This window comes from Bidens hawaiensis, unplaced genomic scaffold (genome assembly GCF_021521415.1).
Source record: "Bidens hawaiensis isolate Kalapana, Puna unplaced genomic scaffold, B.hawaiensis_p1.1 tig00042216_1, whole genome shotgun sequence".
In the NCBI taxonomy this organism is placed as follows: Eukaryota; Viridiplantae; Streptophyta; class Magnoliopsida; order Asterales; family Asteraceae; genus Bidens; species Bidens hawaiensis.
Window position 1 is genome coordinate 42643 of NW_027497456.1, and position 72089 is coordinate 114731.

General features: G+C 40.1%; 4 protein-coding genes, 1 non-coding gene and 1 pseudogene across 5 annotated transcripts; 2 read left to right on the plus strand and 4 right to left on the minus strand.

The window, feature by feature from the left end:
* The window catches only part of LOC143593416 (protein RADIALIS-like 1 pseudogene), a 243-nt pseudogene extending 183 nt beyond the window's left edge, over positions 1 to 60 (minus strand).
* Positions 61 to 9716: 9656 nt separating this feature from the next.
* LOC143593417 (glycine-rich RNA-binding protein-like) lies at positions 9717 to 10574 on the minus strand. The gene is made up of 2 exons (XM_077073052.1): positions 10400 to 10574; positions 9717 to 10124 (listed from the first exon to the last, which is right to left on the minus strand). Exons 1-2 carry the CDS (start codon positions 10511 to 10513, stop codon positions 9732 to 9734), a joined length of 507 nt encoding a protein of 168 aa, XP_076929167.1. The 5' UTR covers positions 10514 to 10574; the 3' UTR covers positions 9717 to 9731.
* Positions 10575 to 16319: 5745 nt separating this feature from the next.
* Positions 16320 to 31172, minus strand: LOC143593411 (TMV resistance protein N-like). The gene is made up of 7 exons (XM_077073048.1): positions 31092 to 31172; positions 30689 to 30796; positions 30481 to 30629; positions 29962 to 30199; positions 29189 to 29899; positions 17110 to 17394; positions 16320 to 16919 (listed from the first exon to the last, which is right to left on the minus strand). The coding sequence occupies exons 1-7, from the start codon at positions 31170 to 31172 to the stop codon at positions 16320 to 16322; spliced, it is 2172 nt and encodes a 723-aa protein (XP_076929163.1).
* An 8192-nt stretch (positions 31173 to 39364) lies between these two features.
* LOC143593413 (uncharacterized) lies at positions 39365 to 39807 on the plus strand. The gene is made up of 3 exons (XM_077073049.1): positions 39365 to 39477; positions 39555 to 39673; positions 39716 to 39807. The coding sequence occupies exons 1-3, from the start codon at positions 39365 to 39367 to the stop codon at positions 39805 to 39807; spliced, it is 324 nt and encodes a 107-aa protein (XP_076929164.1).
* Positions 39808 to 66611: 26804 nt separating this feature from the next.
* LOC143593414 (uncharacterized) lies at positions 66612 to 67736 on the minus strand. The gene has a single exon (XM_077073050.1). The coding sequence runs from the start codon at positions 67734 to 67736 to the stop codon at positions 66612 to 66614; it is 1125 nt and encodes a 374-aa protein (XP_076929165.1).
* A 1114-nt stretch (positions 67737 to 68850) lies between these two features.
* LOC143593425 (small nucleolar RNA R71) lies at positions 68851 to 68955 on the plus strand. Its single transcript, XR_013146100.1, has one exon. It is a non-coding gene; the product is annotated as a small nucleolar RNA R71 (small nucleolar RNA).
* The last annotated feature ends 3134 nt before the right edge of the window (positions 68956 to 72089 follow it).

Genomic DNA, 72089 nt, shown 5'->3' on the forward strand with positions numbered 1-72089 from the left:
CTTATTCTGAGTAGCAGTCCATGAACCCGACCCACGTGAAGACATTGAGCTTGATGCCATATTACACCTCAAAAGTATGAAACAAATATGCGGTTGATGTGCTAATGAGTATAAGGATAGGCAAACTATAAGGGAACACTCAAGAGTTGATATGAGTCAATAGGTGGCAGTTGTGGTCTTTCATAGGCTCCAAGAAGGAGGGGGGAGTGGGCCCGTTCTAGCTGGCCCGTTAACATTGCCAACCAAGAAGAATTTCAAATGATTCGCCTCGGTAATTAAGCATCACAAAAGCTAGTAGGATTGAAAGTTTCTCTTGCATGAAGAATTAGCGTCAAGAGCCGGTCAACGGGGAGAAATAAAGTAAGGCCGTGGGCCCCACTTCCGTAGGCCCCCCGAATTCTAAACATGAAACACTATATGTAGGTATTCTGGGCTTTAGAATTGTCGGTAGCAGGGTTTGTGGTCTATAATTACGCATTCACTCAAGGAATCATAGGACTAAAAGCACAATAATTTTTTTTTACGATAAAGGTAAAGGCTCCGGTTTTATTATCCGCTTAGGGCCCCCCAAAAGTTTGAGTAGGCCTTATTCAGAATCTCCATAAACCATTATTTTGCCTACTTGCCAACAACATCTTATCGGATCGGTACAATATCCTTCTGTACATTTGTCTTGGAGGATTATTCGATAAAACTATTCTCGTCTCGCAGATGACGGGGGCCGGGGACCGGGTTCAAAATCAAAATAAATATAACCTTAAAAGGGGTGTCTAGACCCAATATTCCAGTCCTAGATCTCACTAGTAAAGAAATAGCCTCTCATGTGTTATCCTCATATGTACTTTGTCCTCAACAAAAGTCCAAGGTTCTAGCTGGCTACCTGTGTGCTTCTGTACGATGATTTCTACGATCAGCGCGTATTGTTCTTGTGTGCATACGCGTATGGTACCTAACGGGCCGGGTTTACTGGCGGAATATTGCTATACACTAGGATATCTGTGATGATACTATTGTTTGATTATAGGCCACAGGTTCCTTTCAGTTCAGGCTGTGGAGCCATAATTGGCTGTCACTGGCCTAATTAGTTGGCTCTTTACTCCATACAAGGATGCATACAAATCTTCTTATTTTTGTATTTGATTTCCTTCTGTTGGTATAGGAATCTTTTTGCTTTTGTACATTTACTACTAGATTGGAAGGACTTGCATTATCATATTATGAGTCATCATCTATGATCAACTGATCTTGTGGTCAACAGTTCAGGTATATGGTCAAAGTCACGCGTATCTGATATGTTTGTGGATCGTATGTGGAGTTGATGGACATGATAAATACTCGCCAAAGAAATGAGGGAATATGTCACTACTTTAATCCTAATAGAACCATATTCATTTCTAGTGGCAGAATGAATATCTGCATGGGGCTACCATAAATTCCATAGTGCTGTCACAATCTTTTTATGTTCAGCCTAGGACAACAATGTTTCAACATATTACTTGGTCTAGAATAACTCGGATGCATTGGATAAGCCTCCCAAACTGGGTGGAGTGGGAGACTGGTCAAAACAGGTTTGGGTCAACAAGGTCTGAGAAAAGTGAGTTCATATCGAAGCGTGCTGTTTTTCAAAGTAGCAATTTGTTTCTGGTCAAAAACGGGTTCCGACTAGAATGGAGTCAAGTTGAAATGAGTCGTGTTAGATAAAAGTATCAAAATAGGTTCATCAGCGATATTTATGGCAGCTAGTTAGGGCTAACATATCGTGTATACCCGTACGCAATAAGACACGAACATCATCATCATCATCATCGTACTCAGTATATCCCACCAATAGCCAAGCTATGGTAGGGTCTGAGGAGGGTAAGATGTAGACAGCCTTACCCCTACCCCATAGGGATAGAGAGGCTGCTTCCGATGAGACCCCCGGCTCGATAGTAGTTTTGCATCAAGCCTTGGACATAAGGCACATAGCACTCAATCATCGGGACACCGGCTGATTGGTGCATGTACCATTGTCTTTCGGCTATCAACGCGACCACATGATGCCTGATTAACCTTCTGCCACTTTTAACGTTATTTTCACGAGATTAGTAAAATAACGTTAAAATTAGTGCAATTTTACTTTTGCCCACCCGAGGGTTCACACATATATACATTATATGCGCGCACCGCAAGCAGGGCGAATAAGACACGAACATGAAATGTGTATACCTGTACACGACACGAAAACTTGTCGTGCACCTGTATCCCAAACACGAACACGAACTTGTTAATACATGGTATACACGATATGACACGATAATACACGATAAGAGTTGAAATCGATCATACGACAGTCAAATTTTCCGTATTAACCTAATTGGGAAAGTCGTGAGAATGTGACGGCTGAGAGAAAGTGAGAATGTTTTAGGAATTTAGGGTTTAGGATAACTTATAATTATACATATTTAATTATAAAAATCTAATCAGGTACTTAACATGTAGTTAATAGGTAAACATGTATTTTAGCTGTTTAGACACGAATATTAACAGGTAGATTCGTGTCTACCTGTTTAGTACACAAAACCTGTTAAGGCCTTACCTGGTACCTGTTAAAATCGTGTAGATACGTGCCGTGTATCGGGTATAAATTGCCAGCCCTACAGCTAATGGCAATGAGTGGGGTTGTGGAGGTGGCAGGGTGGTGGCTAGAGATGCAAATCCTAAGCGGTTAACCGACTCAAAACCGATTATTAACTTGTATAGCAGAAACCGGTTTGTAACCGAACCAGACCCGCTAGGAATTTTCACATAAGAATTGATTAGGAGCCGATTAACTGAAAGCGGTTTGATGAATTGAAGTTGTTCCATTTTTTTTTTCTAAATTGAACCCTTTTGACGGTAGAAGGTTTAATGTGTAATGGATGAAAATGCGCAACTTTTAGTTGTATGTCGATTGGTGTTGTAAAGTCTTGTCCTGCATTTAGAAAATTCCATTTAAAGATTCGTATACTAACCTATACTACACATATAAATAGGCAATAGCTCGAGAAATAACTTGATAATAAAATTCAAGTCCTAGAATATTGCAACTTTGACGGGAAAAAAGTATCGTTATATTATTTACAAAAGTTGTGGTTTGTGGATTCCTAAGTCCATTCTCGCAAGTTCAATCACTAAACTTTAAATGAGCCCTCGTATCACATATTCGAAAATGACTTTTTAGGTGGTTGTTGAAACTCCTTATTTTAGCCTCAAATAACTTATAACTTCTCTAAAAAGTCATAAGGTGTTTTGATAAGTTCAATGTTATGAGAACAATAAGTCATAAGTTACACTTTTGTAACTTATGACTTCTAACAATAAGCTATAAGGAGGGAAAAATAAGAAATCCCAAACACGCCCTTAATAAGCCTTTTCACATAATACTAACTAGACAACAATTCGCCGCACCGCGGCGGCGTAGCGACTTGGTATTGATTAAGTCCGTTACGGGATTAGTAGTAAACAAAAAATAAATAATCTCATAAACGCCCAAATGGTATCGATGCACGCACAAATTTTGATCAAAGTGACACGAATTTGGTAGGTATCGGTTAGGTTTGTTACAATACCATCACTAGACACAAAAAATAAATTACTAAACGTCTGGAATAATAGTGGTACTCGTATAGCTTATGAAAAAAAACATATTTAAAACAACCCTTATTCGGTTAGTAAAACCCGAATGTTGCAGAGACAAGTCGACACGAATTCGGTCGGTATCGATTAACTTTGTTATGGTACCAAAAGTACACTCGAAAAATAACTCCATTAACATATTTGAAACAAAAAGAATAAAACCCATACTTAAAAAAACTATTAAAATATTCTAAAAATCTATTGTGGCGGCGAGTAAAGCCTGGGCGTTGTAAGGAAATGTCGATGCAGATTAATTCTTTTGGTTTCAGTTACATTCGTTACAGTACTATAACTAAAAAATTTTAAATATTAAAACAAAAAAAAAGAGAGAGAGAAACCATTAAAATATTGGAAAAAAATTCCTGTGATCGAAACATTTAGACCCACCTATGAGAAACAAATACAAAAATATATAACATCAAAAAATCACCATGAGATTCGAAGTTGCACTGAAAGGTCGAGAAAAACTTAACAAAAACCACATCCATCACACTACATACACATCATGTCCCTAGTCCAATTGAATTACTTAAATACTCAAAAGTAATGTCTTTGAAGATTCTGTGGCACCGACCACTTGCTATTTATCTTATGTATATAATGAGAAGCCCCTCTCATCTAGTGTCAATAGAATAAGAATCTACGATATTGTTGAACAATTAGTCCTGCAAAAGCTTGAAATCTAGTATCAAATTATATTTTATGTGAACATATTTCAAAGATTATAGTTTGATATGATAGCATATCAACTACTAGTATTTTAGTGTAATTTAATTAACTGGTCGGCCAACGTAATCATAATAATTATTAAGCAAGTTACGGATGTACAGAATGCGCGTTTATTTTAGTTTGTTATGATGTAAACGAATGAGGGTCCAAGTGCAACAACCCCAATTAGCAGGTGACGTGGTCTAAGAGGCAAAGCCCCTGACAAATGCAAGTAAAATTATATACGGAGGTAAATTAAATACGTCACACATGACCATAAGAATTTATATGGTGGTAATTAATTAAACTTAATAAATTTTGAATTATAACTGCAAATGCAGTTATCCTCAAGAGCAGAGATAAACGAGTGTGGTTTTATTTGTTTGAGGAACCATCATATAACTTTTAATCTGAAAATTATCATAACGCTTTTAAAATTAAAATGCTATTTCCCAAAATTCCCAACGTCAACAAGATTTTCTATAAACATTTGAATATGGGTGTTGGGCTTGGCCTCAGGGTGGGCCAATTATTGTTATGTACCCTATTGGGCTTTGGGTTTAGGGGTCATTTGTCTGTTTTTAAAAGGTAAAGCCAACAATGGACTATGAAGACTGGTCAAAACATCTTCGAGTCAAAAAGGGTTTGAGTCAATATGGGTTCCTAGCAAACGAGTTCACGTCAAAATAGTCCGTTTTAAAACATGGTAATTTGATTATGGTCAAAACGGGTTTCGTCGCTTTCGACCAAAATGGAGTCACGTTGAAATGAGTTTTTAAGGTATCAAAATAGGTTCATCCGTTATACATTTTTATGCCAGCAAGTAGCAATGAGTGGAGTTGTGGAGGTAGTAGGGTGATGGCTAGAGGTGCAAATCCTAACAGGTTAACTGACCCGAAACTGAAACTTAACCATGGTAAGGGATCGGTTAGAGATTTTCATATAGGAACCGGTTAGTAAGGTCAACCAGTTACAACGGTTAGTGTTTTTCCACTAAAAAGATGGTTACGGCTAGTAACCGGTATTTTCAAAACCGGTTTTTGCACCTCCAATGATGGCCACGGTGGAGGGTGCGGTGGTGGAGGAGGTGATGCCGGGGTACCATAGTGGAAGGAGAAAATAGTAACTGTGATAGCGGTGATGGCAACGTTGTTGGTATTGGTGATGGAGTCAGTTTTGACGGTTGTGTGGGTGGCAGTGGTGATGGCAATAACGGTGGTGCCAGAAACTAGTTGTTAGTGGAAACAAATAATGGTCATTGGTGGTGGTAATTCATGTGGACCCGTTTTAAGTTAACAAGTTAATAATCTTTGTCCATTTTTACCCGTTGTGTAATTTAAGTTCAACAAAATTAGCCCACATACGTTTTTCTCTTCCCAAATCAAACAATAAATAAAAATTCAGGAATTGGCAACTGTGATGAATCAGGACATCTACTTCTGAATTGTGAGATTGTTAATTTTGTGTGGACTTAACTCTTTCGTACGGTGAGCTACTTGAATGGATCGCTTTCTCATCTTCTTCGACATCAACAAGAAAGATTCTTTATGCCATTTATCTCTTGCTCTTTGGTGCATTTGGCGAGCAAAAGATGACCTTACAAAATTGTGGACGAAGTTACAGATTTAGGTTTTCTTTGGACTATTAATTGGGGCATAGAGATTGGAATAGGTGGTGTCACTTTGACTTCTGTAATCTAATACATTTATCGGTCAATAGGTGTTTGGTGTATTCTTTGCGTAGCTGCTTGCTAGCATTCGGTGATTAATAAAATTATTGCGGTTCCAAAAGAAAAATAATAATATTAATAATAACAACAAACAACAACAACATGAAAATTAGAAGGTTTTATGAATTAATCAATTGAACATATATTTTTGATGAATTTGAAGCCGTTCCATTTTTGGCTCTTTTTTTTTTTTTTTTTAATTAAACCGTTTGACTGTAGGTTTAATGTGTGATGGATAAAATGCTAAACTTTTAGTTGTATATCAATTGGTGCTGCAAATGTTGTCCTAGATTTAGAAAATTCCATTTAAAGATTCGTATACTAATCTTTATCACACATAAATAGCTCGACAAATAACTCAAATATTAAAATTCAAGTCGTAGAATTTTGTGAATTCTGTAACTTTGACGAAAAAGGATCATCATATCATTCACAAAAGTTGTGGTTTATGGATTCCTAGGTCCATTCTCGCAAGTTGAATCACTAGACTTTAAATGATCCCGATATCACATATCTGAAAATGACTTATAACAAGCCTTTTAACACAGTACAAATAATGAGTTCCTCTCATCTAGTGACAATAGAATAAGAATCAATTATGTTTATTGGTCCTGTAAAAGCTTGAAATCCAGTATCAAATTATATATTCATGTGAAGCTGTGAACACATTTCAAATATTACACTTTGATGAGAGAACATATTTGTGGAACGTTTTCTTTAAACATTTGTATATGGGGTTTGGGTTTGGGCGTCGGGATGGGCCAATTATTGGAATGCACCATATTGGGCTTTAGGTTTAGGGCTCATTTTTGTGTTCAGCATTACTCTGCGTACCTTTAATAAACAAACCCAATTCAGAACGTAATTCAGTTAATTGTTCGGGTTATGACTCATTCCAACAGTGAACTATGGACGTCAGACTGGGCCGATTATCAACTAGAGATGCACACAATACCCGGTTCCTGGGCCGGAACCGGTTCCTACCCATATCTGACCCGCGTGTACGATATGATATTGGATTTCTCCCCGGAGCCGTACCCGGACCCGGACCCGCCAGAACCGAAGCCTGAAATACCTGTTTAAAACCCGACCCTACCCGAAACCTGAAAAAACCCCGGAAAACCCGGTCAAATACCCGACTATACCCGAAACCGATTCCTACCCAACCCGGTTTGACTTTTGTTGACATACCCGAAACCGTTTCCTACCCGGTTCTGGTTCCTGAAAATACCCATGTTTGTGCACCTCTATTACCAACTGGGCGCAAAATGCTTCTTATTGGGCTCAGAAAGTTTAGTTCACTAAATAGATGGGAATTCAAGTCCATTATATAAGGCCTGCTCATTTTTCGACTAGGTCCTCAGATAATATAATTAAATTTTCTCATTTCTCAGCAAGAGTTTTAACCTATGGCTTCTTTTTAATAACGTCACATGTTGGGTAAAGATTTTTAAAAAGAAGTGAGTGTTTTAGTGTCTTTAAGAATATGGTTCAAACGAGCCGAGCTGCTCGTGAGTTATTCGAGATTGGCTTGTTAAAAAGTTTAATCGAGTCTGAACCCGAGCTCAAGCCTGAAAGTAAGCTCGTTTAATAAACGAGCCCGAGCATCATTTATCGAGCTCGAGCCGACTCCCGAGCCTAAACACGCATGTCATTTACATATTTTTTTAAAATATATATTTAATAATTATTAATTAATATATATAATGTTATGAAAATATAAATAAAAATAACTAAATAACATGTATTATTTTATACATAAAATTATAATAGAAAAAAATATAAAAATAATTCTGCAAATTGAAATAAATAATCCCACCTTTGTGTGTTGGCCGATAATAATCTCAATTTTATAAATCACCACCAACGGTTCAGCCTTTCAACTATTTTTGTCTCAATAAATCTCTGTTAAAAATCACTTAACGTCGTTAAGTTTTTTTTTTTTTTTCTGTGTTTCAAACCTATGTTTCAGGGCTTTTGACGGAAAAAGGATATGAGTCGACTGATGTAAAACTGATATCGAAACGGTGATCCAAACGACGAAACAGTGTTCCAGTTCGAGTGTTTGAAATTCTTGTTAACAAAAATCAAGTCATTTGAATCACCGTTTCAAGCTAAGTTTTACATCAGTCGACTCGTATCATTTTTCTAATCAAAAGCCCTAAAACATCGGTTTGAAACTCGGGAAAAACTTAACGACGTTAAATGTTTCTAAAGGAGGTCCATTGAGACAAAAATAGTTGAAAGGTTGAACCGTTAGTTGAAAATTAGAATTATTATTGGCCAATACAAATAAATTGGGATTATTTATTTTCAATTTGCCAAATAATTATAGTTATATATATATATATAAAAATAATTGACAAATGGTAAACGAGCTGAGCTCGAGCTTGAAAATCTACTCACAAGCCGATTGAGCTCGTGCTCTGTATAAGTTAAATGAATCGAGCTCAGGCTTAGCTCGTTTGCAACCCTACTTAAGAATAAAGAGAAATTTGAAGATTTGGTTTGTGCGATAACATAATGGCTAAGTAATTATTGTTGTAAAGTTTTGAGGAGAGTTAAGAGCTACACATATTTTTCGCAAAATATTGAAATCTTGACTTGCGTCACATGACTTGAAATGTCTGAAAAAAGGGTATTACATTGCTTGAAATGCCTAAAGGTATCGGCATTATGACCCCGCATAGTTTAACCTGAGTTGCCCATAGGATATTTTTGTGTTTTAAAATGAATCAACTTGTAGGCCTTTTAGTATGGGCCCGAATCCAGCAAATACGCATTCTAAGTTCATGTGGGAATGATTGTCCAATTTCAAGTCTCAAATCTCCCAATTTTCTATATAAAATCCGCAACTAAGACAACCAATTTCATATAAACTTCTAAACTATTAATATCCAGGGGTACCTTGTAAGACAGTGAAAACAAGTTAAGACTTTAGGCCCATACTTAGAGGGTGTTTGGGATTGCTTATTTTCGTCAACTTATACCTTATTAACTTTTTAAAAAGTAATAAGGTTTTTGAAATTGCTTATTAATAAGTAAAATAAATTCAAAGTAATGCATTGGTGTGGCGGTAGGCTTGGTTGTTAATAAAATATAGGTTAGGAGTTGAAAACTTGTAATAAGCAAAATTCTTTTTTCCTTAACAATTATCATGAAAAGACTATAAAATCTTGTTACGATTTAGACGTTCACATTCGCTAAGCCGCCAGTTAATATCCGTAAATACCCGTGTTAACAATACCCGGGTTTACAGCCACGTGCCGCATATTTAAAGTTGAATTAGTCTTCCTGTGACAACCGACTAAAAAGATTTACAAAAGGAACTAATGGTAAAATTGAGTATTTGAATCTTCCCATCAAGTCGATTCAACTTACTCCAAAACAAAGCAAATCACTATTAGTCTACTATCATGGCTCATGAGTCACGAGATCAAGCTTAAATTCATAAAACAAAAACAGAAATGGTGACATTAGACATACCGGAACCATAATTCTTTTGATTAAAAACTAAGAGCTTTCTAAAAGCATCCAACACGACAATAAGAGTAACCGAGCACAGGTCAAAAACAGAACGAGAACACAACACTTGCAACAATAAGAGAACAGATCCCGATAACCTACAAACCCTAACCTACCACTTCCCCTCGGAATCACCGCCTCCCCTAGAGTACCTAGATCCACCATCATTCCCACCGTAACCGCCATCACGTCCACCACCATAACCACGGTCTCCACCACGCCTGTCACCACCATAACCACGGTCTCCACCACGCCTGTCACCACCATAACCGCCACCACCACCTCCATATCCACCTTCACGACGTCCTCCGCCGTATCCACCTTCACGTCGTCCACCACCGCCGCCGCCACCACCGCTGCGTGACTGCGCCTCGTTCACGGTGATGTTACGGCCGTCCAAACTCTGGCCGTTCATCCCTTCGATTGCGTCTCTCAACGACTGCTCTTCCTTGAAGGTAACGAATCCGAATCCTCTAGATCTACCGGTTTCACGATCGTTGATGATCTGAATAACACAAAAACCTAATTAATTTGTGATTAATTTTAATAAACTGTGATTGAATTAACATAAGCTGCTGAATCGTAATCTCAATCGATCGATCGTCTGCCTCTTATAATAATAAGAGAACAAGAGGATGAACGTACCGTTTTAGATATCAGTAAAAGTAACAGAGAAATAGTAACAGATCTAATAGTAACAGTAACAGAAGAACGTGTGAATATTCGTCAAACAAAGCCGAATCAGGATGGATCCGAATCCGAGCTTTGCGACAAACGGACCTTCGATTCGAGAATCTCGCCGTAAGTAGAGAACGCTTCTTCAAGTGACCGGTCAGTGGTGGCCCAGGCGAGGCCACCGACGAAACACCTGTACTCAACGTCAGCAGAAGCCATTTCTGGTGGAATACAACGGTGATGAAAGAAAGTTGCAGGTGTGAGTGATTATGGTTGGAAATGGTGTGGTTATATAGGCGAGGAGAATTGAAGTTGACCGTGGTTTGCTAACTTGCGCTTGGTGTGTAGTGCGCACCAGGCTGCTGTCACTTAACCGTGGTTTGGGTAGGGTCGGGGTATCCTTTTGATATAAACCTAATTAATTTCGGTAGCAAATGTTTTAGATATTTTAGAGAGAGAGCATCAAATATCAACCTAAAATATCTTTTATTATATTGTGGTTAATACACATATGAAAGTAGGTGAAGAAAGTAGCATATCTACAACTAAATATTTGTTATGAAAACTGTAATTTGCAAATATAATGTCGTTTGTTTGATAAATTGAATATCGTCTACATAAGCTGAAAATTTGTTATCTATCACATATATCACATTAGATAGAGTCATTTAACGTCTGTATATTGCTGACATAATTGATGGTGGTGTACGAATTGTGGAAGTGAGTGGTGGTGGTGGTGGTGGTGCTCACATACTATTATTATTTTTTTTCCTTTTGAACACCAACTATTTATTATTTATTATTATTGTTATCAGTATTATTATTAGTATCACTACTGCTACCTATTTATTATTGTAACCTATATTGGTCATACATATGACTTTGGAGTTGGGGGTTCCTTGGGAAACAACCTCTCTATGTTTTCGATATAAATACTGTTTGTCTACATTTCACTCTTCTCAGGTATTGACGGAATTTCTATTGGTATGATTGATTATGTATTTGTAGTGTACAACTTTAAATTCATGATATACAAACAAGATAAAACATAAAGTGAATATTTTTTTTATTTAAAATCATGATCTTTTTTATTAATAAGTATTTTGACATATGTTTTTTCAACCAATGATTAACAATGAATACGAACTCGACGAGTCAGGCAAAATCAAGTAATCAACTGCTAGAAAAATGGATTGTGTAAATCACATGAAGTAAGTTTAGCCATTGTTGCAATGACATTGAGTTTTTCTAGTACTAGAATGTCCATACATGAGATAACATTACTTCCAAACGTGGCCTAGCGAATGATAATACCATTTTTACAACTTTGATTTATCTGATGTCATCTTTTGTGTGGACCTTAGGTATCAGAAAATCCAGTTTCATTGCTACAATTTCTAAACTCATCTCTTAGGATATTTACGAAATTGACCTCTCGAAAGTCGTAGACGAATCCTATTTGAAAATTCTTTTACAACAAACCACAAGAAATTTGTTTTGAATGTAGTTGAAGACCTCTAGGGGGTGTTTGGTAGAGGGAATTGAGAGGTGAGAAATGGAATTAGAAAGAATTCTCTTGTTTGTTTATGAAATAAAGAGGTGAGAAATGGAAATAAACCATTTCCATTTCTCTTATTTCTTTTCTCTACAAAAAGCGGAGAATTGGATTCTAGGGTTCCATTTCTCAGTCTCATTCCAGGGTTTCCTCCATCGATCTGCTAGGTATGATTCTTCCATCCTCTCCTTCTTCTTTAACAACATATCTTTGATTTTTGAAACCCTACTTTACGATTTTGCTTGCTTCTGCTCCTTCACTCTTCCGTCACATTAACATGTTCTTTATAACTACGATTTCTTCATCTTCGTATCAGTTTCTCTGTATATCTATTTGAACCAAGGATGAAAGCCATTTTATATATGGGGTTTCAGTATATTACCCATGACCCAGGTACTTTTCATTCTTACTTGATACATAAAGTTGTAACATGAGTAAATGGTCGATTACAAGGGCTGTGTGCATCCGGCGATTTAAGTTCCTATCAAGTAACACGATTTAACTTAACTTCAATCTTCATCCAATTTGGTTAGAAAAAAGTCACACGTACATAAATTTATAGTTTTGTGTAATTTGTAGCTTTAAAGGTGAGGATGAAAATGAAAACATGAGCTTTCAGGTTGTGAAATTGAAGACACAGGATAAGAATAAACTTCAGGAAGAATTAGGGCTTTCAGGTTAGTTTTAGAAATGCCATTTTTGTATCTAATGTTTAGGCCTTTAAATGAATCGAATGAACACAAACGGAGCATGTTCATGTTCGTTCATTCGTTTAGCTTTAACCGAACAAGCGTTTGAACACGAACAAATAAATGAACAGGGTTTTCTTGTGTGTGTTTGTTTGTTAAGAAAATGAACGTATTCGTCTATGTTTGTTTGTTAACAGCATAAAGTATAAACGAACGGTTCAGGAACTTAAACAAACAAACATAACTGAACACAGATGAACAACATAACTGAACTAAAACCTATTAAAAGTAAATGTGAACAACAATGTTTGTGGTCTAAAAAGTTATTAGACTAGAGTAAACTTTAATGGGCCTAAAAATTTAAATGAATATGTTAACGACCTAAAAAATTCGTAAACCAACGAACATAAAATAATTTAAATGAAAAAACGTAAACAAACGTTCATGAACATAAATGAGCGAACGGGACAAGTAATCATGTTCGTTCGTTTAACTAAATGAACAAAACTTTGTGTTCATGTTCGTACGTAAATAAACGAACATAAACGAATGGTTCACGAACTGTTCATTGAGCGTTTGGCTTGTTTACAAGTCTACTAATGTTTAGTAAAAATATTTGATGGTTTTCTGTTGCTAGATAATAATCAAGAAACTAAAGGAACATGGCAAGAAAGCCTGCAAATATGGAAAGATATTCTGAGAAGGGAGCAATTAGCCGAACAGTTAGATTCATCACGTGCTAAATATGCAATTGAATTTGACATGAAAGAGGTTGAAAAAAGTTTTCGTGAAGAAGATGCAAAGGCGAAAGCCAAAGGCACACAAGGCGTTAGAGCACTTTGGATATCAAAAAGATGGTGGCGTTACCGCCCTAAACTGCCTTACACTTATTTTCTTGAAAAACTTGAACATTCTGAGGTCAGACATGTGACTTTTTCTTAGATTTCTCTTTCTGAACACCTCATTTTTCTCAATATAGAGCTTTGACAGGTGGCTGCTGTTGTGTTCACTGAGGACCTGAAAACATTATATGTGTTCACTGTTGTGTTCACTTTTTCTTAGAAGTCAAGTTTGTTCGGGTAATTTTAAATATTTTTGTATGATCAAATATTTGAAATAGGCCTGCAAATGAACTGAACGTTCAGTCATTTGTTCGGCAGGAAGTTCGTTTCATTACTAAATATTTGGTTGGAATTTATGCATCTTTTTATATGTTTTTTATTTTTTAATAAATATTTGTTATGAAAAAAATACTTGTGCTAATGATAAAGTTGATATAATTCTCTGTTTATTTCCTATGTACCAAACAAGAGAAATGATTCTCAGCTATATTTCTCTACTGAAATCTCTCTACTACCAAACAGAACAGTCAATTCTCATTCTCCAGACCAATTCCCTTTCTCTGTAATTCCATTTCTCTATTCTATTTCTCTACAATTCCATTCTCTGAACCAAACACCCCCCTATAGATTTATCACACCAGATATATCACACCGAGTTTGATGTTCATAGCGAATAATGAGCTTCACAAATGAATTACAATAAAGATAAATCGAGTCATTGATGCCTTTTGTTTTATCATAGAAAATTTTTAACTGTTCACTAATTTTTATTTTTTAACAATGAGTGAAATGCATCGTCTTATACAAACATCATCATTTTAATTTTTAATAAATACTTTTGAAATAACCCAACATGCTTTAAAAAGAAAACACTCCACAACTTTTTTATATTTAAAATTCGTTTACAAACTTTTCAATCATATTATTAGAAAGAGTTGCATAAAATATATTCTTTATTTACATTTTGGTATGCGAATAATTTTTTTAATAGTGTTTTAACAAGAAAATAGTTAATTACATAAAAGAAAATAAGAAATTAATAAGTGCATTAAATCGGTGATAAGACAGTACAACCGGTCGCTATGGGGCGCTGAAGGAGGAGAAACGGGCGCGGTGGGCGCCGTACACCGCCGCGGGGCGTTGTCGGTGGGGGCGCGGGTGAAGGGGATGGCCGGGCGCGGAAGGGCTCTTTCTCTCTCCTGTCTCACATACACACATACATACATACATACATATATTGGGGGCGCCCAAGAACATTAAACCATAACAGGGCGAGCTTCGATGTCCGCTTTTTACGAGACGATGACGTGACGTTGACGTGACACGTTATAGGATGTAGCTAAAGGCCAAATACACAAGTGGGGGCACAGTGCTTGGGGTTAGGTGAATCATGAAAAGAGGTTAAACCTAACTACTGGTGGGGCCAGGCCACGTGACTGACGTTATTTACGATGGGAAGATATTTTCTCCCCAAATTGGCTTACGTCACTACATGATACACGACACCAGATATGCCAATAATTATGGCCAGTGTCACATTTTCTGTTTCATTTTAAACGGACACGATAAGGGGTTCGAGTCCCATCGAATTCATGTTTGATTTAACTGATTTTTTAACCTTCTTAAAATCACATCCTAAAAGCAAATTATATTCGTTCAATTTTATTGGTCAAGAGGATTTTAATTGGGTTTCACTGATGCATGACGGTAGGGCGTTTATCGAATCAAAATTCATAATTCTTGTTAATTATATTGGTTTATTAGAATTTTTAAAGTTTAAGTTGAATTCAAATTGTTTCGAACATTCAAATTCGAGTTAATTCAATTTGAATTAATAATAGAACTATTGGAAGCTTAAAATATGCTTAAAATTTTATATAAAGCCTATAGCTAACTGATCAAGAATATATGTAGTACGACATATCTAAGGGTCTTTCCACAATTTTTTAACATCTTAATTATAAGGGTTTTCCCACAACTTATTAGCATCTAAATAACATATTAAGTGCATGTGGAAAAAAACTTTAAAACAATGTTATGATCATGATTTATATCGTAGAGTTAGGGATGAGCTTAGTACCATATCGGTCCTAATCACGAATTTCTTGATACCTATTTTCTTAACTATTTGGTATTGGTATCGAAAATGCTTGAATTAGTATCAGACCTGGTACTATTTGCTTATCCCTACCTAGAGCCATTCGTACAAAATAATAATTACACAAAGGAGGTTAACCAATACCTTGGGTGTAAATTGATAATAGCACTTAGTTTGCTTGAAGAATCCACCACTGAAACTGTGTTGCTAGATCACACCTTGTACGCTTGTAGTACCTTCCTTGGAACTCTTTTTGCTGCATCAATGATCAGCATGCATTCCACAAGCAATTTGACTCATTCTTAATCAAGACTTTTAAGAGAATAGCAGACTTTACAAAGCTAATGTGTTGATCGGCTCTTCTTGGCATATTTCATAATCGACTATAATCCGTATTCATCGACTCTCTTGAATGCACGTATATTTCGGATAAGAAACAATGCCAACCAATAATATTTTCGTGTTATACAAAAATAAAGTAAAGTTCATGGAGCATCGTCGCGAATCATGAACTAACCAAAATAATTTTCTTCTAAGCTTTAAGTTGCTTTGAATTCATGAATGGGGGGAGGCAACTGTGTAACACATGTACCGGATATATAAATCTCCTCCAAGCTTTGAATGTTGCTTAGGTAAGCAGGAAGCTCATGCAGATTAAAACAACCATGAAGATCGAGTATTTTGAGGGACTTTGAGCTACAAATGCTGTCTGGGATGACCATGATTGCAGAGTTAGATGCACGAAGAATCTCTAATGATTCGATATCACCTAAAGCTGGAGGCAAGTATTTGAGAAACTTGCAATCATGGGTATTCAGCCTTTTTAGATTTTTGCGTCTCCTTATGCTGTTTGGAATGGATCTAATGCTGGTGCAGTGGTGCTTGATACAATAAGGTCCTCTAAAGATCTTAATTGGTCGAGGTTCTCAGGAAAACTTTCAAGACTTGTACATCCATGGAGTTGAAAAGTTTTCAGATTTTTCAATCTGGTGATGGTGGCGGGAAGCGTGTGTAGATAATCACAATAAGTGAGATTCAAATGAATAAGCATGGTTAGATTTCCGATTGATGAGGGTAGTTCTTGTATCATATTATGTGACAAATCAAGTTTTGACAAGTTCCCCAAATTCCCTATGGATTCTGGGAACTCTTTCAGTTGTATGCAACAAGAGAGGTTTAAGTGAGCAAGATTTTGCTGAATTCCAACTGCAGCCAGGTTCAGAGGCATTTCAATGCTCAAGCAGTGATGGAGATCAAGAGTTTTTAGATGTTTTAACCTGGAAATGGCATCGGGAAGACGTCTAACACCGGTGCTAGATGCAGTAAGATTCTCAAGGTGTTTTAAGCCGTCCAACTTTTCCGGAAGCTCCTCAAGATTTAAGCAATGGTGGAGATCAAGTGTTTTCAGACTGTGTAGTTTATTAATGGTGTTTGGTAAGGACTTCAAATTATGGCAGTAAAGTGAGATTTAACTGCACAAGATTTGAGAGATTACCAATTGTAGGAGGTAGTTCTATAATTGTACAGTGAGAAACATTAAGATCTGCCAAACAAACCAAGTTCCCTAATGATTCTGGTAAATGCTTGAGATTTGAACACCCGGACAAACTTAAGTAAACTCATATCTTTACCTTTACTTCCGTCATGTCCCAAAGTTGTTTAATTTTACTGTGAGGCATTTCAAGTCCAACACGTTTATTTGCATGAAAGCTTTCTGGCAAAGAATCTAAACTGAAATGATTCCAAGTGAGCCATCGTAACTCGTTAGGCAGATATTCAGGTCCATGAGGAGTCATTTCCTTGCTCATGGCATGAAAATAAAGCACTTTTTCCATGTTTCTAAAAGCTTCTGAAATGTTCATTGAATCTATCTCCTGCACATCTCCAACTACAATAGCTTTGATTTCCTGCGTACCCTTCAAAACAAGATAAGACGATAAAGATGCAGTGCCAGAAACTAGGGACGTAAGTAAGCCAAGCTACATGGGCTTTGCTTGGGAAATGATCTATATATGAATTATGGATTGCGCTATACTATCCATGAGCCAAATTCGAGTTTAACATGGAGCTCATCTAATAAACAGGCTCGAAACCAATGTATAATTTCTTAATATACTAGGTATGTTTTGTGTTTGCTTAGTATCAATTTAATCATGACAGACGACCGGGCCTTACGCCTGTAAGACCAATCACAAGCGATGCTCGAGCTCAAGCTCTACACATGAAGAGGTAGGTCCCAGCAGAGCCCAGTTGGACCCGCAAGACTCACCTTGAAGAGGGACGTCTGCGCAAGGACCAACTGGTTCCGCAGGACCCACCATGCTCAGAGATGAAGACCTTACGCGCAGTACGCCAGCTGTTCCCGCAGGGAAAGCCTCCCAATGGTGAAGTACCCCGCCTGTCCCCGCAGCTGCGGATACAAGCCATCAGGGAAGGCTACCCGCACTAATAGCAAGGCTACACGCACAAGGCACTAACTCTCAATAATTCAGTGTCACTTGAAGGAATGAGCAAGGCGGGAATACTCCCGCCCAAATGAGCCAGTCCGTATGCTTCTGGAAGATCTTTTGTACTATACCTGCCAAGGTATGGACAAAATAGACAAAATCTGACCAAAGCAGCCCATGAACCAATCACAGGGTGACAGCTCACCGACAACAGTACGAGGAGCATGCTCTAGTACTGTTTGTCACTATTAGCCGCTACCTACTCACCAACCCTTGTCGTGGCACGCACATAGCCTGCAGTAGGTGGAAAGGGAACAGTACACAGCCGGCCTTGTCACTATCAGCCGCTGCCTACCCACCAACCAACATGGCACGTGCGTAGCCCATAGTTGGTAGAACAGGAATATTATACAGCTGGCTGTACCTGCTTGGAAACCTACCTTCGGCTATAAATACTCCAACACCTTGGAACGGTAGGATCATCTTGTATTTTACCTTCACTAGCTATTTCTCTCAATATACACTTATATTCAGAGCAATCTAGTCTGATTCTCACGCCGGAGGGTGGTCACAAGGAGGAACCCCCCCCTTCTCAGTGACGAGCTCACGGTGTCTGTTTTGCTGGTCATCTGAAGAACATCCTTCTTTGCCGGACCTAACCCTCGTGGGAAACATTACTTAACCCCCAGATTATCCATAATCTACTCGGGGTCACTTAGTGTTTCTTCATTGGCGTCATCCGTGCATAAAAGCTAGAACTAATTCAGTTTTTTCAAAACTTCTGAAAAAATGGTTAACGTTACTCCGGTCCCAAGGCCAGTAAGTGACCAAGAAACCCCGGTAACCACAACCCTAGCTACTGGGGGGAACACCGGCGGTTACACAAATTTTACGAACACTACCCCGGTTACCCAAGCCGGGGCAAGTGCAGTAAACAATATTTCACTGGGGTTCACTGATGCCCAGTTGGAGAAACAGACGAGGCTCCCTCGCCAAACACACGATCAAGTTAAGGCGTGGGCCGAAGCACGTCAGAAGGAATTCCAAGCTGAGTTGGATGAACGCTTGCGTTCACTCCAACAGGCTGACGAATTCGGAAGTACTCGATAACAGCTCAACATGAACAGTGAGTGCGAGTACTCGGACGATGATCGGGAGGAATCCGACACTGAAGCGAACCCTCGCCATAGGGCGAAAGGGAAGCGTAAAGAAACGGACTTCCAACCAAGAAGGAATTTCGGAGAAACCTTCAAACCAAGGAACGCGGGGGGAAACCCACGCGACTTCTCCAAAACCTTTAAACCAACTGCTGCAAATGCGGGAACATCCAAGTTTGCAAGGGACATTGCGGAAGCAATCGCCCCGAGAAGTGCCAAACAGATGCCCAACATCGGCACTTATGATGGTCTATCCGACCCAGACGATCACTTGAACAGATTCATAGCCGGGGCAACCGTCAGTAACTGGACGGAACCCACATGGTGTTATATGTTCCAGATGACGCTGGTTGGAGCGGCCAGGGCGTGGTTTGATCGTTTACCAGTCCACCACATCTATGATTGGGCGGACTTTCAACACAAGTTCAGCCAACACTTCAGTCAACAGAGGAAATATACTGAAGAGCAGTGGACGATCCTCAACTGCGTGAGAGAGGAAGATGAATCTTTACTAGACTTCGTCACTCGCTTCAACTCCAAAAAGCTGAGTCTGGGCAACATAAGTGAAGATCTTGTTCGCGCCGCTTTCATCCAGGGCGCCGAATACCCAGAGCTTATCCGCACGTTGACGGGTAAGGACGGCATGCCATCCACATGGGATGCCATCATGACGGCGGCCAAGCGCTTTGCCGAGACGGAGAAGCAACTGGGTAGGGATCTTCCCCAGAGTACACACCTCTACACGCAGAGGACCAGAGAAAACAATGTTCGGATCGCCCGGCAGAACAAAAAGAGTAAGCTAGGTATTTGGCAGTCAAGGGTAAACTTTGACACCTCATCCAGCTCTCGCCCTCTTGTTGGCGGAAGGGATAACACGCACCCTTCAAGCCAAAAACACCGGTGGACGCCACTCACCAAAAGCGTCACGGAGATATTTGCGACCTAATGCGGATCAGAGCAAATCCTGTGACTTCCACGGGACAAAGGGTCACAATACAGAGGAGTGTACATCCTTGAAGGATATTGTTGAAACATTCGTCAAGGATGGAAGACTTGCACACCTTGTGGCATCAATCAAGAATGGAGGAAGGAATGATAACCGGTATAAAGGCAACGGACGAAAGCCCGTTGACATCAGCATCCACATGGTTCATGGCAACATCAGAGGAAGAAAAAGACGAACGACAGAACCATGCGAATGGAAGGAAGCTGAGGTGCGCTTCCCGCGAGTGCCAGGAGGACCCATCAAGGAAGGCCCTATCGTCATCAAAAGCCAGCTGGGGCATTACATAACTTCCCGCACTCTTGCTGACAACGGCGCCTCGTCAACGGTTATGTACAGGCAGTTCTTCGACAAGCTAGACGACGAAGACAAAGAACGCCTGGAAACGGTTTACGCCTCAATGGAAGGGTTCGACGGCAGCACAAACACACCCCTGGGTATCCTATCTTTCCCCGTCATTCTCACGGACGGAAAATACTCCCGCACAGAAGACGTGGACTTCGTCATAATGAGGAAGCCACATCACACATACGACATTCTCTTCGGGAGAGACGGGATGGCAAGATTCAACGCCGTGGTATCTTCAGTCCACGGCATGATGGGATGGCCAACTGCTGAGGGTGTGATCACCGGTATCCCCCAGGTATGCATCGCATCCGTCTCATCTAAACCCAAACCAAAGATGGCTAAACCAACCATCACCGAACCAGAAAAATGGGCCCTCAATGGCAAATACCCTGACCAGGCTGTTACAATTGGCTCAACAATCACTGATCCTACACGCACCTTACTCAAACGCTTACTACAGAGAAACGCTGACATCTTCGCGTGGACACCAGCTGACATGACTGGTGTACCTCGAAGTAAAGCAGAGCATAATCTCAAATGTGACCCGGCTTTTACGCCAGTCATACAAAAACGCAGAGTAATGGGGGCGGAACAGGCTAACGCGTGTAGAACCCAAGTCAAGGAACTCCTTGACGCGGGCATCGTACGCGTTAGTAGATATCAAACATGGGTTGCAAATCCCGTTATGGTACCGAAGGCTAACAAACAATGGCGCATGTGTATAGATTTCAAAGATTTAAACAAACCATTCTCACCAGCTTCAAACTTGCAAACGTTCTAGGCAAACCCGAGTTATCGGGACGTCTAGCCAAATGGGCAATTGAGTTGGGGGAATATGCGATAAAGTACAAGCCAAGACCAGCCATAAAAGGCCAGGTCCTGGCCGACTTTATAGCAGAAGTCCCCGCTTCGCGGGAGAAAGAGTGCTAGGAGGAGGCTCAACCTTCCCCAGCACAGGACATCAATGATGTCTGGCGACTCTACACCGATGGAGCAGCCAGCAACGAGGGTTCAGGCGCAGGGTTGAAACTAACCAACCCAGCAGGCCAAGAATACACTTACGCTATTCGACTGGATTTTCCAAGTACGAATAACGAAGCCGAGTATGAAGCATTCTTGGCCGGGCTGAGAATTGCGCGTAAAATGGGAGTGAAAAACTTGGAAGCCCACGTGGATTCCATGTTAGTAGCCAACCAAATAAACGGAACGTACACGGCCGTGAACGACACAATGGCCCTGTACCTCGCACAAGCAAAAACCCTTATGCGCGATTTTAATGATTGTAAAGTCATACACGTCAAGCGTAGCGAAAGCAAATCTACGGATGCGTTAAGCAAGCTTGCATCATTAGCCTTCACCCATTTGGGAAAGGATATCCGCATTGAACTCCTTGAAACACCATCAGTCCCGCACAAGGAAATTTGTGTCATCCAAACCGGCACAGAAACGTGGATGACACCGATAATAAATTACCTTGCAGCGGGTATACTACCAGAGTCAAAAACACAGGCAAGAAAAATACGTTGTAAAGCATTAAACTATCAACACATCGATGACATCCTTTACAGACGTAACTTTCTTGGCCCACTCTTAAGATGCGTGGACAACCAAGATGCTGACTACCTCCTAAGGGAAGTACACGAAGGCATCTGTGGAGTACACACAGGTCCACGCGCTGTTGTAGCTAAGTTAAACAACGCGGGATTCTTTTGGCCGGGGATGCATACGGATGCGCTGGCATACATCAGAAAGTGTAGGTCTTGCCTGCTCTACGCACCCAACACGCATCGCCCGAAGAATGAACTTGTTCCAGTCACCTCTTCATGGCCATTTCAGAAGTGGGCCATCGATGTGACAGGCCCATTTCCTACAGCAGCAGGAAACGTTCAGTTCCTAGTGGTAGCCATCGACTACTTCACCAAGTGGATAGAAGCAAAACCCTTAGCCCAAACAACCGCAAAACATATTAAAAAATTTATTTGGGAATTTATTATTTGTCGTTTTGGACTTCCACAGACTTTGGTGAGTGATAACGGCACCAACTTTGCTGACAAGAAGCTACAAAAGTGGCTGGAAGAACTTCAAATCACCCACACCTTTACCTCAGTGGCACACCCGCAAGGTAACGGTGAGGTGGAAAGAGCAAATAAAAGCATCGTCGAAGGTATAAAGAAAAGACTCCTGGAACACAGATCCGGCTGGGTAGACGAAGTTCCACACGTCCTTTGGGCAAACAGAACGCTGAAAAAGGCCAGTACGGGAGAAACCCCGTTCAGCCTCACTTATGGCACTGAAGCCATGGTCCCAGTCGAAATTGGTTTGCCCTCACCAAGGGCCTTGATTCAGCCAGAAGACAATGATGCGGAAAGACGGTTAGACCTTATGCTAACCGAGGACGCAGAGACTTAGCCGCAGCGCGTGAAGAAAACTACAAGCGACAAATGCAAAAGTACTACAACACGCGGGTAAAACTCTGCAACTTCAATGTAGGAGACTACATATTGCGTAACAACGAGGCTTCAAACCAAGAGCGCCCAGGAAAACTGGCACCGGTCTGGGAAGGACCGTACATTATCAAAGAAGTTTTTGGAAAAGGCGCATACCGGCTCGAAAGGCTCGATGGCACTCCTATCCCAAGAACATAGAACGGAGCTCAATTACGCAAATGTTACATGTAGATCAATTCCAAACTTGTAAAGAAAAGGCCTAGAGCCACTTCTAATGGAAATGATTCTCCTTTATCACATTGTGTTGATAGCCTTACCTTTATACTTATGAACTTCCCACACTGATGCCGGTATTCACCGCATAAATATGGGAAGAAGTAAGTCGTTGCGTGTGGAAGGCGGCAAAACCCGCATAAACACATAAAACGGTAAAAATTTCTAAGGAAAACCTTCACGCAGGTCAGCTATAGGTGAAGTTTGGTCATCCCAATAAATGAAAGTGACGGTCCTACCCGCACAATCATGATAGAGGAAACTGAACATTGACCTATTGGCAACCGCGCGTCGAAAGGTTAACTTATTCAAAACACTTAGAAAATTTCAAAGGAAAAGATGAGGAAAACTTCCACGCAGGTCAGATATAGGTAAAGTTTAGCCATCCTACTAAGTGAAAGTGACGGTCTTATCCGCACAATCACGAAAGAGGAAGCAAAACTTTAACTTATTATCTGTCACGTTGAAAAGTTTACTTATCTAAGTACTCAAGAAATTGCTAAGTTAAAACAAAATATGCGTGAAATAAACAAGGCAAGACATTAACAAATAATCTTTATTCCATCAACATTCAAACATTAAAAGAATTGCTGGGTACATACCCGCATACAAGATTAGAAGTCTACAAACATAAAAATCTACTCTAATGGTGGAAAGGGATCTAAAGTATCAAGCTTTAGGACCACTCCCACTTGGACCCGCACCATCAGTAGAGTGTGGCGGTTCAAGGAAAGCTTTGAGGATAGTTAGCCCATCATCAGCAGCAGCAATCTCGTTTACCTTCTCCACCACCGGATGCGGGAAGGCGGAATACTGATTCACTGCTTGGTCATACGCAGCTTCAGTATCCACAAATTGTAAAGAGGGAAGTTGGAAGGCGGAATGCCTTGTTCAACAAACCCTAGACTAAGCAAGAAGCCAGCCTTTTCTCCATCCTCATGAGAAGCGTTGAGGGCTGCGCTCATCGCATCGTCATATGATGTGTTCGTGAACACCCGATGCACAACCTAAAAAACAGAAGTATATCAAAAACTCTTCTAAGTGTAAGGAAAAGCGTAAAGAAATTGTGAAACTGCGCATACCTGCGACAACGCTTCTCGAAGAAGCCATTCCTTGGTAACCAGAGCCTCCTGGAGGGCAGCTTGAGCTTCATAACGGGCGCGTTCGGCTTCGTTCTTTGTAAAATTGGCAAGCAACACATCTTTGGCTGCAGCCTCTTCGACGCCCTTTAGCTTACGCTCAGTTTGGTCAAGCACCCCCCTCTGGTCCAAGATCTCTTGGAGCTTCTTGGCATCTTCCATGGCCAAAGCATCATGAGCCTGCTGGAGCCTCTCTAATTTGGCTTTAAGTTCCTCATTCTCGATGCGTAGAGGCTCAGCAACAGCTTCAGCCTTGGTGGCCCTCTCGGTTGCATTCCGTGCAGTTTCCTTGGCCAACCGAAGCTGTTCGTTAACAGCTTGGGCAGCCTTGGAACGGGCCTCGAGCCGGGCCTGAACTTCAACCTCGAGGGCCTTGAAGGCCTTCTCCTTTTCCGCAGCAATGTCGGCAAGCTTCGCATTCTCCTCCCGGATAGCCCGCGCCTGAGCCACTTCAAGGCTACGCGCCGTCTTTAACTTGTCGTTTTCACGACAAAGTAGCTCGACGCGCGGCTGCATCCGGGCGAGGAGGATTCGGAGCTCGTTGGATAGCCTACCTTCCTGGTAGCTGGCCATGGCCTCCCCCAGCGCACCGCTTGGGGCGGCGTGACGCGCCCATTTGACGCACTCCTCAGCAGTCCGGAGGGTCGTTCCCCGGCGGATATTCCACCGAGGAGCGTACACCTCGTTGGAATCACGAACTGCAATAAAACAAAAAACAGTTAAGAGAGAGAAATGATGAAAGGGATATAGGCCAAAATAACCCTACGCACCTGTAGGGTCGACAACAGGCCGATAGCCACCAAACCCATCACCTGAACCTAAGGGATATCCATCCAAAAGGTCAAGGAGACGGGAAGGAGGCAAGGATTGGCTAGACGCCCCAACCCCAAACATACCTGAAGGACTGGCCGTAGTCGCAGGCGCCGGAGGAGGCATGGTGGAGGCTGCCGCGGTGGAAACCAACGGAGGTGAACTCACCGGAGGTGAACTCACAACCGTGGCCGCGGCTGCGGAAGAACCCGCAAGAGAAATCACCGTCGGCTCAGTGATGGATTATGTGAAAATGGCACTGACAGCCGGCGGGGATAATGTTACAGCTGGAACAGTTGGCTCAACGGGATGAGCAACTGAACCAGTACTGCAAGCAGGCGTAGCCGCCTGGGTCATCGCCTCGGGTAGGTTGACCAAACCTACCTTCATGGGTCCAGAGCTGCTCCCTCCCGCTCCACTCTGGAATGTCGTAGCATCCACGCCTGCACGAAGACAAGATATATAAGTATAATAGCGGAAAGATATGAAGTTAAAGTTATGTACACTTACGGGTCCTTTTGAGCTTGAAGGTGCGAACAGGCGGGGACGAACCCGATGGAGCCGGCCTCTTCGTACCGGTCACCGTCGTCGTCCTGGGCAGCTCGGAGGTGACAGCCGTTTCAACCTCCAGAGCAGTGGTCTCAACACCACCTGGGTTCCCCGCCGCTTCTTCACTCTCGGTCTCCGACTCAGACCGGTTCCCCTGATCGGCAGTGGAGGCAACCTTCGCCTTGCCCTTCCCGCCGACAGCCTTCTTCTTCCGCGCAAGAAAAGGACCATCTGCGGATTCCTCATCAGAAGATAACAAGATTAGAGGAATTCCAGCAGAGGCTTCAGCATTCAGAGGGCGAGGGTTAAATAGTCTTTTACCTGGCCGCGTGGCGCTCAGTATTTCTTGGCCTGGCGGGTAGGCCTCCACAAACCGATCCGCAGTCTGCGCAAGGATGGGCAACTCGATCTCGTCAAGAGCACGAGTACCCAACCAAGCGGGACCGTCAGCTTCCCGCGGATGCAGGAGGGACTGCAAGTCATTTCCCTCTGAAATAAAAAGAAAAACAGTTAGAAAAAACCTTAAATCAACAAAGAAGATGGAGCATACCGTAAGGGATAAAGTTCAAACCGTATTCAAGTACGATGGGAATCTGTGGCGCATCCGCCCCAGCATCCTTCCACACCCTGCTCATACCGAGCATCACCATCCCGGACTCCGGAAAGAGATAAACCGGAGTCTGGATCCGGGAAATCTTGGAGAACCATTCCGCCTCCTGGTAGTTGGAGGCGTGAAGGCTGGGGAGAGCTCTCCCGTTCTTAAATGTCATCGCTATAGGGACGACACGGGCAGAGATGTAAAAGAACTCCCGCTTCCAAGACCGAAGACTGCGCTCGGTAGCGCAGATCTTCAAACCCTTGATCCGGGTGACCAGGGTATACCAGCCTTGGATACACCTCCAGGAGTAGAAGGTCATCAGGCGGTCGACGTGGGGATCCACGCCAAGAATGAGGCACACCCACTCAAAATGGCGGATCTTGGCGATCGCCATTGGGTGTACCTCGGTCAGGTGCATACCGTGTCTATCCAGAACACGGTATACAAACTTCGTCAACGGGAACCTAAGATTCCCATAGACGAAGAAAGCGGCATATACCCCTATTTTGCCCTTGGGGGCATCGTACACCGTCTGGTGTGGCTCCGGAAACTCAGGCTCGAACGGCTCGAGCATGAACTTCCGGACGATGTACCGGTAAAGCTCGATGGGAAGAGCACACTGGCATTCGCCAGCAGTGCTCTTATCGTCCTTATCAGACGTAGACGTCGGGTTCTCGACATACAAGTCAGACTCCTCGACGGTAGCTTCTGGATCATGAGTAGACGACATGTTTTGGAGGTAAAGAACGATTTCAGGAGAATGCTCGACAGAAAGTTAGAGTATTCGCCAGAAATCGCTTAGAAGAAGAAGAAAGAAGTGAAAGTGTGGATTACCGTGAACTCTCTCCCCCTTTATATACTCATCGCAATGAATGCGATGAATTTAATGCGGAGGAGAGAGAAAAGAGCAGGTGCAATGAAACTATGACACGTGGAAAAAGCAAGCTGGCAACAGCTGTTGACGGGACGCGCGCCGTAAAATCCGCACCCACGCGCCCGAAAAATCGCGCCCACGCGCTTGAAAAAGCGTCTGGAATGACTATATACTCTCACGTCGCCATAACTTCCTGCACGTCCTGACACTGTCAGAAGAAACCGTCGGACGACGTTTCAACAGTTTGGACTGTTCTTATCCTTTCACCAACTCTTCGAATTTCAAAAAGATTCAAAAAGATTCAAAAGTAAGCGGGACTATACCCCTTACCTTGGCAACCAAGTAACTATAAGACATGTGCGAGTACAGTGTCAAGGCAAAAACCTTCACATACTTAGCACCCGCAGGGAATGGACGCCAAGAATACCTTGGAAGTAAGATAACTATAAGACGAGTGCGGGTACAGTGTCAAGGCGAAACCCTTCACATACTTAGCACTCGCAGGGAATTGAAACCAAGAAGGATCTTCTGGGCCATGCTTGCGGAAAGGGAAATAACATCCCCGCATAGCGGGAACGTTGAGAACTAGATTGTTTGAAGCTCCAGGATGGAATTGGTTCTTTAACATAATTGATCACTATGTTTAAAACTACCGAAACCTCATAGAGAATCTACACAAGTGAAACTCAACGCTCCTGACTTGCGAGGAGGTTACACACCTACCCGCATCATACCCAAAGATCAAGCAGAAAAGTCGGGAATTTCTGCACGTGACATTAGGGAAACCGCGGGAAGAATCCCCACGGACAACCTTAAAACTAAATCCTTTTCAAAACCCCTTGCTTAAGTCCAAAGTTCACCTCACTTATTAACAATTCATGAGAAGAACATTAGACTGGGGGGACTTGAAGAGGTAGGTCCCAGCAGAGCCCAGTTGGACCTGCAAGACTCACCTTGAAGAGGGACGTCTGCGCAAGGACCAACTGGTTCCGCAAAACCCACCATGCTCAGAGATGAAGACCTTACGCGCAGTACGCCAGCTGTTCCAGCAGGGAAAGCCTCCCAATGGTGAAGTACCCCGCCTGTCCCCGCAGCTGCGGATACAAGCCATCAGGGAAGGCTACCCGCACTAATAGCAAGGCTACACGCACAAGGCACTAACTCTCAATAATTCAGTGTCACCTGAAGGAATGAGCAAGGCGGGAATACTCCCGCCCAAATGAGCCAGTCCGTATGCTTCTGGAAGATCTTTTGTACTATACCTGCCAAGGTATGGACAAAATAGACAAGATCTGACCAAAGCAGCCCATGAACCAATCACAGGGTGACAGCTCACCGACAACAGTACGAGGAGCATGCTCTAGTACTGTTTGTCACTATTAGCCGCTGCCTACTCACCAACCCTTGTCGTGGCACGCACATAGCCTGCAGTTGGTGGAAAGGGAACAGTACACAGCCGGCCTTGTCACTATCAGCCGCTGCCTACCCACCAACCAGCATGGCACGTGCGTAGCCCATAGTTGGTAGAACAGGAATATTATACAGCTGGCTGTACCTGCTTGGAAACCTACCTTCGGCTATAAATACTCCAACACCTTGGAACGGTAGGATCATCTTGTATTTTACCTTCACTAGCTATTTCTCTCAATATACACTTATATTCAGAGCAATCTAGTCTGATTCTCACGCCGGAGGGTGGTCACAAGGAGGAAACCCCCCCCCCCTTCTCAGTGACGAGCTCACGGTGTCTGTTTTGCAGGTCATCTGAAGAACATCCTTCTTTGCCGGACCTAACCCTCGTGGGAAACATTACTTAACCCCCAGATTATCCATAATCTACTCGGGGTCACTTAGTGTTTCTTTAACACATAAGGCTGGAAACAACTCGAGCTCGAGTTAAGATTCTCTTAAATTAACCGTGCTAGTTCAGCTCGGATTTTACTATAAGAAAAATTCTTCACAAGGAAAGTTGAGCTTACCGTATTTTCTTTCAAAATAATTGAATTTCTTCAGGGTCCCACAATCTGCTATGCCTACCAAGCTCATTAGGCTGCATCCGACGAACGATGTCTTTTCCCATTTCTTGTACAAGATCGTGTACCCACAAATGCTCATTTGAGATGTTTATGAGGGATTTTTGCTCAAGCACACTAATTACAATATGTGGGTATAATTCACTACTTTCAAGTATCCGAAATACAGCATCTTTCTTCCATCCTCTGAAAAAGCATGCAATGTGGAGGAATGCTTCTTGGTACTCATGCTCCAAACTGTCATAGCTTATTTTCAATATTTCTATAGTTTCCTTTTCTGGAATCTTTTTCAGTTTATTTAGCACACTTGTCCACTCAGCCAGACTTTTTCCGCACAAAAACGAACCCAAAACTTTAAGAGTCAAAGGAAGGCCGGTAGCATAGTGTACCACCTGCTGTGAGGCCTCTTCATACTCTCTTGAGGGGATACTTCTCTTAAAAGCATAGCATTTGAAGAGTTGACTTGCTTCATTGTCATTTAGCAAACTAATTTTATAGATGTTCTTATCCTCTACCCCATGTCCAACTAGAACATGCTCATCTCTTGTTGTAATTACAATTCTACTTCCTTTACCAAACCAATTAAGTTCTCCGGCTAAAGCCTCTAGTTGGGTTAGAGTATCCACATCATCAAGAACAAGAAGAACCCTTTTATGGCCTAATCTTTTTATTAGCATGCGCTTTCCATCAACAACAATGCGTACTCTCAAGTTTTCTTCCCTTGTAACATCCTCGAGAAGCAACTTTTGCACATGTTGAGACCGTACTGTTGTGAAACTTCTCTAATGTTTTCAAGGAAGCTTACGCCGTCAAAGTGATAAGAAATGTCATCAAAAAGGGCTCTGGCAAGAGTAGTCTTACCAGCTCCACCCATGCCACGTATCCCTATCATGCAAACATCATCCGGTCCGTCTAACAATGATATAACCTCTTTTCTGCGATCTTGTAATCCAACCAAATTCTCATCAACACTAACCGAAGTTACTTGCTTCAGTTGTCTCCGAATTGCTTGAACAATATCTTTGATACATACGGCTTCATATCTGAAATTCAAATAGAAACGAGTAAGAACAATATTTTATAGGCGAGGTTATCTGATTGTTTAAACTTGCATATACACAGGTGCATTATAAGTGTATATACTTGCAAACTATATTTTAATTCCTCCTCAAACTGTTTGATCTATTTTAGCAAACATGCAAGATCTTCAAGAATCAAGATGATCTTATCATTTAGCACTGCATGTGCTTTGCAAAAGAAATGATAATATAATTCGAATAAATTTGGACTCGACACTTAAAAAAGGGAATTAAAAAGACCTAACCCATTTGCAACGGTTTTCAAGTCCCAGCCAGACAAGTTAGATGCTTCTACAAGAGCCTCTCTCCATACATCCATTTTATGCGACTTGTAGTTTCGAGCAAAGCCTTCCCCAAAATGCCCTTCCTGCCTTCGCACATTGAGGGACTCACACTATAGAACACAGGGAAAACCATGCGTCCACTTGTCTTATGACAGCTCATTATCTTTACAAGTTCATCCAAGCACCAAGGGGAAGAAGCATAGTTCTTTGAGAAAACAATAACGTAAATCGTTGATTCTTCAATGGCCATCAAGAGTTCCGGGCTATCGATTTTCCTCTGTCAAGCGTTTCATTATCATTAAAAGCATAGATTTCATATTCTTCAAGAGCAGCACGAAGATGGTCAACAAAGTTCTTGCGGGTGTCTTTGTTAAGCGAGACGATATTTAAGGGCGGTTTGGTAAATCTCATGGGGTGGCTTGGAGGAGATTTTAAATAATAATTCGTTTATTATTTATTAATAAGTTAGTCTTATTTTAATTAAGTTAGTCTTATCCTAATTCCTATTTGTGTTTGGCTCAAATTGTGTATTTGAATACGAGTAGGATACGAATTAAGGGTGTTATATAAACCCTTGGTTCACATAGGCTTATTAAGTTAGTCTTTTTCTTAATAAAATCATCGAAGTCTTTGTTTGTCAAAGAAAGATCCATTCTGTTTGCAATATAATTGTGCAGCCCAACCAAGGTGAATATATTATTTGTCCTCTACTTACTGTACGAACAGTAATATTCAAAAAGCAACAATTCACAAGGAAGCAATCTTAGTTTTCTTGGTCTGCAAACTGATCAAGATCAGTTCTTGATTATATCAGGTTTACATCGGCTCCACTGTTAGGTTTAACAAGTGGCATCAGAGCCGGCCGTACGGAATCAATTTTAGCCGATCGAAGTCCAGCCAAGAGATTAGTCTCACGGACGATTGCCTTTGGCGATTATCCGGGTCTGTAGATCGTAAGCTAAGCAGGTGAAGAAAAGAAGCAGGCGAATAAGGAAACGATGGCCGATACGTCGTTTGTTGCCGGAATCAAGCGTTTGAACCAAACTAATTACCGGACTTGGTCGACATGTGTTATGTCATACCTTCAAGGTCAGGACCTTTGGAAGGATACCAATGGAACCGATACGCAACTACCAAGAAACGACACCGGAGGTGCTGTCGGGAAGTGGCGAGTAAAGGTCGGGAAAGCGATGTTCGTGTTGAAAACAACAGTCGAAAAGGAGATGTTAGATCACTTTCAAGAAGCCGAAACACCGAAGCATGCATGGGATATTCTTGAACGACTATTCACGAAGAAAAACGACACCCGACTACAACTTCTTGAAAACGAGTTGCTTTCGGTCACTCAGAAAGATATGTCGATTCCAAAGTACTTCCATAAAGTGAAATCGCTTTGTCGCGAGATTGCCGATTTAGATCAGCAATCAAGGATTGGAGACGCGAGGATGAAACGGATTATTATTCACGGGTTGAGACCGGAATTTCAGTCGTTTGTCGCTGATGTTCAGGGTTGGGCGACCCAACCGTCACTCTCGGAATTTGAAAATTTGTTATCGGAGCAGGAATCCTTAGCTAAACAGATGGCCGGTGTGTCGGTCTCCGCTGTACCGAAACAAGAAAACGAAGCACTGTTTGCGGGTAAAGGAAAAGGAAAGTTCAAACCCAACCACAATTACAACAAAAAGAAGCCATGGGATCGATCAAACAAAGGAAATAAACCCGAGGAACGAAACCAACAGGAAGGTGGTGATGAACGAAAGAATTGGAACCGTAATAAACAAGGTAAAAGTCCGTCGTTTAAAACTTTTAAGTGCTATAATTGTGGCATGCGAGGACACATCGCAAAGTATTGTACAGCGAGTGCAACTGAAGAAGGAAACGTCGCGACAACGCAAAATCGAACTGAAGAGCCTTGGGATGCTGAGGCCCATTATGCCGGAATTGAAGAGGTTCACGCGTTAACGGCTACGGTAAAACCCTCTTTAAATTTGTTAAATGATTGGATTGTAGACTCGGGTTGTTCGAATCACCTAACGGGACAAAAGGAGCGGTTAAAGAACCTGATTAAGTACGAGGGTAATCAGGTGGTAGTTATAGCCGATGACTCGCGACATGGCATAGCTCATATGGGTGAGGTTGATATCTCATCAGATTCCGAGGAAGGTGGTTTGGTTCTTAAAAATGTGTTTCATGTTCCCGGCATGAAAAAGAACCTGTTGTTGGTTCCTCAAATCACCGACACCGGACGGTATGTTCTATTCGGGCCGAACGAGGTGAGTATTTTCGATAAGTTCGAAACTAAATCCATACCGGTGATTCAAGGGAGAAAGAAAGACTCGGTTTATGTATTGTTTGCCGGGACTTCGTATGTGAATAAGGTGAAAAGGAATTTAAACGCAGATTTGTGGCACCAACGTTTAAGCCACGTCGGGTACGATAAACTTCAATTAATCGGGAAAAAGAAGTTGGTGGCGGGAATACCCGAACTTGAAGTAAAAACGGATGTAGTGTGTGGCGGTTGTCAGTTTGGAAAGGCTCATAAGCAACCGTTTGAGAACTCTAGTTATCGAGCTAAAGCCCTTCTTGAACTCGTTCATACCGATGTGTTCGGTCCGGTAAAGCAACCAACGGTCAAAGGTATGATTTTTATGATATCATTTATTGACGACTATTCGAAATATTTGTGGGTATATTTCATGAAGGAGAAAGCCGAGGCGTTTGAAAATTTTAAAGAATTTAAGTTGGAAGCTGAACGTGACTTAAAACGAAGCATCGAGTGTCTTCGTTCCAATAACGGAGGCGAGTATACATCCCGTGAATTTTCTTTGTTTCTTAAAGAAAATAGAATAAAACGCCAACTAACGTGTTCTAATACTCCTGAGAAAAATGGGGTTTCGGAGAGAAAGAACTGGACCCTAACCGACATGATCGGAAGCATGATGCACAACAAGAATATACCGGGGAGATTTTGGGCGGAGGCAATGAGTACCGCTGCGTTTATAAGTAATCGATTGCCACAACAAGGAATGGGCTACGAGTCACCATACGAGAAGATGTTCAAAATCCGACCGAATGTTAGCTATTTTCGAGTCTTTGGATGCATGTGTTACGTGTTCATCCCGGGGCATCTCAGACACAAGTTAGAGAAAAAGGCAACGAGATGTGTTTTTGTTGGTTACGATAACGAAAAGAAAGGGTGGCGATGTTGTGAGCCGAGTACCGGGCGAATTTACGTATCTCGAGACGTAATATTTGATGAAAACTCATCATGGTGGTCACCGAGTAAAGAAGTGTTACCCGACACTCAAGACTTAAGACAAGAAGTGGACAAGTATGTTGCTGTGGAGTTTAACAATGAAGAGGAGGTTGAACCCACTGTTCAACCTGTTGAGAATCAAACAGAAAGTGCGGGTTTACACAGCAGCCCACGGATCAGCCCCTGGCGCACCGGGTTGTCGACCGGTCAGTCCGGGTCTCAATCCGACAATCCTAACGATTCAGCAACCGTTGAAGATAGTGTGCAGGTTGTTCGAAGGTCCGAACGGGCGAGAAAACAGAACCCAAAGTATGCAAATGTCGCCTTACTTGTTAGTCAAGAAACCGAACCCGAGACGGTAGAACAAGCTATACAAGATCCTAAGTGGATGGAAGCAATGGAGCAAGAGTTAGATGCTTTAGCCAGTAACGAGACCTGGAATCTTGTTCCGAAGCCGGGTGATGTAAATCCGATTTCGTGTAAGTGGGTTTTTAAAATTAAAAGGCGTGCCGACGGGTCGATAGAAAGATATAAAGCTCGATTAGTGGCACGGGGTTTTTCACAGGAGTACGAGATCGATTATGAAGATACGTTTAGTCCCGTAGCTAAGCTCGTTTCGGTTCGAGTAATTTTAGCTATCGCTGCGTGCAAAGGTTGGGATTTATGGCAAATGGATGTGAGTAATGCATTTTTATATGGCGATTTGGATCGGGTAATATACATGGATCAGCCGAGAGGTTTTGTAAGTCAAAAATTTCTTAATTATGTTTGTCAGTTAAAGAAAGTAATTTATGGCTTAAAACAGTCATCGCGGGTCTGGTTCGGTAAGATTGGTTAGTTTTTAGAACTTAACGGATTTGTTCCTACAATAGCCAATACCAGTGTGTTCGTCCGAGCCGAATGTGACAAAACCGTTGTTATCCTCGTTTATGTAGACGATTTAATTATAACCGGCGATTTAGTCTACGTGGTGGAGCAGTTAAAAACGAATCTGTGCACTCATTTTTTCATGAAAGACTTGGGAAAATTAAAGCACTTTTTGGGTCTAGAGCTCGAGTACGAGAATGATGGGTTTATACTTCACCAAAATCGGTATGTCGTTAATCTTTTGGTGAAATTCGGTATGGAAAGTTGCAAACCGATACGAGTACCCATGGAACCAAACGGGTCTCTTCGAGCCGAAGAAGGAAAAGAGTTGGAAGAAGTAACCATGTATAGGCAAATAATTGGAAGTCTTATTTATTTGACCTTGACTCGACCCGACATCGCGTATGTCGTTGGTGTGCTTAGTAGATTTGTTCAAGCTCCGAGAAAATCGCACCTTGAAGCCGCTCGGTTAGTGTTGCGGTATGTGAAGTCGACTCCGAGCTATGGTGTTAAGTTTAAGAGGGAGTCGAGTATGGAATTAATCGGGTTTTGCGATGTCGATTATGCTAAAGATCCGGACACGAGACGGTGTACAACCGGGTATGTTTTCTTGATTGGTTCAAGTGCTGTTACTTGGTGTAGCAAAAGGCAGCCCACGGTGTCACTTTCGACTACTGAGGCGGAGTATCGGGCTGCGACTATGGCCGCGCAAGAGTGCGTGTGGCTGGTTCGTTTTATAAACGAGTTAAATCAAGGTAAAAACGAGAAGGTAACCTTGTATGGGGATAATGTGTCTTCGATATTGTTGGATAAGAATCCCACGTTTCATGCGCGTACGAAACATATAGAAGTTCATTATCACTTTATTCGTGAGAAGGTGTTGAATGGAGAAATTGATTTTAAATATGTTAACACGTTGGAGCAAGCTGCTGATATGTTCACGAAGAGTTTGCCAAAAGAGAAGCTTGTGAAGTTTTGTACTCGCTTGGGAATGAAGGAAGCAAATATCGAGAGGGAGTGTTAAACGAGACGATATTTAAGGGCGGTTCGGTAAATCTCATGGGGTGGCTTGGAGGAGATTTTAAATAATAATTCGTTTATTATTTATTAATAAGTTAGTCTTATTTTAATTAAGTTAGTCTTATCCTAATTCCTATTTGTGTTTGGCTCAAATTGTGTATTTGAATACGAGTAGGATACGAATTAAGGGTGTTATATAAACCCTTGGTTCACATAGGCTTATTAAAAGTTTTTAAGTTAGTCTTTTTCTTAATAAAATCATCGAAGTCTTTGTTTGTCAAAGAAAGATCCATTCTGTTTGCAATATAATTGTGCAGCCCAACCAAGGTGAATATATTATTTGTCCTCTACTTCCTGTACGAACAGTAATATTCAAAAAGCAACAATTCACAAGGAAGCAATCTTAGTTTTCTTGGTCAGCAAACTGATCAAGATCAGTTCTTGATTATATCAGGTTTACATCGGCTCCACTGTTAGGTTTAACAGTCTTCTCATCTAAAGCTCAAGAAAATGTCATGAGTCCACCCAAATTTTGCAACTTTGAAGAATTGATCACGTACTGAGGCCAAAAACATAAGATAATCATTATAGGTTGCTATTTCACATGAAATATGTAGTTTGACATAAATCATAGTAATAAAATGAGAGAATAACCTGATTTGACCTTTAAAGATCTTGCATTTTTTTGGTGAGGCTTTACTAGTCGTACTATATTTTCATCGATAGTAGATAAATGCACGCGACCTAGATATCTTGAAACGGTTTCAGCAATCTCCTCAACAAAATCAAGGTAATCCCTGAAGATAGAAATGAGTTCTAAATCTTAACACTGTATGTTCATATAACTATATAGTCTATATTTGTATAATTATAAATTTTAAAAAACTTTTTCTTTAGAGTCGGTGCCAATAATTCATGGGTCGATTTCAAATTTTCATGAGGTTAGTGTTAAAATTTCTTAGGGTTCGCTCATGATTACGCCAAATATATTAAAAAAGTCACGAGGTGCAGTCACACCCCATTCTATCCAACTAGGTACGTTCCTTGCAACATAGTTTGAAAAGCAAAATTAAGCTATTCAAGGTAGATTAGAAAAACTAATTACCGGATTTGAGTTTAATGAAATTGATTTAGTATTTAAAAAAAAATTACCGGATTTGATTTACAAATTTCGCATTTAGAGCACATATAGGTTGAAGAGTAAGAAATTACCAATTGGGTATACACCTCAAATTCAGCTTTAATCCGTGTGAACTAGTCGATTCCAGTATAGCCTGCCTCCATAAGTCCGCGCGTTCGTTCGAATGTACACCAAAAGCGTTCCCAAATCGCAAACTCACCCGTTGCATTTCCTGAAAATGCGAATCAGAGCTGCGAAGGTTCCAAAGGATCGACGTCATAGAACAGTGGAAGAACATTTAAACCTCCTTCCATCGCCTTGCTTAATTCCATGATCTTCACGAGCTCGTCCAAGCATCTTGGCGTAGTAACATAGTTTGGGCAAAAGATAATCACCGCCATCGATGATGATTGTTCCAACGAATCAACGATCCCTTGCGCAGGATATGACAATCGCGCTCCCCCTACGCTTATGTCAGCCAAACGTGTGGAGATTCCCTTAATTTCAAGTGCGTTGAAGATATCATCTACAAAATTGTTACGTGTACTTAGACCATAGTAACTCAAGAATATTTCATAAATCTTTGGCGAATATGGAGAGACTGTAGACGCCAATGATCTAAATCAATCAAATGTATATATACAAATGGTTTATAACTTTATATGCTATAATTTTCTCAGTATTATTGTTTCATGTGTTTGTTTTTGAAACTGAAGGAACACGTGAAACCTGTTGTGTCTGATTTTATTATAGTTTTTTATTCTGGACATTTCAGTTTCAACTTTCAACCGTCGTAGGTAGACAGACATGCATCGCTATTTTGAAAAACTATTTTTCGTAATTTTATGGGTCAAAAGTTTGAAAGAATATTATTAAAAAATGTTACAAGTTACCACTCATACTTTACGAAAAATATATTGACTTTAAAGATAATGAAATGATTTTCAAATAAAATCCTATGATAGGTTTATGATATTAGAGTGGTGGGAGTGTCCATTCCACCTCATAACTATCTTTCACGTTTTCTCCGATTTATGTTAGCGTTACGTCATTTCATCCATAACCATCTTTTAACTATGAAAATGTCCATCTTTAACCACTAATTTGTAGAGAGAGAAACAAAGAGAGAAAGAGGAGTGGGAGAAGTAGCATGGCGACCCCGCCCCAGGATGGTTTTTTGCGGTACCGCAAGAGACGGGCGGTGTTCCCGACGTACCGAGGCGGCACACCGCCTCCCTCCCGCAAGCACTCCGTCCACCCTTGGAGTGTTGAATGCATCAAGTTCACGATCGCTTAAAAGATAAAATTCGCTATCATCGCCATCCTCATCTACAAGGGCATAACTATTTTCGTTTCCTAAAATACAAAATAAGAAGTTCTAGTTACCATAATCATAACGTAAGATAAATAACATACATAACAAGTAACCTTGTGTTTGAGAAGTCAGTTCATGTTTTCCCCCCCAAACATGCTATCCATATCATCATTATGAAATTTTCCTTTCGGTTTTTCTTTAACCACCCAAAATTCTATATGATTTAAAAATCAAATTTAAAGATTTTTAAAATCAGTTTAATGGTGTGAGCCTGTATAATCGGATTTACCAGTGGCTCAAAACATATGTGGTCTCCTAGGTTTACCGTCCTTGATTATACCGGGGTTGTATCCGGTAGTACCGGTCAGTTTATACAAGTATCTAAAACTTTGATTAAGTGTGAGTCCTTGTTTTTTCAACCTAATTACTTAAGTATAAAAGATAAGTTTGGTGCCGTAAAGTCCCTATTGGGCCATTTTCCGGCGCCTTATTGGTCCGCAACATTTTTCTGGTACTGGTATCGTAATGAACGTTACGAAAATTGATCTAATTTACGTCAACTGACCACCTCATTGCTCGGGACCGACAACGCTTGAGTTTTGTCACTATCCGGGTTTCACCAACATGCCCGGCGCGTCGCGCCGAGTAATAGTACTAGTTACATATATAAATGTAAATGACCTTAATCCACCACATAGTAGGATTAGAAGCGTCCATCACATATTCGTATGGTGTTATGGACCACAAAATCTCTTTTTGATTTAGACCTTCAAAATCATTGTTGTAAGCCCTGATACTCAAAGACAAGCCAGTTACTAAGGTTGAACTTGTTGTGGTGTTACCGTGTTACATACCAAAACTATTTACGGTTCGCATCAAACGTTTAAATTAGTTTATAAGGTTACAAATCCAGGAATTTATAGTGCGGGGGCAAAATATTCGTTGGTTTAAAATGGGTGGGGGTAAAAAACAATTAATAAACATAAAAATAACTATTTTAAGAATGTTAAAAGGTTAAACTAAAGAATTTAATTGAAACAATAGAATAATATTACCAATGGACTTTTGGATATGTGTAATCATTTTAACAAAATTAACGTAAAAAGTAAATGATCATCAACTCTAGGGACCGTGATGTAATTTCCGCAAAGCATGAATGTACAACAAATACTGCTTGAAGTACATGTCATAAAAACCTGTCTCTCTTCTACAAGGGTTCAAGTTAGGGTTTACAGTTTACACAACACTGGCTAAAATAAAATAAACCATGGCTTCGGCAACCAGATCATCGATCGCCTCTGCTGCAAGAACAATCGCATCTAATTCTACATCAAATCTAATTTCACGAACCCTAACCCCCAAATCCGTACACGTTCATCCGTTTCATCCATCAACACGATCTGTTCCTCGAGCAGCTTAAACAATTGAATTTAATTTTGATGTTCCGTGTTGTTCAGGATTGTTGCGGCATTGGGAACGGTTGAGTCAATGGTGCCTCTTCACAGTGCTATTGCATCTGCTCGTCTTATATCCAGTATTGGTGTTGAATCCACCTGTTGGAGCTGGCTATCTCAAGGTATATGATTTACATTGTTTTGTGAGTTTATTTTATTTTTAGTTATTAGAGTTGCATATAAGTTATGTGAATATAATTGTTTACTTTTTGCTATGAGTACTAGCCATTGTTCAGATATTCATGTGAAAAATTGAATAAGCATAAAAGCAGTTAGAAGTTAATGGATTGGTAAATATTGAACTATTGAAGTTAGTTGATGGCTGTTGCTTTTTGTGAGTTAGTAACCAGGATTTCGATTTAGTTTATTAGAGAAAGAAACCGGATAAGTAAGTTTTAGTGCGTGTTCGGTATTTGCTTCTTTAAACTGCTTAATTTTGTTAATAATTATAATAATTAAATCAGGCGGTTTTCTTTTGTGCCTGCAAATAGTTCAGTACTAAGAACTCTGTAGTTTGATACTTTGATAGTGTATAACTCTTATTAAGATGATCATTGATCAATATGCTTTATCATTGCTACGAAAAGTTAGGTTTGGCATGGTTATTTCAAACAGTTGGTATACATCATAGGGGACGAGAAAATGCAATGCTTATGGTGCATTTAGGACGTTTTTAATGTTTATTACTTTAGCCTACTGTTTTTTTGGGCTCTACTGATGAATAAAGCAGCAAAAAGATATGACTTTGACTAGTTCTAATGCTTACTGCTATAGGTTTTGCATCATCATTGTGACAGCAGGAGTGATCAAGGCAATTAACGCATATGAAAATTTCCATATTGCTTTGAATCTTTTGTTATGGAAATTTGCTTTGAATTTTAAATTCTCCATCTTGAACTTTGCAGTTTGTTCCAAAGTTAAACTTTGTACTCGAATTGAAATATTTTTTCTATGATTTTGGCAATTTCTTCATCTTGGCTGATAAATTTGTCCTGTTTGACTGTGCATTCACTCTACTTTATATGTCTTGTTCATAATGTGTAAATAGTAAAAGTCGGTTAATCTGGTTGCTAACAATAACATGTACATTTGTGCTGATGTGGACACCGCATATGCACATGCTTTTTATGGGGTCATGTATTTGAAGGTTTCTTTTAGAATTTAGGCACATGGATTTCCCCATAAGATCCTATTTCCTGAGTTCATCTTCTATGGCCCTTTCATATAAGATGTTATCATGGGTACCGTTGATTTGAAGTCATGTGACCCACAAATCTTTATCCAGATTTTGTGTTTGTTGATTGATCTATGTGTTGCTAGAGCATTTACTTGAGACTTCTTGGGACTGATTTTTTTTCCGGGTTTTTTTCTAGACTTTGGACTTCCTCGGTGACAAGGGTTTCAACACATTGCATCTCAGCTTTTCTTGCTACTCTTGTTTGTTCATTATTGGATGGTTTCCATCAAGCTTGGTGTTTTTAAACCATAAATTGCTTAATCTCATACTACTTTTCCTGGTAGAACTGGAAACAAATGGAAGTTTATGAACCCATTTGGAGCTCTATATTCTATAGCATTACTTATGTATTTGCATCATCTTACTGGTGTCGTTTATTTGATTTGTTACTGTTGTGGGAAGTTTATGATCTGATCTAGGCAAAAAATCCAAGTTGGAACCAGTTAGGCCCGTCTAGTTCTAGTTAGAACTAATAGTCTTTGATCACACCTGATATTGATTGCGTATCTCAATAATTGTTGTGGAAGTTTATGATCTGGCCTGGGCAAAAGTCCAGGTCTGTCTGTCTTGCCTTGGGCTAAGCCTGACAAAACGAGTGTGTCGTGTAGGGTAACAGGTCAAATTGGGATCTGATGGAAATGAGTTATATGCAAAATTTGTTCCAAGTCAAAACGAGTCTTTTTAAAAAGGAGTCAGTTTGGTTCGGGCTCTCACCAAAATGGGCCTCGTGTTGAAATAAGTTTGTTTTAGAAACAAACAAGTGTGAATTTGTTTGCAGTCTTTTTTTCTAAGACCTGAGTCTTTTGAACCCTTTTATAAACTTTCAGTTTTATTAGCTCTTTCATTTACCGCTATTTTTGGGTAAATACTTAAAACCAATGATCGGATTGGCGACGGCCCGCCTATTTTTGGATTAAGAACGAATTAGGCCGGCCTATTTTTGGGTTAAACTGATGATTGGATCAGACATGGGCTTTTCAAGCTAATACTTGTTGAGTGCCCCTCCCAGGCTCCCCTACAATCATCAAATCATAACTTCTACAGTTCTGGTATGCACAGTTGCACACTATGTAGTGAAAACGTAACATTTATGTTAGTTGAAGAAAATCGTCTTATTGCATCTTGGTTCTATCTTTTTATGAAATAATTAGATAAACAATATCAAATAAGCAAACCATAATTCACAAGTGTTAATTCGTTATTGTTTCAGAAGTTTATAGATACATAAAGTAAAATTTGGTAGATAAACATTTTTAATAAATAATCCATATATCTTCAGTGTATTCTTAAAGAAATTTTGTTTATTTTGTCATTCTTTTCGTTGTGGCATATTGGTATACCAGTTCTTGAATAATAAAACTGATTTGATTGGGTTAACTTTGTTCAGATTTTACCCGTTAAGAGTTTTTAATTTATTTTTTAGAAACGCTATATTACAAATAAAACACGGTCGAGGTTCCTACACCCTGTCCGCTAAGGCTATGCGTTATACTCCACTCTTCATCACTCTAGACCATTCGCCACATTAGCGTAGGGCTGTTATAACATGTCAAACACGGCACGATCGATGACCTGTGATACTAAACACGAACACAAACCTGTTTAGTAGCAGGTTAACATGTTAAGACCTGTTAAGGGACTTGCTTAAAGATACAATGAATAATATATGTGTAATGAAACAGAAATTTTCAAAACGGGCATAAAAGTCTTAATTAATACATAATTCATAACATATTTGAAATAAAGAAACGACAAATCCGTAACATACTTTAAACAAAAGACCATAGAACTATAGAAACAAATCATAGCATCTATTTTAAAAATACTAGTCAAGTGCTCGCACGATGTAGCGCGGAACAATACTTAAAGGTTGTTAGCACACTAAACCAAGGCTAGCTCTAGCTCGGCTCGAACTTCATACCGAGCCTGACTCACGTCCATTTAATTATTTTAAATATTTATATAACTTGAATAATTTTAATCACATTTTTATAAAGCACATAAGAAGGAAAAAAAATAAAGTTGAGTAATATTTAGATAAACATGAGAGGCCAAAGTTGTAAGTATTATTTAAATTTTGAATGTAACAAGTTAAAAGATAAAGGGTTAGATATGTAATTATATAAAAACATGAGATTGTAAACATTTGTCCTTTAAGAAACTTGTAAATTAATGCAGTATTGACTTGTATATTTTAAACTGTCGATCTGTTTTGAAAAAAAATTATATCGTAATGTCGACAAAAATAAGCTCATTTAAAATTCGTGTTAACCATGTTTTTGTAAAACATATATGAAGAAACCCAAAAAGAATAAAGTTAAGAGTAAAAAATGCGTAATCATGAGGGATTAAGGTTGTAACTAATTCTTAAATTTACAAAATTTAAGTAAAGTTGATGTACTTGTAATTATTTTTATACAAATCAAATGAATGTGGATGATATGTGTGTAAAAGACCAACCTAAACCTAGTTAAACATGTACCTTATGCATTATAAGTTGTAAAACTCTTAAATTCTACCGTATTAATTTGCCCCACTTATATATTATATATGGTATAGATAATATCGGGTTCTGACGGGCATGAGTGAAATGTTGTATCTAAGTATGACTTTAAGTTTATGACTTAAGGAGTGTATGTTTATCTATTTTTCTAAATTAAAAATCTATGCAGGTTACTAATAGGCTAACAAATCTTTAACTTGTTAGGACAAACATTTAAGATGTCTTAAATAGGTCAACATGTTTAAAACACAAAACATGATAAGCTCAAATCCAAACCTGTTAAAACCAATATCATGTTGTGTTAACAGGTCCGTGCCATAAATTGATAACCCTACATTAGCGTCGCATCACCTTTTCCTTCACCCTTCAACCTATGTTCCATTCACATTGCATTTATTTATATTATAGAGGTAATAAAATATAAGAAAAAAATCTGATAGCAGTGGTGCTCAATGGCTTCCATGGGGGCTCATTGAGACCCGCCACTAGTGGTCTGGAGGTGGGGGCGCAATGTTCCCGTGACACCACTGGTGCAACATCGGCCCCATTAGTTATATTGCACATCCTAATGGTTAGCAATGTGCATCAAGCATCTTGTAAGAAAGGATAGGGTGTTTGTATAACATAGCCCTGGATAATAATACATGACAAAATGCCTTGATTGCAATTATACATATATCCATCTCCTGAATAAAAGCCAAGCAGGTATCCAAGAATTAGGAATTTGAAACGATTACGGCATTACGCAACAAATTGCAATCCACGTGTTATATAAAGAAGTAACAAGTGTATGCACGGTATACATCAAACTCATTTAATTTCTTAAATTCTTTTTATCCATTTTTGACACTATATTTTTGCACCAAATGCGATTTTATGGCGTGGAGACTGCCAGGTAGCATTCCCACTCTTTGATTTGCTGCTGATTCATGTATTACGAATAGCGATGGTGATAACTGATAAGTTAGTAACATAATGTGGAGCTCACTTATTTATTTATTTTTTTTCATTAAAGCTGTTACATTATTGAAATATGTATTAAATTTCATTTGTACTAAAAGGAGAGCATAAGCAGTTTTTATGCCAAGTACAACAACTAATAAAATTTCCTTTGGTTTTGAGATAATTTTCTAGTTGTCAAATAGGCCAAAGTGTCTTTTAAGTTTTTTCTACACTCTACAGGTATCAATGAGTTTGATAAGACTTATCTTTTACAAATGTTATGGATTTGAATCATATGATTGTAAAAATGGGTCTAGTTTAGAAGTAAAAGAGTGCATGAGTTTCCATTAAATTGAAGTTAGTACCTAGAAAAAAAATACACTAATGGTATCTGTGTTTTATCAAAAAGTTTGTCAAGTTATATTTGTAGTTTAATTTTTTTCAGTCACAATTTGTATTAAACAAAATTACATAACTATAAACTCATAAAAAGGTTAAGGAAAGTTGTTTATTCTAATAAAAGAAATTTCACCAATTAAATGGGGTCATGTTATTTATATATTTTATCTATAAGTTGTTGGTTTCGTATTTCATTCAACTTGGATAGCTTTTTGAGTGGTAGATATATCACTGTCAAATTAAAATAGTTAGTGTAAATGAAATTAATAATGGGATAAGACATAACGTGTTTATAAAGAATGAGGATTTTCTTTTATATGAAGAAACAAAGCTGTAGTATTGTATTTAAAACAATTCAAATTATTTCCTTTAAATAGCAGTCGAATTTTCACACTGACCGGGATGAAATGGTTGCAACTCTTTGCAAAAATATATAGGGCGGGTTTCGAGATTTTAAATGCCTCGGACGAGCCGAAATAAAAAGGCCCATATGCCCTATAAGAAGTAACGAAATATATAAACTAATTTTTTTAATGACGATTAATGTTATGAATAAAAAAAAGTTTGAGCCCAATATATTTAAGATTATTATGATTCATACATATTTTATAATTTTGTTTTTAAATATATATAATAAATTTAGCCCCTGAAAATTACGGCCTCTGCTAAACGTCTGGCTCTCACTACCCTAGCTAGATTCGGCCAAGTTGTTTACCATGTTACTAAGACTCCAAGATAACAATATGTATGCGTGTTAATAAACTGAGAAATCTTTTGATGTGAAAAATATTGTTAACTAATAATTCAATTATATATTTTGTTAAAAGTATAGATAATGGTTAAAGTAATATCGAATATGAATAATATAAAAATTTCTTAATTTTCTATTATGTTAAAAGGATGAAAATACTTTATAAAAATCAAATAGAATTTTTATTTTTAAATTTATTACAATCCTACTCGTTTTCTTTTTTCATTAAAATATTATGTTAACTAGAATAATAACCCGTGTTACACACGGGTGGAAAACATATCAACAAACAATATAAAATTTAAACTACGCATTCAGTCAACACAAATATTTGACATAAGTTTTTTACCCTCAGATGTTACAAAAGATGTTAAACTATATCTATAACATAAAAAGAAAATACTTTATAAATAAACAATGCAATAAATAAAAAATAATATAACATAAATGAATCACTACACATGAAAAAAAAAATACATATTAGTAAAATATTTTGTAATATTAATTGAAAACTAAGTTTACAAATACATACCAGCTTTAAAATGTATCACATTAAGTTTCCGACAATCTCTTTTTAAACAGCCGTATTTAATTTTTTTAAATGTTCCTAATTGTTCTAAATAACTTTTTTTTCTTTTTTCTTTTAAAGTGTTTTCTATAAATAATTTTCAAAGATATCTATATTTTTATAGCATTTTTCATATCATTTCTTAATAAATAAATAAAGAAAACTTAAAAAACATTCGGTTTGATCATCATTCACCGGCTCTTTTTCTTTCCTCAAGAGTAAATTAAATCATTGACAAGGTGGTTATTAATTGGAATAAATAGACTTAATCATGGAGTTAATTGCATTAATTTGAATAAATAGATTTAATTGTAGAATTAATTGAACGAAATTGGAATTCTTATTTTAATTTAGTGGATTAAAAATAATTGTGAACATGTAAAAATTATTGATATGGAAATGTGATTACATGAAATCCTATGTGGATAGGCTAGAATAAGGACATGTGGAGATAATCGTCTTGCTTTAATATATTAGTAAGATGTTCCTAATTGTTCTAAAGAACTTTTTTTTTCTTTTTTCTTTTAGAGTGTTTTTTATAAATAATTTTCAGAGATATCTATATTTTTATAGAATTTTTCATGTCAGTTCTTAATAAATAAATAAATAAAACTTAAATAACATTCGGTTTGATCACCATTCACCGGCTCTTCTTATTTCCTTAAGAGTAAATTAAATCATTGACAAGGTGGTTATTAATTGGAATAAATATACTTAATCACGAAGTTATTGCATTAATTTGAATAAATAGATTTAATTGTAGAATTAATTGAATTACATTGAAATGCTTATTTTAATTTAGTGGATTAAAAATAATTGTGAATATGTGGAAATTATTGATATGGAAATGTGATTACATGGAATCCTATGTGGATAACCTAGAATAAGAACATGTGGAGAGAATCATCTTACTTTAATATATTAGTAAGATGTTCCTAATTGTTCTAAAGAACTTTTTTTTTCTTTTTTCTTTTAGAGTGTTTTTTATAAATAATTTTCAGAGATGTCTATATTTTTATAGCATTTTTCATGTCATTTCTTAATAAATAAATAAAGAAAACTTAAATAACATTCGTTTTGATCACCATTCACCGGCTCTTCTTCTTTCCTCAAGAGTAAATTAAATATTTGAGAAGGTGGTTATTAATTGAAATAAATATACTTAATCACGAAGTTAATTGCATTAATTTGAATAAATAGATTTAATTGAATTAAATTGGAATGCTTATTATAATTTAGTGAATTAAAAATAATTGTGAATATGTGGAAATTATTGATATGGAAATATAATTACATGGAATCCTATGTGAATAGGCTAGAATAAGGACATATGGAGAGAATTATCTTGCTTTAATATATTAGTAAGATGTTCCTAATTGTTATAAAGAACTTTTTTTTCTTTTTTCTTTTAGAGTGTCTTTTATAAATAATTTTTAGAGATGTCTATATTTTTATAGAATTTTTCATGTCATTTCTTAATAAATAAATAAAGAAAACTTAAATAACATTCGGTTTGATCACCATTCACCGGCTCTTCTTCTTTCCTCAAGATTAAATTAAATCTTTGATAAGATGGTTATTATCTGGAATAAATATACTTAATCACGGAGTTAATTGCATTAATTTGAATAAATAGATTTAATTGTAGAATTAATTGAATTAAATTGGAATACTTAATTTAATTTAGTGGATTAAAAATAATTGTGAATATGTGGAAATTATTGATATGGAAATGTGATTACATAGAATCCTATGTGGATAGCCTAGAATAAGGACATGTGGAGAGAATAATCTTGCTTTAATATATTAGTAAGATGTTCCTAATTGTTCTAAAGAACTTTTTTTTCTTTTTTCTTTTAGAGTGTTTTTTATAAATAATTTTCAGAGATATCTATATTTTTATAGCATTTTTCATGTCATTTCTTAATAAATAAATAAAGAAAACTTAAATAACATTCGGTTTGATCACCATTCACCGGCTCTTCTTCTTTCCTCAAGAGTAAATTAAATCATTGATAAGGTGGTTATTAATTGAAATAAATATAGTTAATCATGGAGTTAATTGCATTAATTTGAATAAATAGATTTAATTGTAGAATTAATTGAATTAAATTGGAATGCTTATTTTAATTTAGTGGATTAAAAATAATTGTGAATATGTGGAAATTATTGATATGGAAATGTGATTACATGAAATCCTATGTGGATAGGCTAGAATAAGAATATGTGGAGAGAATCATCTTGCTTTAATATATTAGTAAGATACATAAAGAATAGTAGCTTATAGCTTATAACCACTATACTTTATAGGTGAGAGAATCATTTCTATTATTACTTTATCTTCACAATATACCTTATCATTTTCACGGTATTACCGGTTTAACAGGCCAGTACGTAGCGGTTTTTAAAACATTACTCTTCGGTCACCGGAAAATTTTCTGACTTGTTATTTTCATTTTTCTTTCTCTTAGTTCTACTGCTTTGTCAACAATAGATTGAAAGGTCAAACTACCATAACAATGTCAACTCTCTGGTAGTTCCAACGTGTCCCTAAAAAAGCCATGCCCCGGCCGGGTGTCCGGCTTGCACCACCCTAGAGCCGGCCATGAAATTATATGACAAAGCAGCTACTTGTTATATTATTGGTAAGTCTCGGTAAAACATGTTCTTGCTCGGTATTTACTACTGAGCTAAGTTATTAATACTGAGTAACAACTTATCATTGATGACATAAGCTGTAAGTACCAACCATTTTCAAATGATCTCAATTTTTATAAATGTTAATTTTCATGCAACTTTTAACTGCCCCCCCCCCCCCCCGGGACCTCATAGTTGTCGTTATAACTTTTGGGGTATGAAAGTTGTAACATCCCGAAATTTCCAAAATGATATTAATTATATTACTTAATAATAGAGGGAAAGTTGACTCGGGTTCGGGAAATAAATAATAGAGTAGGAGTTGGTATGAGTCGGGCTAGTGTTAGATTAATTGAGATGGGTTAAATGAGAATGGGCCTTAGGTCCATGGGCTTTAAGGGATATAAATATCCCCTAAACCACCATAAAACCCTAAACCTCATCTCTTTCCATTCTAATCTCTACACATTCAAAACACACACACCATAAACGAGCAGGATCCGAGAGAGAGTAAACGTTAGTTGGTGCTAGATCGTCGTGACGAACCAAAGCAACAAGACCAGCTCGTGTTCGTAAGTTCGACTCGTTCGAGGTACGTTTATGGTTAGAAATCGTTCGTATAGGTTCGGTTTGATTTGAGAAATGGTAGATCTGAGTTTATATGGTAAAAACGAATCCAACAAAGCTAAACTTACTGAAAATGGTTATGATTTGATGGGTTAATCGATTGATAAAAAGGACCCGTAACCTATATGCCTAAATCGCACCCTCTAAACATCGATGTTAGGTCGATTTGATAGTTGGGGTTTGTAGGCGCTGGTCAGACGATTCCATGGGTACCTAAATCGAGTTATTTGGTTAAGGAACGAAGGATTTAAGAGCGAACAGAACCTGCAGACGACAACTTCGCCTGCAAGCTAAGTTCGCCTGATGAACTTCGCCTGCAAGCTAAGTTCGCCTGATGAACTTCGCCTAAAGCTAAGTTCGCCTAAGGTTTAACTTCGCCTAAAGCTAAGTTCGCCTAAGGTTTAACTTCGCCTAAAGCTAAGTTCGCCTATGGTTTAACTTCGCCTAAAGCTAAGTTCGCCTATGGTTTAACTTCGCCTAAAGCTAAGTTCGCCTATGGTTTAACTTCGCCTAAAGCTAAGTTCGCTTAAGGTTTAACTTCGCCTAAAGTTAAGTTCGCTTAGAAAATAAATTAAAAACCTAATGGAAAATGTGTTAAGACAGTAAATGTAAATAAAATTTTTCCAAGCTGACCGCTCTGCCCCTTGGACCCTGCTAGGGGCTGCCGCCCCTAGACCCCGCTGCCAGGGGCGCTGCCCCCGGACCCCCGTTCGTTGTGGGTAGTAGTTAAGACTGGAAAGATGATATGAGTAGTGATAGTTGTTTGATACGTGTACTTGTTATACAGTCAGCCGTGCACAGCTGAAGAAAGGGATTACGATTAACGGTGAACGTAACCGTGTTCAGGTGAGTTTCTAGCCCCATTCCTTGTTATGTTTTCGGGGCTGTGTGCATACTCGATGTGTTGTTAATACATTTATCCTAAGTGATAAGTGTATGTCATATGTGATATGTGTGATAGATATGAATGATTGTTTGTCGGTACGCGAACGATCTTCGGATATTGCGCGTACTGTCAGGTTAAAAATAAAGGTACGAATATTATATATCGAAGATGTATGAATATTTCAAATGAATACTTGTCGGGGCTGTGAACGATCTTCGGATATTGCACGTAACGACAAGGGGTATGGTTGTTAAATGAATGAGGTAAAGAATGCCTAGAGTGTTCTTATGTTATAATGTAAGTATGTGTATATAGGTACACGAATGGCATGTGAGTTCTACGTTCGACATAGTAAGTTAGGATGGCAAATCCCTCTAGCTTCTATCGGACATAGACTCGGCTGGTGATGGCGTAGTTAAGGACTGCGAGCCTTATACGTGAAGTAGATGATATATGTAAACGTAGATAAGGACTGCGAACCTTATACGTAATGTAGATAGGCGTCAGCATAGGAAAGGACTGTGAACCTTATACGTGCTGTATTTGTAGCATAGGGGAGGACTGCGAACCTCGTACGTGCTATGAATTAGGTTGCAACATAGGGAAGGACTGCGAACCTTGTACGTGTTGTGGATGTATTTCAGCATAGGAAAGGACTGTGAACCTTATACGTGCTGATTTTGTAGCATAGGGGAGGACTGCGAACCTCGTACGTGCTATGAATTAGGTTGCAACATAGGGAAGGACTGCGAACCTTGTACGTGTTGTGGATGTACTATGGTATAGGGAAGGACCGCGATCCTTGTACGTACCATAAATGGTGAACATAGGTAAGGACTGCGAACCTTGTACGTGTTCACGACCTTGAGTACAGGTATAGACGGTGAACTATGAACGTACTCTCGGTAGACTGAGGTTAGTGATTGTAGATATGTATGTATGTATGGTAGCAAGTATGTATGTAGAACAGAAGGGTAACTAGTGAAGTATGGATATGTATCTACAGATATGTATGTATGTGTATGTATTGTATGGCGTTCAATTAACTAGAACTCACTCAGCGTAGCTGACTTTTAGTATGCACGCAGGTGAGCTGATTATAGAGTTAGCATGAGGATGACACATGGCATGGATTGAACGACTGGAATCTGAAGAAAGAAGTAAAGATGTTTAAATATAAAGTTTTGTGTTATGGTATCAAAGAAAAGATTTAATGTTTTGTAACAAATGATTGATGTTTTATATTCCGCGAAAAGTTTTAATAAACTCTGATTTGAAGAACTGTGTTTATGAGTAAATCCGACGCTAAAGTAGGGTCACCGGGTTCGGGGCCTTACAAAAGTGCCCAAAATCATAATAGTATTGATTTGAGTATGTGCTTCACAAGTTCTAACTCGATTTAATATTATCACAGTTTCTCGTTAATTTTTAAACAAAACCAATTATACTAAAATGTTGACATTAAAATCATTGATATAACGTATCAAATGTTTAAAATACCTTTCTATATTGAAGGGGTATGCAAATCAGGATAAGGACAACCATGATTGTACTCATCTGGCAACCTTCCAGAAGGTATCTTTTAAGGAATAAAGAATGTGCTGATGTTGACAGCTGCCAATGAAGGGTGGACAACTCAGCAAAGCCCATGTGCCACCACGTGATGGCACATGGGTCAGGTGAAATACCTTGGTCAGAGAATAATCAATGAAAAAGCACAAGGTGTCCTAAGTACACGTGGCGCGAAGCAATAGGAGGAGGCCAAAAAGGCCCTAATTGGGTCTGAGCCCAATCATTGGAAACCCTAATACTATAAATACCACAACACCTCAACAGTGAGAGGTAGGCAAGAAAATATATGCTAAATCCTTTACTCATTTTCACATCCTGATTATCCTCTCCTACAATATCTGATTCTCACACCGGAGGGTTACCCCAAAGAGGACCCATATGTCCCTTTCTGAGGGGTAAGCTCACGGTGCTGTTCGTCTTGTAGGTGGAAGAACCCGTATCTCGGAAAACCATCGGTGATATAGCATACTCGTACCCGAGGAACGTTGATCGTATACAAGTAAGTCGATACACGCTTCTTCATTGGCGCCATCACCTGTTACAACGGCAACAAAACCACTATTTCATCAATTTTCTCTCTGAAAATCTTCACCATGGTTTCCGGTGTTCGAAATAACGATCAAGTTCTGGAGGATAATGAGCTTGAGGATGTTAATGAGGGACATCAGGTTCTGAGGGCGCCGCGTGACACTGCGCGCACCGCCAGTAACCATCCCTTCAACGCAACACCTCATAATCAAACTGAAACTCCCCTAGACGATCTCACGTTCCAAAATCTGACTGGTACAAAACAAAAAGGACCAATGGGCCCGGAAGTTGAAACCAATGACCCTAAAGAATGGTTCATAAATGAACAACGACGTTTAATGGACAAATACAATGAGTTGGTAAAACACAAAAAAGTTAGCCGATTTAACACAAAGGCTCGCATTTGATAAACAAACCATTCAGGGAAGAACAAAAAAGAGGCGCGCGCTGGAAGACGGTCATTCTGTTCACACCGAACAAGCTAATATTAGTGATGAGGTGATGAGGAAGAGGTGCACAGCATGAAGAAGACGCGAGATACTCATGCAGGAGGATCACAGCTTCGCGCACACGTGCACACAGCACCTGGAGCCAAAGCTGATATGGATTTATACACACCATACAACCCACAAGCGAAAGGACAAGTGGACGTAACCACACCATATAGGCCAGCCATCTTGGTAAAACATTCAAAATTCGCTGAGCGCATTGCGAAGGCTCCCATCCAACACAAAACCAAAATGCCAAGTGGTTTAGGCAAGTACGATGGTACAACAGATCCAGATGATTTCTTACAAGGTTTTTATAACACTGGAAACTTAGAAAGCTGGACGATGCCAACATGGTGTCACATGTTGCTCGCTGCCTCACGGGCGCAGCGCGTGTCTGGTTCGAAAGCTTGCCGACAGGACAAATCGATGGGTTCGAAGAGCTATTGGAAAAGTTCCAGGCTCACTTTGTACAGCAGCGCAGACACACGCGCGACCCCGATGACATCATGCACTGCGTACGCAAGAATGATGAAACCATTGAAGACTACATAACTCGTTTCAATCAGGAATCTCTTGCAATTGGAGGCATCACTGAACAACTCTTGCGCGTGGCCTTTATACAAGGTTCGCGCAGTGATCAACTCCGCAGAGCTCTCGTGAGCAGAGAAGGCATGCCAACCACTTGGGCTAAGCTTATGGAAGCATCGCGAGTCTTCGCACGAAATGAAAAACAAATTGCCCAAGACAGAGCAAGAGATAAAGGGCATCAAACAGGAGCACCACGCAACAATGAAAGGAGGGGCAAACAAAACTCCGTATGGTCCAGGTTGCAACAAACCAATCATTCTCCGGCAGAAAAGCAAGCGCAACAAAGTTCACCCCAACCCCAGAAAGACATTCTTAATCGCGGAGAAGATGACAAGAAGGAAGGCGGAAGAGAGCCTAACAGACCTCTACCAAGACTATGGACTCCCCTCACCAAAACGCCTTCGCAAGTGTTAAGCACAGAGAATGTTCAGTTTAAAAACCCCAGGCCATTACTCCATAAGGGACCACCGAACAGTGGCAAATATTGTGAGTTTCACAAATCCACAGGGCACAACACCGATGCATGCCATCATTTGAAGGATGCGATCGAAAAAGATGTGAAATCAGGCAAGTTGGCTCACCTGGTAAAAAATCCAAGACCAGAGAACGAACAACCAGACGGAGCCTCAGCCAGTAAAAAATTCAAAAGAATCTGTGTAGCTGAAGGAAGAAGGCAAGGGCAAGGATCGAGGAAGAGAAGCGCGCAAATCCAAGGGGATTGGCGCGAGCAACAAGTAATCTTTCCAAGAATCAGAGGAGGTCCGTCTATCAGCAGTCCTCTAGTCATCACTGCACACATCGCTCATTATAAGGTGTCAAGAGTCCTGGTGGACACCGGTAGTGAGTCAGACATCATGTATGAGCAATGTTTCAGGAAGCTGGATCCAGCAGACCAAGCAAGGCTCGAAGTTGTGAGTGCACCAATCTCGGGTGTCTCAAACGAAATTATTCACCCCCTAGGTCAGATACAATTCGAACTAACTATGGGGGATGAGAAGCACAAGCGAGCTGAAATTGTCAACTTCCTGGAATTGCCCACCACTTCATGCCATAGTATGATCTTGGGTAGAGGAACGATTGCCCAATTCAACGCCATACCATCACCAGCGCATGGCGCGTTGGGGTTCCCAACACCAACAGGAGTAACATTTGTGTACCGAGATCATTTATGCGCAGTAATAAGTATACCTCGAGAGGGGAGAATGAAGCTTCCAGTGGCAAACAACGCGCAAGAGGAATGGATTCTCAACCCAAAATTCCCAGAACAAACAATCACAATCGGAGCTACGATATCAGATGACACAAGAGTGAGAATGAAAAGATTGCTCACAACGTATATGTCAGTCTTCGCGTGGCAACATTCTGATATGACTGGGGTTCCGCGAGACCTGGCGCAACACTCTCTCAACACATTCAAGTCCGTGGAGCCAATTGCTCAAAAGAAAAGAGTCATGGGAGACGAGAAGACAAAGGCCATGAATGAGCAAGTAGAAGATCTACTGCGCGCGAATATCATTCGCCCAATACGATATCTAACATGGGTAGCCAATCCTGTGATGGTAAAGAAGAGCAATGGGTCATGGAGAATGTGCATTGATTTCAAGGACCTCAACAAGGCGTGTCCAAAAGATTGTTACCCCCTCCCAAACATTGACATGAAGGTGGACTCTGTGGTGCCGTTTAAGCTCAAATGTTTCCTGGATGCCTATAAGGGCTATCACCAAATTCAAATGGCACCGCAGGATGAAGACAAGACTGCTTTCAGAACTGACAAGGGTGTTTTCTGTTACACAAAAATGCACTTTGGTTTGAAGAATGCAGGAGCCACTTACCAAAGACTCATGGATGCAATTTTCAACGAGCAGATTGGAAAAAACTTAGAAGTCTACGTGGATGATTTGGTGATTAAAAGCAGGGAGGAAAAACAAATGCTCAAAGACATCGAAGAAACCCTTCGGCGCCTAAAGGAAGTAAACATGAAGCTCAACCCGAGCAAATGCAAATTCGGCGTGGAAAAAGGGAAATTTCTCGGCGTAATGGTCACCAAGGATGGTTTCAAGGTGAACCCAGAGAAGGTGGAGGCTATCCTCGGCATGCCCTCACCATCCACCATGAAGGAAGTTCAAAAGTTGAATGGTAGATTGGTATCAATTAACAGGTTCCTAGCAAACCATGCAAGCAAATCTACCCCATTCATTAACACATTGAGAAATTGCTTAAAGAAAAGCCAATTCAGGTGGACGCCTGAGGCCGAGCAAGCTTTCAGTGAGATAAAAGAATGTCTGATAAATCTGCCTGCGCTCACAGCTCCACTACCTGGTGAAACTTTAACGTTGTACCTGTCAGCAGGAGAGCGCGCCATTGGCGCAGTATTATTGGTGGATCGCAAGGGAATCCAAACACCAATTTATTATGTAAGTCGGGTGCTGACAGATCCTAAGACGCGCTACACCGTCATAGAAAAGTTAGTTTTATCACTAACGCATGCGTCGCGCAAGCTTCACAGATATTTCAATGGTCATCCTATTGAAGTCCTGACTGATTACAACATCCAGCAAGTCTTGCGACGTCCCGCGCTCTCAGGAAGGCTGACAAAATGGGCGCTGGAATTAGGGGAGCACACGATCACCTATAAGCCTCGTCCAGCAATCAAGGGACAAGTCTTAGCTGATTTCATCGCAGAAATCCCTGAAGGAAAAGTTGAAGAGGCTCAGCGCGAAGTAGACCCTCCGCAAGCCAATAATGAAGAAAACGTTTGGAGATTATTCACTGATGGAGCTTCAAACAACGAAGGGTCCGACGCAGGCCTCAAACTGGTGGATCCAGAAAATCATGAGTATACTTACGCAATCAGGTTGGATTTCAAGAGCACCAACAATGAAGCTGAATATGAAGCCCTGCTGGCTGGTTTGCGCATCGCGCACAAGTTCGGAGTTAAAAAGCTAGAGGCTCATGTAGATTCATACCTGGTAGCAGCACAAGTCAATGGCCTTTATGATGCCAAGGAGAACACCATGCCTCTGTATCTAGAGCAGGCGAAGAAACTCACCGAACAATTTGACGTTTTCAGAATCATACACATTCCGCGCAGTGAAAATAAGTCTGCCGACGCGCTAAGCAAGATGGCATCAACCAGCTTCGATCATTTTGGCAAAGATGTCAGGGTGGAAGTAATGAGCAACCCGTCAGTGGGAGCAAAGTCTGTTCTTGTAATTCATACAACACCTTCATCATGGATAACTCCAATAATGGAATTCTTGAAGGAGGGAAAGGTACCAGACGATTGCGCACACGCGAGGAAGATAAGACACAAGTCGCAGAACTACGAAATGCTCGATGGTACGTTATATCGACGCTCTTATCTTGGACCACTCATGAAATGCCTAGACGCTGAGGAAGCAAGCTATGTGATCAGAGAGATACACGAAGGAATCTGTGGAATACATGCTGGCCCGCGCATGGTGGTCGCCAAGGCAATGAACGCAGGTTACTATTGGCCAGGCATGTACTTGGACGCGTTAAAAGAGATCCAAAAATGCAAAGCGTGTCAGAGCTATGCGCCAAATACCATGCGGTCAAAGAACAACTTGATCCCGGTGACCTCTGCATGGCCTTTCCACAAGTGGGCAATCTATATTGTGGGTCCCTTACCACAAGCACCAGGGCGAGTAAAGTTTTTGGTAGTGGCAGTAGACTATTTCACAAAATGGGTTGAAGCCAAGCCACTGGCAAAAATCACAGCGGAGGCAATGAAGCAATTTATTTGGAGCCACATCGTATGCCGTTTTGGCCTGCCCATGGAAATCGTGAGCGACAATGGCAAACAATTCACTGACAGGAAGATATCCAGTTGGTTCAAGGAATTGCACATCAATCAGGTCTTCACTTCAGTATACCACCCTCAAGGGAACGGCCAAGTGGAGCGCGCGAACCAAAGCTTGCTGAATGGGCTGAAGAAAAGGTTGGAGGGAGAGTCCCATGCATGGGTCGAGGAGTTACCTAATGTCCTGTGGGCGCACAGGACATTAAGCAAAACCAGCAATGACGAGTCCCCGTTCAGCCTAACCTATGGAACAGAGGCTATGATTCCAGCAGAGATTGGATGCCCATCCTATAGAGTGCTCATGATGAGTAAGACGGATAACGAGCAAGAAACGAGGTTGGATCTCAATTTACTTGAGGGACGCAGAGAGGCGGCTATCATCAGTGAAGCCAAATACAAGAAAAAGCTAGAAAAATACTACAATTAGCGCGTGAAAGAATGCCACTTCAAGAAGAATGATTTTGTCCTTCGGAACAATGAAGCTAGTCGCGCAATACCCCTGGGAAAGATGTCTCCCAACTGGGAGGGACCTTATCAAGTCTCGGAAGAATTGGGAAAAGGCGCATACGCTTTAAAAGATTTAAATGGAAAGAAGATCCCGCGCACATGGAACGCAGCACAACTTAGAAAATGTTTCATGTAAAAGTTGTCAAGTTTGTAATCAAGGCTTTTTAAGCCATTACGAATAATGATACGCTCTACTTTTTCTTAATATGCGTTCTATTACCTTTTGCATACATGTTTCACACTTTCCTTTATTAATTTTGAGCAATATGACAACATTGTATTGACATCAAACTAAAAATAAAACGAAGTAAAGCATACATGCGCGAGCTTCAAGCTCAGACGCGTTAACGAGTTTTAACTCTAAAACGTCAGGGCCTTAGCCCAATAATATGAGCCTTAGCTCAAATTACTCATAGCATCCATCCTACGTATTGCGCAGCTGGACCATAAAAATACCTAAGCACAACTAAGGCAAAGCACATGCCAAAGCATAGTTGTTAAGGTCTCAGGTCGGGGCCGCGCATGGGATTATAATGGATATAGGCAGAGTAACACATACTGACACGTAAAGGCTACAAAACTCATTCATAATTCCCTATAATAAATGCACGATAATGTCGCGCAAAAGAGGAATAATGAAATGCCAAGGCACGTGTCAGCATATTCAGAATATCGCAAAATAACTTGAAATATGACAACTGTTAAGGATTAAGTAAAAATAATTTCCTTACAACCTTGTTCAAGTTTCAATGTGTAAGCATACCTTATATTCAACAAGCACACACATGCAATATAAAGAGATGAATTGGGAATGCGCAAGATGCGAGTAAGGGAAAAACAAAATTTCATTCCGAAACATAGAAGTTTACAAATTTACAAATGATGAGGTAGAAACTACAAACAAAAAAAAAAACAAGAAGGGCTTTTCAAGTCTCTATGTTAATATCAGCCTCTTCATCCTCCTCATCATTATTTCCTCCCTCAGCATCTGGCGCAACCCGCTCCTCGTCATCTCCAAACTCACCATAATCAAGCTGTTCGTCTTGAATATAGTCGTCTTCTGTCATGATAGCGTCAGGAGTAGGTCCTTTGGCCACGCCAGAGCCGCTGGCAGAGGTAGCGTTGCCCGCGCCATCATCATTGCCACTAGTCCCTTCACATTCATCAAGTAATTTCTTTAAAGCGCCAAGATCGGGCTGGTAAGCAAGCGCGGCTATCTGCAAGTCACAAGGAACAGTATAAGTACCAAAGATTATGAAAATAAGTCAAGTAAACTCATTAAGGTTAAAATACCTGCTCAAGGATGGGGATTGGAGTATTCAAGTACTTCTCCCCCACCTCAGCCATGTCAGCGCAGACAGCGTCGAGCTGATAAGGGTAGTCGGATGGATTCTTCTTTAGCATGTCATATTCATAACCATCCTTAAACCCCTCAGCCCGACCCACCAAGCGCGACGCCGCATTACAGTCCATCACAAGGGTCTGAAACTCGTCTGAATATTTCATTGCATAAGCGCAACGAGTCACACCCAGTGAAATCAGCCATTGACGGTCCTGCGCGAGGGAAGAAACAGACGTCTCAAGAGCAGGGATTTGAGAGTTTAATAACTTAACAGTTTCCTTGACTTGTTCTAGCTCTTATTTGTCAGACGCTGCTGCCGCCAAGGCTTCATTCTTTTCCGCTCGCGCAGCATCAAGCTCTTTCTTCAGGCGCGCAACCTCAGTCTCCAATAAAGATTTTTCAGTATTAACCTGCGCAATAGTTTGGTCACGCGCCTCCACTGCCAACTCCAGGTCACGCGCTTGACGCGCGTACTTGGCCGCATCTGCCTCTGCCACCTGCAGTTTCTCCCGCGCAGCTTTCAGCTCAAGCCCGCGCTTCACAAAAGCAGCGTTGGAACTTGCCCGGTTCTCGCTAAGTTCTGCTTGGAGTTTCTCAGCTTTCTCTCGGGCATCAGAAAGATTCCAAGAAGAAATCTTAGCCTCTTGCTTGGCCTCCGCAACGGCATCACGTACCTTTATATAATCATTGCGAAGCTCTTGGGAGGCAGCAAAAAACGCAGACCCAGCAAAAAGGTGGTCATTAAGCAAATCCACGCGAACGCGGTCCTCTTGAAACCTCCTTTCAGCTGGAGGAACAGAGTGAGCCCAAAAGTCTTCACATACGCCCAAGGATTGGAATGAGCTCTCTTCAGTGATACTCCAGCTCGGGCGGTATATGTGATCGGCTCCCTACAAACACAAAGCAACGCAAAGAAACGTTTTAGTTATCTAAACACTAACTTGGAAGTCTGCACAGCGGAGCAAAATAAACTTATACCTGAGGAGAACCGGCAGAAAGATTAGCGCCAGCTGATGAGCTCCTGCCTGCCCCATGAGAAAAAGGCTGCGCCACGAAATCTCGTGGCGCTATAGGGCTTACGCGGCCACCATCAGAATTTTCAAAATTAACCTCCTCATCATCCTCTATAACAGGTCTCTTCTCCTGCTACTTGGAAGAATCAAAAATAGTCTCAAGAGGAGGGCTGCGCGCAGGAGGAGGTGAGGGAGGTCTTGACGCTGTTAGAGCAGCGCGAAAAATAGTCTCCTGCTCCTTAGTGATCCCAATGAGGGGAGATTCAGTACTTGTTGGAGCAGGAGCAGAACTAACGGCGCCAGCGCTAGCAGTGCCACCAGCAGCTCGTGTGCCAGCTATAATTCCTATGAAAAAACCAACAAGGAGAAATGATTTATGACTTGAACTAAAGGAAAAAATCAGACAATCAAAGCGCAATAAATACCTTGGCGCACCGCAGTCCGCGAATTAAGCATCGCCATGAAGTCCATTTTCCCCCTTTTTGAGGGCAAAACAGAGGACTTCAAAACAACCTTCGGCATAGCCTTGGCACCTTGCTGCGCCTGAGGTTGAGCCACCAACGTTGCCGGCTCTACAAACATTTGAGTGAACAAAGCTTCATTAATAACTCTATCGGAATCACGCTCATAAAACCACAAAATATAAACAAAGTATACCTGTTGGAGAAGACGAAACAGCAGGCGCAGCACCGCTTCCCTTGTCCGCCGCGCGCAGAGATGAGGTGGCAGCACCATACCTCTTGTGGACTGGAGGATTGCCCACACCTTGAGGCAAAGAAGACGAGGAAAACTTGGAAGTAAAACCCTTGGTTTTCTCAAGTCCCTTCACTTGAGTAGGAGGAAGATTCTGGGCAACAAAGGCATCATCTTTTTTCTGTTTTTTACTGGCCCCTGCGCCAGTCTTGCCTTTAGCCTTGCGCTTGAGTTTTCGCGCTTCAGCTTCTTCCTCCTCCCTTTCCTCTTCCACAGGCTCCAACTCATAATTAGCGAGCGCATCTACAATACGCGCAACAGAATGTGAATTTGTTTGTCATGCTTAAAGGTATGTCTTTTAAAGATTTTTGGCTTGAATGTCTTAAAGATTTATGCTTTGACAAAACAATTAAAGTTGAATTAAAATTGCTTAGTGGTTATTATTTGCTACAAAAATTTTCTTAGGAGTTTTGCAAAAAATTTTACATTTGGACAAACAAAATTCATAAAATTCCCAAAATTCCCTCCCCACACTTGAATTGTGCAACGCCCTCGTTGCACAACAAACAACTATAAAAGTAAGTGCAAAAGAGAGAACAGAAAACTCCCCTGAAAACCGCAAGGCTGTCAGACAAGAGACCCGGGAGGGTCAACAGGGAAGACCCGGCAACGCCAACCGTGCAAATAAACATCCACAACATGCACCTGCAATAGAGCAAGACAAAACAAGCCACACCAAACAACATAATACACAAACACAATCCATATCATCATTCCAAATAACATCCATCACAAACCAAAGTCATGAACAAAAGTCTACACAAATCAAAATAAATAAAATCACAAAATCTACAAAGATAGCTTAACTCTTCGAAAACAAACAAGAATAAAACAAACACGCAAAATCTACAAATTCCTAAACATACTAAATTTTGACAGAGTCGATAGCTATACTCACACTCCCCACACTAGATCATGGGGTGGAGGTCGAAAACCTCCAAAACTGTCTCGACCGGCTCACCCAAATAGTGTTTTAAACGGTGACCGTTCACCTTGAAGATGCGTCCATCCTCATGGCCAATCTCAACGGTACCGTACTCGAACACCTGTCTCACACTAAAAGGGCCAGACCATCGGGATTTCAACTTCCCAGGGAATAAACGAAGGCGAGAAGTGTAAAGCAAAACACGATCGCCCACTAGGAATTGTTTTTGGTCCTTCAACCGGGTGTCATGAAGCTTTTTGATCCTCTCCTTGTAAATCCGTGAATTCTCATAAGCTTGGCCTCTCAACTCCTCATGCTCATGCAACTGACCCATCCTGTTTTTACCCGCGCATGCAAGATCAAGATTTGCACTTTTCAATGCCCAATATGCCTTATGCTCGAGTTCAACAAGGAGATGACACGCTTTCCCATACACCAATTTAAACAGTGTCGTACCAATCGGTGTTTTGTAGGCGGTACGGAAAGCCCACAGTGCGTTATCCAATTTCTCGGACCAATCCTTACGGTTCTGACTAACCGTTTTCTCCAAAATCCTCTTGATGCCCCGATTCATGACCTCAACCTGCCCACTCGTCTGCGGTTAATATGGTGTAGAGAATCGATGATAGACACCATATCGGGACAATGCCTTTTCCAACTGGGCATTACAAAAATGTGTCCCTCGGTCACCAATCAGTGCTTTAGGGGTACCAAAGCGGGAGAACAACTTCTTCAGAAATTTCACCACCGACCTAGCATCATTTGTGGGCAAGGCTTGCGCCTCGGCCCATTTTGAAACATAATTGACGGCTACTAGGATGTAACGATGGCTAAAAGAAGTCGGGAAAGGTCCCATGAAATCGATGCCCAGACATCAAAAACCTCGCAGACCTGAATCGGTCACTGGGGCATCTCATCTCGTGAAGAGATGTTGCTTGCCCTCTGGCAAGCATCACAAGACTGCACCATGTCATGAGCATCACGGAAGATGGTTGGCCAGAAGAAACCGGCATCAAAGACCTTCTTCGCCGTGGATGTGGCTCCATGGCGTCCTCCGGTCGGGCCCTCGTGGCAGTGCTTAAAGATCTTTCGAGCCTCGTCACCATACACACACCTACGCACGAGCTAATCGGCACCAACGCGAAACAAGTAAGGATCCTCCCAAAAATAATGCTTCACATCATAAAAGAATTTCTTATTTTTCTTGTGAGTCAGACCCTTAAGCACGATCCCACTAGCAAGAAAATTCGCATTGTCAACGAACCAAGGATCATCCTCATCCCATGTCTCGATATGCATGAGGAACTCGTGGGGGAAATTTCATTTATGTGAAACCCCACTTGTTCCGATGAAGCTGAGCACTTAAGACGGGAGAGGTGGTCGGCCGCAACATTCTCAGCACCCTTTTTGTCACGGATCTCAATGTCAAACTCCCGCAGCAACAAAATCCATCGAATAAGTCTCGGCTTCGCATCTTGTTTGCTGAACAGATAACGAAGGGCTGCATGATCCGTGAACACAATGGTCTTAGAAAGGACAAGATAAGACCGAAATTTATCGAATGTGAAGACAACAGCAAGGAGCTCCTTTTCAGTGGTCGTGTAATGCTCCTGCACATCGTTCAGTGTCCTACTCGCATAATAAATCGGGTGAAAGTGCTTATCCCGCCTTTGACCTAAGACCGCCCCGACTGCAAAGTCACTAGCATCACACATCAACTCGAAAGGTAAGGACCAGTCGGGGGCAACCATGATAGGGGCATTCACCAATTTCTCCTTCAACAGCTCGAACGCTCGAAGACATTCGGAGGAGAAAACAAACGGGGAATCTTTCTCGAGGAGTTTCGTCATCGGGCGGACGATTTGAGAAAAGTCCTTTATGAATCGCCGATAAAATCCCGTGTGACCGAGAAAACTCCTAATAGACTTCACCGAATTCGGTGGCGGGAGCTTCGAAATGGTGTCAACTTTGGCTCGATCAACCTCAAGCCCCGCCTGTGAAATCTTATGCCCTAACACAATGCCCTCCTTCACCATGAAGTGGCATTTCTCCCAGTTAAGAACAAGGTTGGCACATCCTTACAACGAGCCAACATTCTCTCTAAATTTCTCAAACAATGATCAAAAGAACTCCCGAACACAGAAAAATCGTCCGTGAAAACCTCCATGGAGTCCTCGATCATGTCATGAAAAATCGTCACCATGCATCTCTGAAACGTGGCTGGGGCATTACACAGTCCAAAGGGCATCCGCCGGTAGGCGAATGTGCCATAGGGACATGTGAATGTCGTCTTCTCCTGATCCTCAGGAGAGATGGTGTGACATTTGTCAATTTCGGGTTATTTTATACTTGTATTCTTAATGTAAACCCGACCCGTTTTGTATCCCGAACCTTTCGATATTATCAAAATGATGAATTGTATGTTAAATATTTGTTTTATAGTTGTTGGATAAAAAAAACACCTTTTTCGGTTCTTAAAATTCCCCGAAAACGCTCAAAACGAACTCCAGGGACTAAAACTACCAAAATGGAGACTTGAAGGACCCATTTGTAGTTTGTGCTTTCTTGGGTCTATAACCAACCCATTTTCATGAAACACCTTTTATGAAAGACCCATTCAACTTACCTTATATATACACACCCATCTTCTTCATTTGTGCTTGCTCATTTCTTCATTTCTCTCTCAAATTCTTGAATTCTAAGGTTGTTCTTCATAAGCTAATCTTTCATTTTAACTAACTTCTCAATACTTAAAGCTTGATGTTACAACATATATATAATATACACTCCTTGTTTACCTTCGGTCTTTCATTTCTCCTGTCTCGGCCGGTTGAAATGTCGGGCTAGTAAGGCAAGGTTACATGGAGGACTTTGTAGTCCTTGTTTATATATTTAACAAATCTAACCATATAACTTGTTATACTTGCTTAACTTCTACATATTTTAGTTTATTGTTCATATTTGTCAAGTTCCATGGTATTGGGTATGTGGTGACTAGCCTCGGTTTCATCCCGAGTTGAGAACCGAACCAAAAATCGAACTTTTGTTTAAAAGCATTATTGTTAACTTTTTGAATGTAAAACCTGAGTATTATTATTTATAAGTTATTTTACAAGTTCCATGGTAATTGGGTATGTGGTAACCATCCTCGGTCTTATTCTGAGTCAAGGACCGAACCAAAAACCGAACTTTTGTTTAAAAGCTTTATTGTTAACTTTTTGAATGTAAAACTTGAGTATTATTATTTATAAGTTATTTTACAAGTTCCATGGTAATTGAGTATGTGGTAACCATCCTCGGTCTTATTCCGAGTCAAGGACCGAACCAAAACCGAACTAAACCGAGTTCACTCGCTTAAGACACACAAGTGTGTTTTTAGCCACCAAAACTCATATTTTTCTTCAAGATTATATTTTAAATCAATTTTAGTTAGTTTCTAAACATACTTGGCATGTCGGTAACCAACTTGATCTTATAACAAGTTCGAACCGATAAGGTCGTATACTCGCTTAACGAACGTTAAGGTTCTTCACAATAGAACTACATACTTGGTTAAGTATATTTTGATTTTATTGAGTTATCTCATAACATTTATTATTTTGGGAAGTTAGCTGTCAATTATCAACTCTCGAACCGACAAACCCGAACACTCGTTTAAACCTCGTGTTGGGTATTCTTATAACCAATGGTTTTGCAATATCGCATTTTAACCCACATTATTACTTAACATAGGTTGAGTAAAAAAAGAAAAAAACTAATGAATAGAATACCGAGACCCGGTTTCGAGTAAACTTATTTTACAAAACTCGTTTCTTTAATTTCTCAAATATTTACATTTTAAATCCTAAACTTTATTTATTTACTTTATTTGTCATGTATTTTATTTTAAACCCTTCCAAGACTGCCTACTAACACAAGACCCGTTTAATATAGGTCTTGCTCGTTAAACCGATCTCTCCGATTATTCACGACACTATCTTTCAAGTTACTTGTTAATGCGAGTACTTTTTCATCCCCCGTTTTCCATATTTCGTTTTGGGGGTGGCATTGCATACTTATTCAAATTCAAATGATTTATACTTGAGTCTTAAACCACAACACGTATTGTATATGTTTACTTAAATAAATGCTCGATTTGGTGTTATATGCTTTACATGATTATTTGCAAATTCTTGAATGCTAAGGCGGGTAGCCTCTTGAATGCTAAGGCGGGTAGCCTCATCAAAGTATGATCATACGTTAATTTCGAGTATATATGGTATCCCCATATAGAAAGGTGTCGTCATTGTATTCTTATTGACGATTTCATTATTGTCGTCAATGTATTCTTATTGACGGTTTTATTATCTAAATTGTTGCTATTATTTGTTGTTTTCATATACTAGTTGTGGATTTCATACTATATACTTATTGTTCAAAACTATGAAAATTGCTCACCAACCTTCGTGTTGACAAACTCTATTTTATGCAATGTTACAGGTTTGATGTTAGCTTGATTGGATTGCTTGAAGAAACTTATTATCTTGGCTTTAGGATATTAGAAAATAAAAGAACAAGTTATTTATTTATCTATCTATTTGGCATTTTGTATGAACAATTGTTGTGTTATTTATGATGATATGGATTTAAATGAGTTGTTTAAATATTGTAACTTTATAGTGTCATTGTGTAATTAGCAATCATGTCGCGCCTCGACGTTTCCGCCTTCATTGGTCGGGGTGTGACAGATGGGGATCTGAAAGTATCCCGAGAAACCGTCAAGAAAGCAATAGTACATCTTTCCCGACAGTCGCTCCAACATCTGGTCAATGAAGGGGAGTGGAAAATGGTCTTTCCTCGTGGCATCATTGAGTTTGCGGTAGTCAATGCAAACTCTCCATCCCGTGACGGTACGTGTAGGAATCAACTCGTTCTTCTCATTAACAACAACCGTCATACCGCCCTTTTTCGGGACGACCTGCACCGGGCTCACCCATGGGGAATCAGAAATCGATAAATCATTCCAGTATCGAGAAGCTTGATGACCTCTTTCTTCACAACGTCTTGCATATTAGGGTTGAGACGCCGTTGGTGCTGCACCACGGGTTTGTACTCCTCATCCATCAAGATCTTATAGGTACAAAAGGATGGACTGATCCCTTTTATATCCATGATCTTCCAGGCGATCGCGTGCTTATGCCTCTTCAGAACCGCGAGCAACTTCACCTTCTCCTCGCTCGACAAACTAGCAGAAATGATAACAAGAAGGCGGGACCCATCTTCCAAAAAGGCATACTCCAAATGGAACGGGAGTTCCTTTAGCTCGATAGATGGTAGGTCCACAACAGAAGGTTTTTCCTTAGGCTCGGCAACGCGATCAACATCCTCAATCCTCTCTAAACACTCAGGAGGCTCGTGATCCACACCACAGACCAACTCCTCAAATAGAGGTCCACGGACCAAGTCAGATGTCCCTCCAACACACAACTGAGTATCCAAAGAGTACTCCTCACACGTGTCCTGTATGTGCTCACAAACGCAAGAATCGACAGTATCAATGTAGAGCACGTCATCATGATCATGTGGGTGGCGCATGGATCCCCCAATATCAAAGGTCACCTCCTCGTCTCTAACTCTAAGAGTGAGTCTGCCGGTGCAGACATCAATGAGAGCTCTAGCAGTGGCTAGGAAAGGTCGACCTAGGATGAGTGGTACATTTTTATCCTCATCCATGTCCAAGATCACAAAGTCAACAGGAAACACAAATTTGTCGATTTTCACAAGCATATTCTCAACTATACCCCTCGGGTATTTCACCCAGCGGTCGGCAAGCTGAATGCTCATGCGAGTAGGCTTAGGCTCACCCAGGTCTAGCTTTGCAAAAACAGAATAAGGCATCAAGTTAATGCTAGCACCTAGGTCGGCTAAAGCGTTACTAACCGACAAACTACCGATCAAACATGGAATGGTAAAACTGCCCGGATCGGTCATTTTTTTGGGCAGTTTATTCTGAAGGACCGCTGAACACTCCTCGTTCAAAGTCACACAAGAAAGCTCCTCTAGTTTCTTCTTATTCGAGAGAACCTCTTTCAGAAACTTAGCATACTTAGACATTTCTTTCAACGCATCGAAAAATGGAAGATTAATGTGAAGCTGCTTAAAAAGTTCTAAGAATTTCCCGTACTGCTCTTCCATCTTCTGCTTCTTCAAACGACCTGGGTATGGAATGGGAGGAACATAAGTCCTGACTGGCTCACTGGTTTATGCGGTACTTTCTGGGATTAACCTCGGTTGCACCTCACCAGGAGTCTCAGTCTCGATCTCATTGGAAATCGGTTTTGGTGTGGAAACCGATGCATCAACAGGAATGGTGGATCTACCACTCCTCAGGGTAATCGCCTTAGCCTCGGTATTCGGATTAATCTCAGTGTTACTCGGAAGGCTACCCTGTGGTGTCGCAGAGAGGAGCTGAGCAATCTGTCCAGCCTGATTCTCAATGGTCTGAATGGACGCTTTCTGATTCCTCAACTCGAGATCGTGTCTCTGTAGAGTCTCATCAATCTTCAGGTTCCTCTGTTCAGCCAGTTTGTTTGAGGTCTCGATTTTAGCTAAAAGCTGAGTCAAAAGGTTTTCAACACTAGACCCACCACTAGACTGACCACTACTGCTGGAACCCTGAAACTGAGGCTTTTGCTGGTACGATTGGTTCTGGGGTTGATTATGGTAATTTGGATTTCGGTCAAACCCCGGTGGCTTTTGATTTTGACTCTGATTTTGAGAGCCACCATTATCTTTCCAGCTGAAATTTGGGTGGTTTTTCCATCCCGGGTTATAGGAGTTGTTGTAGGCATTGTTTTGGCGGCCTACAAAGTCAACATCCTCCACCACCATGGCCTGCTGGCACTGACTGGTCTGGTGTTTCCCGTCACACATCCCACAACGAGAGCTAGACTTAGCCAGATCGGATTGCATCTAGTCAAATCTTTTGGTCAAGGCTTCTAACTGAGCGGAAACAAGGGTATTAGAATCGACATGAAGAACGCCCTTAGTGGAAGAAATACTATGAGGCGGATTATATGCAAAACTCTTCTTAGCAGCTCGCTCCAAGACATCCAACGCCTCGTTGGGAGTACACCTACCGAAATCTCCTCCCGCAACCTGATCAACGGCCTGCTTCTGTGCTCCGGATAAAGCATCAAAGAACGTACGACACTGAAGACCGCGACTCAAACCGTGATGGGGGCATTTTCTCAACAAGCCCTTGAACCTCTCCCATGTAGCATGAAGTGACTCATCATCATCAACACGAAAACCAGTGATTTTTGCCCGGTATCTTGCAGTTTTATCGGGTGGGAAGTACTGAAGAAGAAACTGCTCAACCAATTGGTTCCAAGTGGTGATGGAACCGGAAGGGAGTGCCTCTAACCACTCCAAGGCAGCCCCGCGAAGTGAGAACGGAAAAATTCGGAGTCTCACGGCATCGTCCGTACACCCCTGGATCTTGAATGTCGCACATAATCGAAGGAAATGCGCAACATGAGAGTGAGGGTCCTCACTCGAGAGGCCATGGAAAGAGACGGAATTTTCGACCATATGAATAATACTCGACTTGATCTCGAAACTCACGGTAATCTCGGGCTCCGTGACACCGCTGCCATATCCATCGAGGGACGGCGTGGCGAAATCATCCATGCGACCTTGATTGTTCGGGCCCGCCATTTCTTCAACCTCGGGATTCGCGTCGTCCTCCACAACTTCGTTTTCAATGACCTCGGCAATTTCTTGTGCTCTCCTCCTCAAACCTTCTCGAAGATGTCGCTCGGGTTCAGAAAAGGGGGAAACAAGATCAGGACCGGGTGTGGTGGACATGCATCACCCGAAAGAAACGCGGAATGGAAACAGACAAGACACGGAAAACTATCTAAAAATATAACTAAAATAAAACAAGATGAATAAAAATGAAATAGACTAAAATAACATAGAGAAAAAATATCAACAAGGCAAATCAATTACTCGTATCGTATTCAAAAGTAAAACACCGTGTCCCCGGCAACGGCGCCAAAAACTTGACGTGTGCGAATATATATATATATATATATATATATATATATATATATATATATATATATATATATATATATAATTTGAATAAAAGTTTCACACAAATCGGGTTTTAAAAATGGTTTTCACCAACAACCAAACCACACACGAAAGGCAAGTGTACCTATTGTTTGTAGCAAAGTATCGGTGACAACCGAGTGTCAATCCATGGACACGACTAACTTTTGATAATAAATCTTTTTAATTAATTTAACCAAACAAACAATCCAAATAATTTTTTTCAAGTAACTAAACTAGCATACAACAATAACAAAGCAAATAAAATACAACTAACAATCAATCCAAACAAGGCTACTTAGACTATGCATCCACTCAAACTTAGTGACAAAATAGCAATGATAATGACAAACATCATGTATTAAGCACCAACATCAAATTCCAATCAAGGCAACCTAATACTAGCAACAAAACAACATGATGGGTTTTCAACAAGTTAATAACCATAGATTATTAAGTTTGTCAAAACTACCTAATCTCATAATCAAAGGAAAGCTAGAATGAAAACAACAAACTAACCACCTAAAATCATGTAAAATAGACAAGTTCAAGAATACTAGTTAAACACATGAAACTTTTAATTAGCAAAATATGAACCAAGAATTATGGCCTTAATCCCTAGCAAATATTAACCAACTCAAAGAATCATATTATCACCATACAATTTTCCAATATCAAGTGATAGGTTTCATGCTTGTTAAAATTCATAACCAAGTTAATTTCCACTAGTCATTCCTAACTTAATGATATAAACAAAGTATGCATACACAAACTAAGTTCATAAACAAATGCTCAACACATAGTTTTCCAACATATTATAGTTAAACATCTATCAAACTAACAAGACTAAGAATTAAAACAAGCATTCAACCATTAAACTCTATTCAAGAACATGTCATAAACTTGAAGAACACCAATTTACCAAAATCATGCATAGATAAATATCACATAAGTAGAAGTTTCAACATAATCTAAGTAACAAGAGTATTTAGCCCATAAGGCTTAATACAACAACCAAAATCAAAGTAATCTTACAAATCATTGTCAAGAACAAAAGATTGCAAAATAAGATGAATGATGATTGCTATTTGGAAGGATGATCACACAAAGATAGAAGCCTTGAATTCTCTCTAGCAAACACACAATAATTTTCCAGCAAGTTTGAGAATTCCCCTAAGGCTCCACACTTGAAATGAGGACAATGGAAGTGTATTTATGCATTCTGGACGTCTGGCATGGGCAGGTGCATGGGCATGCACGGTCGTGCACTAATGTGGAAAGTCAACCCATTGCTTTAGTCTGACCAAAAAGTCAGACTGGCACGGGCTTGCACGGGCTGGTTATTTTGAACTTTCTCAGCTGTAGAACATGCACTGGCACATTTCCAGGTTGGCACGGGCCCATGCACGGGCTGGCATGGGCGTGTAGGTCTGGCAGATTGCTTGTTTTTGTCCCCGAAACGCCATCTTTTCATGTTTTCTTTGTCAGACGGGCGCCAGGACCTGCAAATTCACCAATAACTCAAATAAGTACCTAAAATAATGAATTTGCATAGAGTTCGGGATAAATATGAAGATAATTCGATGTAATGAGATGAACACTTTGTGTTACATCACAAGTACATATTGGCATGTTATTATAAATATATATATGAACTTATAATAAAACTAATTACATAATACATTGCATGTTACATTAAAAATTATAAATATAATCACATAATTATAAACGCATACAAATATAATAGTTAACAAATAATAAACGAGTCAGGTGCGAACCAAACTAAGCTTAAACTTGAAAAGTTATTCATACCGAGCTTGAGTTCAACTCATTAATTTGTACCTATATAATGGGCTTATGCACTCACAGTTCTACGTAAAAGAGGGGGCACATCATGAAAGTGATCCACTGATCCTCTACCGACATCATTCTCCCTCTTTCTTTATTCTTACTAATTTGAGTGTATAGATGTCTCATACTTACATAAACATATTAACACTCTAACCCTTAGAAAATTTTTTATTCTTACTTATTTGAGTGTATAGATGTCTCATACTTACATAAACATATTAACACTATAGATGTCTCATACTTACATAAACATATTAACACTCTAACCCTTAGGAAATTTCTTTATTCTTACTTATTTGAGTGTATAGATGTCTCATACGTACATAAAGATATTAACACTCTAACCCTTAGGAAAATCAAAATCACATATTTGTTTTGGGGATTGTGACTATAAAGTGAAGGAACTCTACCTTTGAAAAGGAAAAAGATAAATCATATCTTTTCTTAAAGGCCTATATTATAAGATACCATAAATAGAATCCTTCACAGGATGTACGG

Bases quoted from the DNA above. Each gene is read 5' to 3' on its own strand.
- LOC143593414 (XM_077073050.1), bottom strand. From the start codon at position 67,736: ATGTCTAAGTATGCTAAGTTTCTGAAAGAGGTTCTCTCGAATAAGAAG.
- LOC143593417 (XM_077073052.1), bottom strand. From the start codon at position 10,513: ATGGCTTCTGCTGACGTTGAGTACAGGTGTTTCGTCGGTGGCCTCGCC. The intron at 10,125-10,399 runs GTCCGTTTGTCG...TGTGTTATTCAG, and splicing joins GCGAGATTCTCGAATCGAAG to ATCATCAACGATCGTGAAAC.
- LOC143593411 (XM_077073048.1), bottom strand. From the start codon at position 31,172: ATGGATCTTTCTTTGACAAACAAAGACTTCGATGATTTTATTAAGAAA. The intron at 30,630-30,688 runs GTAAAGATAATG...TGTGTTCTATAG, and splicing joins CTTGGTGCTTGGATGAACTT to TGTGAGTCCCTCAATGTGCG. The intron at 29,900-29,961 runs GTAAGCTTCCTT...CATGTGCAAAAG, and splicing joins TTTCTTATCACTTTGACGGC to TTGCTTCTCGAGGATGTTAC.
- LOC143593413 (XM_077073049.1), top strand. From the start codon at position 39,365: ATGGCTTCGGCAACCAGATCATCGATCGCCTCTGCTGCAAGAACAATC. The intron at 39,478-39,554 runs GTTTCATCCATC...CGTGTTGTTCAG, and splicing joins AAATCCGTACACGTTCATCC to GATTGTTGCGGCATTGGGAA. The intron at 39,674-39,715 runs GTATATGATTTA...TTTTATTTTTAG, and splicing joins TTGGAGCTGGCTATCTCAAG to TTATTAGAGTTGCATATAAG.